The sequence below is a fragment of the Trachemys scripta genome, chromosome 1, assembly GCF_013100865.1.
Source record: "Trachemys scripta elegans isolate TJP31775 chromosome 1, CAS_Tse_1.0, whole genome shotgun sequence".
NCBI lineage: Eukaryota > Metazoa > Chordata > Testudines > Emydidae > Trachemys > Trachemys scripta.
In genome coordinates, this window is record NC_048298.1 from 97,793,609 (window position 1) to 97,864,994 (window position 71,386).

Consider the following 71,386-nt stretch of genomic DNA (forward strand, 5'->3'; position numbering starts at 1 on the left):
AAGGACTGCAGTACCACACGCAGCAGCAGGAAGTGCTCAAGAGATGAGTGTCCCCGTTACAGAACCCTGGTTCATTGTTAGAACAGTTTCTCTCAGCCTTGTGTATGTAGTCTAGTTGTAGTCAGTAGTAGTCAGTAATTGTTATAGTTAGCCAGTTTTAGTAATTTTTCTCATTTAAAAACAAAAAAGAGAGTTTTGATTTTATTGTTGTTCCCTGTTTTGAGGTTCTGTTGCTGTCACCGAGGCATGCCCCGGTTACCAGGCTTCAAGCCATGTGCTTCCTCCTCAAAATCTATGCCTGTGAGCAACCCACACAGCAGTTGTCTTAAGTGCCTGGGCAAAGCGCACATGAAGGACTGGTGCCAAATATGCTGGGAATTCAAGAGAAGGATGCAAAAAGATAGGGAGGCTAAGCTTAAGTTCCCGCTAATTGGGCGCTGCTGAGACCACCCTCAGAGCTGTCCTGTCAATGCCGAGTGCTGCTACTTCAGTCAGAAGCACACCACCAAGATTGTTGGAGTCCTGGCCTGTGCCTAGGAAGAAGCAAAAGTCTTCCAGAGAGGCTCCAACCAGGGGAAGTCCCTCCATGGTCAGTGGAAGGGAAGTCTTCTCCATCAGATGCTGAGGTGGGATTATATATCTCTCAGCCTTGGAGCAGGCCCTGCAGGTCCCCACATAGATCCTTCTTCTCTGAATACCCTCGTGACCCCACAACAGGAACTATTACGGTAATGTGGCCAGGAGGTCACTGGGGTGCCGTCCTTTATCAGAGGCCTTTTGGAACTCTAGGTTTTTTCCTAGTTTCTAGATCGGGGTGGGCAAACTATGGCCCGGGGGGCCACATCCAGCCCTTCAGATGTTTTAATCCAGCCCTCGAGCTCCTGTCGGGGCTCCAGCCAGGAAGAGGGGTCGGGTCTTGCCCCGCTCCTGCCATGGCTCTGCGTGGCTCCCAGAAGCAGCAGTATGTCTCCCCTCTGGCTCCTACACGCAGAGGCAGCCAAGGGGCTCCGCACGCTGCCCCCACCCCAAGCGCCACCCCCGCAGCTCCTATTGGCTGGGAACCATGGGCAGGGTGCAGAGCCACCTAGCCTCTGCATAGGAGCCAGAGGGGGGACATGCCGTTGCTTCCGGGAGCTCCTTTAGGTAAGTGCTGCCTGGAGCCTGCACCCCTGACCCCCTTCTGCGCCACAACCCCCTGCCCCAGCCCTGATCCCTCTCCCATCCTACAAACCCCTTCTTCCGAGCCTGAAGCACCCTCCTGCACCTCCAACCCCTCATCCCCAGCCCCACCCCAGAGCCTGCACCCCCAGCTGGAGCCATCACCCCCCCAAACCACAATCCCCAATTTCATGAGCATTCATGGCCCGCCATACAATTTCCATACCTAGATGTGGCCCTCGGGCCAAAAAGTTTGCCCACCCCTGTTCTAGATCCTCCCCTGGTCGTGCCTACTTAGTGCCCTTGCCCAGGTTGAGTGAGTCCTGGCACCGAACCAACCCAGTTATGTCCAGTACTGGGACTGGTGCCAAACATCACCAAGAGGCACTTGAGGAGCCAGAAGAGCATCCTATGCAAGAAGTTCAACCACTTCCAGACTTGGCTTCATCCTCATTCTCTCCGGACAAGGCGGTTTCCTTGGAGGCAACATCACCCCCTTCGGCCAACTACAAGACTTATCAGGAATTGTTAAAGAGGGTGGCTTCAGACTTAGGCATTCAGGTCGAGGAGGTCAGGAAGTCTTCTCATTGCCTGTGTGATGGATAGCAGCTCATGCTGCACCTCCTTAACTTCTGTCACTGCTGTTTCAGTTCCTTGGGCCAAAGATCGGCTCCCTGAGAATGCTAGACAGTTCTCTTCCCTAGTGAACGAGGGCAGATTAATAGCAAGAACTTCACTGCAGGCTGGGCTGGATGCAGCAGATTCAGCAGCTAGGACCATAGCTCCTGTGGTATCCATATAGAGGTCCTCATGGCTGCAGTCTTCTGGTCTCCCCTATAAAGTCCAGAATATTATTCAGGATTTGCCTTTTGAAGGTCCTTCTCTTTTCTCAGACCAGACAGTCAGGAAGCTCCATAGCATTAAGGATTCAAGGGTCATCTCGAAGTCGGGTTTGTACACACCTGCCCTTGTGAGAAAGCACTATTGGCCTCAGCAGACACATTGTTATCCTGCTCTGCCTCCTCATCAAGACCTGTCAAAAAAGAAAATTAGGGGTTATAGGCACAGGCCTCCCCCTCCTTCGATTTCAGCTCCAGTTCCTGGCCCTTCTAGATACCTTGGAAGTGTGAAGCAACCATTTTGATGGATCAGTCGAGGATGCCATACCAGTCTCCATATTTCCAGACCCTATCTCCCTGCATTTGCAAACTGTCTTTCCCACCTCTGTGCTTGATTCTGAATTACTAGAGACCAGTGGATCTTGAGCTCTGTAGAGGTGGGATATATCCTCTAATTTGTTTCCATCTTTCTCTCCCTCCCTCTCTCCCTGTCCCTCTTCAGGGACCACTCTCACAAGCAGCTCCTTCTCCAGGAGGTAGAGTCTTTCCTTCAGACAGGTGCCACGGAGGAGGTTCCACAGTGTCACAGAAAGAAGGGGTTTTACTCCTGCTATTTCCTAATCCTGAAAGCAAAGAGCAGTCTCAGACCAATTTTAGACCTGCGTCAACTCAACAAATTCTGAAAAAAAGATAAAGTTCCACATAGTCACCCTGGCTTCTATTGTTCTTTCCCTGGATCCTGGAGACTGGTATACCACCCTCGACTTATAAGATGCCTACTTCCATGTGGTGATCAATCATGCTCACAAAAAGTACATTAGATCTCTTGTCAATTTAAATCATTACTAGTTTACCATACCACCATTTGGCCCATCAGCAGCTCCCAAGGTTTTTATGAAAGTTCTACAAGTAGTAGCTGCCTTCCTCAGAAGCTTGTGAGTAATTTATCCCTACCAGAATGACTGGCTTGTCAAGGGCTGATCCAGGGTGCAGGAACTGTTAAGTGTGTTTCTGATCCAGTCAACATTCAATTCTCTGGGACTATTAGTCAATACAGAGAAGTCTCTCCTGTCTCCAGTCCAGAGAACAGAGTTGATAGTGGCTGTAGTGGACTCCTCTCAAGCCAGAACTTTTCTTCCAGACTTGAGTTTTCAGTCAATATGATCAGTTGTTGTAGATCTCAAAGCTCACCTGGTCACAATGACACAAAACTGTTTCAAGTTCCTGAGGCTTTTGGTTCAGTATACCAGATTGTACCTCAGAATTCTACAAGGTTGGCTAGCCTCAGTCTACTCACCAAGTTGTCATCATCTAGACTAGACTCAGTGGGGAGGGTGCCCTTTCACATCCTTGCCTCCCTAGATTGGTGGACAAGTCTAGCCAATGTATGTGTGTTCCCTTTGCCCGCCCGGAACTAACACTCACATTAGTAATGGACACTTCTGCCTTTGGCTGTGTGGGGCCCATCTGGACTGTGTACAGACTCAGGGTCTATGGTCTGCAGAAGACTGAACTTTATACATCAGCGTCAATGGGCTGAGAGCTGTCAGGTTGGTGTGCCAAGTTTTTCTGCCGCACATCAAGAGAAACAGCTTGTTAGTCGTCACAGACAACACAGCAGCAACATTCTACCTCAAAAAGCAGGGAGAAACCCCACTCTTCTCTGCTCTGTCAAGAGGCAACTCTGCTTTGGGAGATCTGCATTGCCAATTTGATAGATCTAGAAGCTTCTTACCTACTGGGGTCCAAAACAATCTGGCAGAATACCTGAGCAGATCATTTACGAATCACCAGAGTGGTCTCTTCATCCCGATGTCACCAGATGTGGACATCTTCCAATGGTGGGAGTCTGCCCAGGAAGACCTATTTGTGACAAGGATCATCAGAAAGCGTCAGCATTTCTTTTCCCTGCAAGGTTACAGCCCCCGTTCCCTGATAGATATATTTTTACTACCATCATCAGACAGGTTCCTCTTTGCTTTCCCACCAATCCCACTCATTCCAAAAGTATTACTGAAAATAAGACGGGATCAGGCCAGAGTCAAACTCATAGCCCCAGTACGGACTTATTAGCACTGTTTCTCCATTCTCCTGGTGCTTTCATTGAAATCTCCAGTTTCACTGCCACTAGACTTGGATCTTATCTCCCAAGATCATGGTCTGCAATCTCTTCATTTAACGGATGCTCCTTGGCTAGATATTAGGGAGCAATCTTGCTTGAAAGATGTTCAAAATATCCTTTTAAATAATAGAAATCCATCTACTAGGGCTACATACCTTTCAAAGTGGAGACGTTTTTCCATCTGGTCATGCCTTTCTGGAGTATAGTCATCCTGTTCTTCAATTCAACACATACTAAATTACTTATTGTACCTGAAACAGCAAGGATTGGCTGTTACTTCTATCAAGGTACATCTGGCAGCTATTTCAGCTTTCCACCCTAAGGTGGATAATTGGTTAAGACAATCGAAGTGAGTGGAACGAACTACTCCCCTATATTATGATGGTCTTTTGGAGCAGTGTCCAGTAATGTAGGGGCTACACATTCTATGTGGTGTTATTTGGTCAGGAGACCTCCCTGCCAATTGAACTTACATCTGGGATAGATGTATCAGAAGAGTTTGGCAATCCATCTGAGTATGTCCGACAGGTAGCCAGGTGCTTGAGTTCTGTGAGCCAGACTGTTAAGAGGCATCAGGGTAGAGCCACACAAAGACAGAAGGAATACTATGATCTCAAGGTCACCAGACAGATGTCTGAGCCTGGAGAGTTGGTGTGGGTGTGAGAACAGACTAGAAGGAAGGGGCATTGTCAAGTTTATTCATCTGTTTACAGTCATCAGGAAACTATACAGGGTGCTATATAAGCTGTCCTCAGAGATGTGTGGACAATCTTTTATGGTTCATTACAATCATCTGAAGCCCTCTGTGAATTCATGGCACAAGGACACTGATCATACACAGGAGCACTGGGTGAGATACTCTTGGGGGTCCCCTATTACAGCCCCGGCAATTCCAACGTGCAACCTGAAGGAATGTTCCTGAGTTAGAAAGCCTAGAGTTAGGTACCCCGGCTCAGTGAAGATAGGGATAATGAGGGCGTGCAAACGCTCAAGGTGGTTTCAGGCCATGGCTCAGCAGGAGAGCATTCCTGAGACCCTGCCACCCCCCGGCTCCAGTCTCAGAACTCCAGAGCAGACCGCCCAAGTAGCTTAAAGAGTATTTGAAGTAGCTTCAGCCAGATTGGGGGGCGGGGGCAGGAGGAATGGACAGACGCATCCTTTTAAAAGCAGGGTAATGTAATACGTCAGCACATGGCATCTCAGTGCGAGCAGCCAAGTGCTGGAGGATCAATGGCTTAGAGTGGCAAGAAGTGGGAGGATTCCAGGAGAGTTAGGAGGAGTCAGGGAGGGGGATGAGAGTGCCATCTTGGCAGGAGTGTGGGCGTGGGGGTCTTGTTGGAAAGGAAGGACTGTGATTCCCTAGATTTAGCTGTATGTGAGCCTGGGAAACAGGACATGGGATGGGCACTGCTAGACTGGGCCTGATGGTGCAAAGTTATACTCGTGTATGTCCTGGTGGAAGGGGGAATGCTGAGTAGCTGAGAAGCAACATACCCCACCACGCTAGAGGTCCAGACTGAGCAGCCCCTGAGCTGCTACCACAATTGGCTAGGGCATCTCAGTTTTATGTGCACCACTGGTGGGATTAGGTTTTGTGCCCCTCTGAAGGTGGGGGAAGGAATTATTCAGGGTTATTTTTACTGTTTTACTGTAGCTGTTGAAGTCCCTTAAGTCTCCCATCCCCTTTCAGCCCATTGGTCTGTACCCATATCCTACCCTAATATTCTTATATATAGAGAGATAAGATGAGTGAGGTAGTGTCTTTTATTGGACCAACTTCTATTGGAGAGAGAGACACGTTTTTGAGCCACACCAGTCCTGAAGAAGAGCTCTGCGTAGCTCAAAAGCTTGTCTCTCTCACCAACAGAAGCTGGTCCAATAAAAGCTATTATCTCATCCACCTTGTCTCTCTAATATCCAGGGATTGACAAGGCTACAACTACACTGCATACATTCTTTTATAGAAACAGGCTCTGAACTCCACTGTGTGCAGTTGGGTTTTTGTGTCTGGGCTTCCAGATTCAGCTAACCGAAGGCAGGTGGGGTGGTCTGTGCCTGACCTGGAGAAAAATAGATGCAGGCCTGACACCTTAGGAGGTGTTTCTCAACCTTTTGGTGCTGGTGACCCCGCGACCGGCCCCCCCCTCCCAGAAAAAAAAATTGTAAACCTCTACCTTAACTCCGGGCTTCCACAACCCTCTGGGGCTTGGAGCTTCAGTTTAAGATCGTCATGATCCCCAGGTTGAGAAACACTGCTTGAGGACATCTACCATTACTAGCGTCTGTGCCCAGCATTGGGGGTAAGGGAGGAGTTGATACACATCCCTGGCTTCTGGTTATGCAAAGCACTCTCTTTGCTCAACTAGTTTTGGGAACGCCCCTGCTTGTCTCTGGAGTCTGGCCCATTGCACGGGATGAGGCTGCCCGGGGAGTGCCTTTACACAACTCTCTTAAGGGCTTGGAGAGAGCCGAAGCCAAACCACTTGTGGATCATGTGCAAAACCTAAGCGAGGATCGTAGCCCGAGCCCTCTTCGGCAGCAGCCTTCCCTACCTCCCCCGCCGTTGGCCCGTCCCACCTCCCCCCAATCGTTGGCGGTGCGACACGTGCATCTCCTAGGGCTGGGCTGCACCAGCAGCTGTCAGCCCAGCGCCTGGGTCTCTCGCCCGCGGATCCCGCCCCCCTGGAAAGTCAGCGCGGGGAAGGGCGGGGCTCGAGGAAGTGACTTCAGCCGGCCGCTGCGGCGAGGCGTCAGGGTGGTTGTGGGGAGTCCCGGCGGCAGAGCCGAGGAGTCGCTCGCAGCTCGGGGGCGGCAGCACCGGGCATGGCGGCGGCGCGTTCCCTGCTGGGCGCAGGGCGGGCGGGTCGCGCTGCTGCCGGGCTCTGCTGCTGCAGCGCCGCCAGAGCGAGTCCCCATTGCACGGTGGCCCCCCAGCAGCAGCAGCCGCCGCCGCCGCCCCCTGCGCCCGCCGCGGACATGAAGAGCTACCTGTGGGCGCGCTACAAGGAGGCCAAGAAAGTGACCAAGGGTGAGTGCCCCGCAGAGCCCCCGGGACTGGGGCTTCCGCCAGCATCAGTGTCATGCTGGGGCCAGAGGGCACCTCCCCCCCTCGGGCACGTGGGCAGCAGCTACCGCAGGGCACCGCTCTGTCACCCCCTCCGCTGCCCTGCCAACGGGCCAGGCGGCTCTGGGTGATTCTCTTGCCAAAGTACATCCAAGGCTCTGGGGTGAAGAGCGGTAGCCAGACCGGGGGAGCCCGATTTCATTAACCTGGGTCGTGCACCCCACCACCATTAATGCCCTTGAGGAGCAGGGAGGACCTTGAGTCCTTATACAAAAGCTTTCCCCAAACCTCCACGTTCAGCAAACTTCCTGGTGCTTGGTGCCAACCTGGGAAGGGTGAAGGAAATGACTGAATGCCTCCTGCTAGGATTTGGACATGTGGTTGCAGGGAGCCTGTGTCCGTGGCAGCGGAGCCTTACTTCATAAAGCTAGCTGCTTCAGTAGTTGCTTTAAGGGTGCTAGCTGTGAAGTGGATGCTTCCCAATAGGAAATAGAATGAGTCAGTTAAAGGCCAAAACATTTCACTCAAAATAAAATTTGTGCTTTAGCTTTCCTAGAGATACCTGCACTAGCTAGTATTATGTTTGCTATATAAGACAGAAGGAAAAATAAAGTTTCCACAAGATAGTGGGTTCAGGTGGCAAATTGAAGGTCAACTGAGTCCATGTTGAGCTTTTCTATCAAGCATACCTGTTAAAAATGCATTTTGTTTTTACCAATTGGCTTTTTGTGTCTTTTTGTAGTTGCCAAATGATGCCTTTCACCATGGTGATTGTAACTAGTTGCAGATGGCTAAAATATGAATCTGCATGGTGATGTGACTGAAGTCTGTTATGCAGCTCCTCAAATACAGTATTTTTAGTATGACTGTGATTTATGTGGTTGGCTTTGTCTTCATGAAAACTACAATAGCCTCTTTTCCACAATCATTTTAAATTATGGGTGACTTCACTTTTATCTTATCAGAGATAAGAGACTACATTAAAACTGATAAGAGAGTCTGAAGACTGAACTATCAACAAATGTTGGGCAGCAGCTGTATTTTTTCAGACCACAAATACTGAAGTAACTGTGAACCATTCTAATTACACTTTTGAACTAGAAGCTATTAACTTTAAATATTTAAAACTATTTTGAAAGAAAATGTTTTACTGTGGTGTAGCTCAGAGTTGATAAAAAATTTTACGTACACCTCTACCCCGATATAACGCTGTCCTCGGGAGCCAAAAAATCTTACCACGTTATAGGTGAAACCATGTTATATTGAACTTGCTTTGATCCGCCGGAGCATGCAGCTGCCCCCCCCCCCCCCGAGCGCTGCTTTACCGTGTTATATCCGAATTGGTGTTATATCGGGTTGCGTTATATCGGGGTAGAGGTGTATTTGTTTTGTAATCTGTTCCATTGTAGCACTAGACAAAATTAAATTAAACAAATAAGAAAAGCAAGGAATTAATTTAATGTGTGTATATGTAATCTTTTTGTTTGAGGCCCCTTCTGCAAAGGGGTCACGTTCCAAAAGTGGTAGAGTGAAGTGACCTTTTAGTTGGTTCTCTTTTGGCTACAAGTCCAATTAATTAATTACTATTTAACCCCAAGACTGCTGCAGCGGAATGTCCCCACTTCTGGTAAATAACTCTGAGGTATTGAAGCAAGGAATCAAAAGTTGATGATAAGTAGGCTTGTGCAGAGTAACTTCAGGCAATTTTCTGAAGATGAGGGAACAAGGCTTCGTTGGGTCGGTCACTTAGAGCAGGGGTTTTCACGAAATTTTTTTTGATGGCCCCAGAGTGCGGCCACCAACTCTTACTCTGACAATTTCCCCTAAAATACTCAATTAGCGGTTGGAAAAACAAGCAAATACGCACATATACACATCCAAGGCACCGACCCGTCTCTCTGTCCCTCCTACGGCCCTTCAGTGAGAGCCCGCCCCAGGGAAGGTGGATCTGGAACTCACTGGCTGCTTGTGGAGTCCCAGGCTCCCTGTGCCCTAGCTGTGGGGGAGCTGCCCAGGGGAGCGCACCTGCAACTGAACGACACAGCTACCTTCACTGACAAGAGCTGCCTCAGCCGTTGTGCACACTGGTCCCATGTCTCTCCAGAGGCGCTGCCCAGAGCATCCAAGGAGGCTGCGCAGTGCAGGGCGCCGATCCCTGCTGGCGGCTCCAGCGCAAACATCAAGGCGGCACATCTGGCTGTCCTTGGTAACAAGTATTCAGAAACAACAGCTGGGCACTGCAGGGAGGGGCCGCTGCTGTCAGCAAAGGGAGACTGAGGGTAAGGAGGGCCGTGACTCAAGCTATTTGAGGGGTGGCTGAACCTTTAAATTGTGCCCTCTCCAACAACATACACAACTTGGGGGGGGGGCACCCCCGTATGCCCCTCCAATCTCTGCCCATGCTTTGAAGGCTGTTGTGGCTGGAAATAAATCCGCTGGTGGCTGCATGCGGCCATGGTGGCTGCATTTGAGAAATGCTGCCTTAGAGTACGTCAACACTGCAATAAAAAACTTGTGGCACAGGGTCTCAGAGCCCAGGTCAGCTGAGTTGGGCTTGCAGAGCTATAAAATTGCAGTGTAGATGTTTGGGCCTGGGCTCTGACCCCTTATGAAGTCTCAGAGCCTGAGCCTCAGCCTAAGCCTGAACACCTACATTGCAATTTTATATTCTGCAAGCCTGAGCCGCCTGACCCGGGCTAGCCACGGCTGTACTGTGGGTTTTTTATTGCACTGGAGATGTGCCCTTAGCCTCTCTCTGCCTCAGTTCCCCATCTGTAAAATGGGGATAATACTGTTCCTCAGAACGCCTGTGTGAGGTACGGAAATGCATTAAAGATTGTGAAACTCTTTGAGATCTACTGATGAAAAGCCCTATATAAAAGCTATGTATTTTTATTATTTAACAGCCTGGCTAAGTTGCTAGCTGAGAATTTGAAGGTCCAGTGACCTCAGTCACACAGGTATATCATCATTATATAGAAGCATGCTCTCTGAAGCATCTTACAATTATAAAATGTTAGTAACCACTTTCGGTCACTACCATCTGATGGCTGTTTGGCCTGTGTGAAATTATTTTGGTGGGCTCAGTCTATTTCCCTTTGCCCACATTATCATTGGGGGCGGGGGAGGTAGAGCATTACCAAGGTGCACATGTCTGCAGCTTCATTGGATAAGTCAAGGACTGAATGGGGTCTGGCGACTGAGTTTGTTGCTCAGCATCAGGGTTCAGGCATATTGAGAGAAAGATGTGGGGAAGCGTGCCCTGTGCTACCGATGGCATAATCATTCTGGATAATACTTCAGACTCCCATCTTTCAGAAGTGCTAAAATCACACACTCAAATGTATCATTGCAGGCACTTTCGTCATATATGAGAGAGTTCAAAGGATAATACAGGGGGGTTTTGGGTGGAGAAACGTAGAGGTCATGCAAACATGCATGCCGCATACGCTTGTGCAGCGGATCTTTTCTTTCTGCTCTTTTTTGGCACACCTTATCCATGTTGGTTGCAAATCCCACCCAGAAATATTTTTAGAGGCATTGTCTCCCAGTGCTGCTGAGGAGGCCTGGCCTACTTTAGGGGAATGAGGTCTGTAAATACTTGGATGGGACTATAGAGGCAGAGGTAAAGTATTTTCAGGATTACTTGGGGATTGAGGTTGTTATAGGCTATCTGACATTTAGTTTTTATTTCACTGTTCAGTCAGGACCTATTAATCATCTTACGTTAAGTCATTTTGGCCTAAGTAGTATGTGGCTTGGGGTATGTCAGGCAGACAATGTAGTTAATATCTGAAACCTGTTTATAATAGCTTGGTTTACAGCTTTCAGGCAACCATGAAATATCTATAAAATGAACTCTGGGCAAAAACACTGAGGAAAAATAGAAGTAACTGTGCCATGTTGAATGCACTGTTGCTGAAAGAGAGAGAGAAAGAGGTCTTTTCACACTCTCGGGTTAGGAAATTAGGGCTTAATGGCATACTATCAATGTTTACTTCATTGTTTGGGAAGAATAATTATCTGTTATGTTATCTTTACTTGCCTGAGTTGGAATTAAATGGTGCAAGTGTTAGCTGTTACCACTCAAGAAAGAGATCTGAGAGTCATTGTGGATAGTTCTCTGAAAACATCCACTCAATGTGCAGCGGCAGTCAAAAAAGCAAACAAAATGTTAGGAATCATTAAGAAAGGGATAGATAATAGGCAGAAAATATCACATTGCCTCTATATAAATCCATGGTGTACCCACACCTTGAATATTACGAGCAGATGTGGTCACCCCATCTCAAAAAAGATATATTGCTATTGTTAAAGGTTCAGAAAAGGGCACCAAAAATGATTAGGGGTATGGAATGGCTTCTGTATGAGGAGACTGGAACTTTTCAGCTTGGAAAAGAGACTACTAAGGGGGAGGGTATGATAGAGGATTATAAAATCATGACTGGTGTGGAGACAGTAAATAAGGAAGTGTTATTTACTCCTTCTCATAACACAAGAACTAGGGGGGCACCAAATGAAATTAATAGGCAGCAGGTTTAAAACAAACAAAAGGAAATATTTTTTTTTCACACTGCACAGTCAACCTGTGGAACTCCTTGCCGGAGGATGTTGTGAAGGCAAGACTATAACAGGGTTCAAAAAAGAACTAGATAAATTCATGGAGGATAGGTCCATCAATGGCTATTAGCCAGGATGGGCAGGGATGCTGTCCCTAGGCTCTGTTTGCCAGAAGCTGGGAATGGGCAACAGGGGATGGATCACTTGATGATTACCTGTTCTGTTCATTCCCTCTGGGGCACCTGGCATTGGCCACAGTCGGAAGACAGGATACTGGGCTCAATGGATCTTTGGTGTGACCCAGTATGGCCGTTCTTATGTTCTTATGTAAGTGTACTGTTAAAAGGGTAAATACACAGTCATTTCTGAAGCCTAATATAGATTTCAGACAATGGGCCATTTCTTGTGTTGCTTTATCTATCCTACACTTGATTAACCCTGTGTGATTTTCTGATGAATCTTTTGTGCTTCTACGCATACCTGATGTGCTTGAAACCAAAGTTAAAACAGTTAATGCACAGCAGATGAACTAAGTAATGGTGGGGAAAGAGGTGCAGACTAAAAGAAGAGGATACTGGCAGTAAAAGCAAAAACAAAATGAAAACATATTTATAGAGGTGTCAAAAATGCATGTATTGTGTCTGAAACAGGGATTTCTGTCAAGTATCCTGAAACAAATATTTTTCTTACTTCAAAAGTAGTAGCCGACGCAAATGTGTGTGTATTTAATATTATGGGTAGTCAAACATCTTAATAAAATTATAGACAGCATTTTTCTTTGTTCCAGGTTGAAATTTAATGTAAGAGCGGCCATACTGGGTCAGACCACTGGTCTAGCTAGCTCAGTATCCTGTCTGCTGACAGTGGCTAGTGCCAGGTGCTTCAGAGGGAATGAATAGAACAGGGCAATTATCAAGTGATCCATCCCTTATTGTCCAGTCCCAGCTTCTGGCAGTCAGAGGCTTAGGGACACCCAGAACATGGAGTTGTGTCCCTGACCATTTTGGCTAATAGCCATTGATGGACCTATCCTCCGTGAACTTAGCTAATTTTTTTTTATCACAGTTATACTTTTGGCCTTCACAACATCCCCTGGCAATGAGTTCCACTGGTTCAAGTACATAAAAGGTTGTTACAAGGAGGAGGGAGAAAATTGTTCTCCTTAACTTCTGAGGATAGGACAAGAAGCAACAGGCTTAAATTGCAGCAAGGGAGGCTTAGGTTGGACATTAGGAAAAACTTCCTCTCAGGGTGGTTAAGCACTGGAATAAATTGCCTAGGGAGGTTTAAGAGCAGGTTAGACAAACACCTGTCAGGAATGGTCTAGATCAGTGGTCTCCAACCCTTTTATGCACAAGATCACTTTTTGAATTTAAGTGCAACCCAGGATCTACCCCGCCTTTTCCCCGAGGCCCCACCCAGTTCACTCCATTTCCCCACTCCCTCCGTCGCTTGCTCTCCTCCACCCTCGCTCACTTTCACCGGGCTGGGGCAGGAAGTTGGGGTGTTGGAGGGGGTGTGGGCTCTGGGCTGGGGCCGAGGGGTTCAGAATGTGGAAGGGGACTTCGGGCTGAGCCTGGGGCAGGAGATTGGGGTGCAAGATGGGCTATGGGGTGCTAGCTCTGGGAGGGGGCTCAGGGCTGGGGCAGGAGATTGGGGTGCAGGAGGAGTTTTGGGGTGCTGGGTTTGGGAAGGGGCTCAGGGCTGGGGCAGGGGGTTGGGTGAGAGTTCCTGCTGGGTGGTGCTTTCAGTGGGCGACTCCCAGTCGGTGGTGCAACGGGGCTAAGGCAGGCTCCCTGCCTGCCCCAGCCCTGCACTGCTCCCAGAAGCGGCTGCCAGGTTCCTGTGGCCCCTGGGGGAGGGGGAGCAGGGGTCTCCATGCGCTACCCCTCCCTGCAGGCATTGCCCCCGCAGCTCCCATTGGCCGCAGTTCCCCATTCCTGACCAATGGGAGCTGCGGGGGCAATGCCTGCAGGGAGGGGTAGCGCGTGGAGACCCCTGCTTCCCTCTCCCCCAGGGGCCGCAGGGACCTTGCGGCTGCTTCTGGGAGCAGTGCAAGGCCAAGGCAGGCAGGGAGGTAGCTCCACTGCGCCACCAGACTTTTAGTGGCTAGAGATCGTGATCGACTGTGAGAGGCTCCAGGATCGACCAGTCGATCACTATATACTGGTTGGTGACCCCTGGTCTAGATAATACTTAGTCCTGCTATGAGTGCAGGGGACTGGACAAGATGACCTCTCAAGGTCCCTTCCAGTCCTATGATTCTATGATTGTGTGTTTGAAGAGGTACTTATGTTTGTTTTCAACTTGCTGCCGATTAATTTCATTGGATTTTGTGTTCTGGGAAGGGGTAAGTAACACTTCCCTATTTACTTTCTCTGCACCATTCATGATTTAATAGACTTCTATCCTATCCTTCCTTAGTCATCTTTTTTTTTTAAATGAACAATCTCAATCTTTTAATCTCTCCTCATGTGAAGCTGTTCCATACCGCCAATTATTTTTGTTGACTTTCTGTACCTTTTCCAATTTTAATATATCTTTTTTGAGATGGGGTGATCGGAACTGCACACAGTATTCAAGATGTGGATGTACCAGGGATTTATATAGTGGCATTATGATAGCTATTTTCTGTCTACTATCTATCCCTTTCCTATTTGTTCCTAACATTCTGTTAATCTTTTTGACTACTACTGAACATTGAGTGGATGTTTTCAGACAACTATCCCTGATGACTCAAAGATCTTTTTTGAGATAGCAGCTGATTTAGACCCTAACACTTTGTATATATTGTGGGATTATTTTTTCCAATGTGCATTACTTTGCACTTATAAACATTGTATTTCATCTGTCATTTTGTTGCCCAGTCACCCAGTTTTGAGATTCTTTTGTAACAATTTGCAGTCAGCTTTGAACTTAACTATCTTGAGTAATTTTGTATTGTCTGCAAACTTTGCCACCTCACCATTTACCCCTTTTTCCAGATCACTTATGAATATGTTGTACAGCACAGAACCCAGTACAGATCTTTGTGGACCCCCCCCCATATTTACCTATTTCTGTTGTGAAAACTGGACCGTTTATTTCTACCTTTTTGTTTTCGTATTTCTTAACCAGTTACTGATCCATGAGAGGACCTTCCCTGTTATCCCATGACTGCTTATTTTTCTTTAAGAGCCTTTGGTGTGGGACCTTGTCAAAGGCTTTCTGAAAGTCCAAGTACACTATATCCACTGGATCACCCTTGCCCACATGTTTGACCCCCTCAAGAATTCTAATAGATTGGTGAGACATGGTTTCCATTTACAAAAACTGTTTTGACTCTTCTCCAATGTATCATGTTCATATATTTGTCTGATAATTCTGTTCACTACTGTAGCTTCAACCAATTTGCTTGGTACTGAAGTTAGATTAACTGGCCTGGAAATGCCAGAATCACCTCTAGAATCTTTAAAAAATCGGCATTACATTAGCTATCCCCCAGTCATCTGGTGCAGAATCTGAGTTAAGCAATAGGTTACACACCACAGTTAACAATTCTGCAATTTCATATTTGAGTTCCTTCAGAACTCTTGGGTGAATACCATTTAGTCCTGATGACTTAAATTTATTATTTTGTTCCAAAACTTCTTCTATAGATACCTCTATCTGGGCCAGTTTCTCAGATTTGTCACCTAAAAAGAATGGCTCAGGTGTGGGAATCTCCCTCCTATCCTCTGCAGTGAAGACCAATGCAAAGAATTCACTGAGCTTCTCTGCAATGGTCTTGTCTTCCTTGAGTGCTCCTTTAGTACCTTGATTGTCTAGTGGCCCCGCTGATTGTTTGGCAGGTGTACTTAATTCTGCTTCTGATGTACTTAATTTTTTTTTTTGCTATTAATTTGTATGTCTTTTGCTAGTTGCTCTTCAAATTCTTTGTTGGCCTGCATGATTATATTTGTACATTTGATTTCCCAGAGTTTATGCTCCTTTCTGTTTTCCTCTGTGGGATTTTTACTTCCAGTTTTTAAAGGATGCCTTTATGCCTCTAACCACTTCTTTTATTCTGGTATTTAGCCATGGGGGCATTTTTTTTAGTTCTTACTTTAAAAAAATAATTGGGGTATATGTTTGAGCCTCTGTTATGGTGTTTTTAAATAGTTTCCATGCAGCTTGCAGGCATTTCACTTCTGTGACTGTTCCTTTTAATCTCCATTTAACTAGCTTTCTTATTTTTGTGTGGTTCTCTTTTAACTTAAAAAAATGCTACTATGGTAGGTTTCTTTGGTATTTTTCCCACTGTAAGGATGTTAAATTTAATTACATTATGGTCGCTATTACCAAGCAGTTCTGTTATTTTCACCTCTTGGACCAGATCCTGTGCTCCCGTGAGGACTAAATCAAGACTGGCCTCTCCCCTTGTGGGTTCCAGGAGTATCTGCTTCGAGAAGCAGTCATTAATGGTGTCTAGAAATTTTATTATTGCATCCCATCCGAAGGTGACATATACCCAGTCAATACAGAAATAGTTCAAATCCTGTTATTCCTGGGTTTTCTGTTTTTGTAGTCTCTCTGGTCTCCCTGAGTGATTTCGCAATTGCTGTCACTATCCTGGTCCGGTGATTAGCAGTAGGAATATACTACTATGCTTTTGTTATTGTAGCATGGAATTTTTATCCATAGAGATTCTATGGTACAGTTTAATTCATTTAAAACTTTTTACTATATTTGACTCGCTGCTTTCTTTCACAAATATTGCCACTCCCCTACCAGAGCAACTTGCTGTGTCATTCCTGTATATTTTGTATCTGGTATTACTGTGTCCTATTGATTATCGTTGTTTCGCCATATTAAAGTCTGCATATTAAAGTGAAATGGCTTAATAGCTTCCATCAACACGTACTTATATTTGTAGAATCATAGAAATATAGGGCTGGAAGAGACCTCGAGAAGTCATCAAGTCCAGCCCCTTGTGCTGAGGCAGGACCAAATAAACCTAGACCATCCCTGACAGGCATTTACCTAACCCATTCTTAGAAACCTCCAATCATAGGGATTCCACAACCTCCCTTGGAAGCCTATTCCGGTGCTTAACTTTTGTAGTTAGAAAGCCCCCCTCTCCCCCCCAATATCTAACCTAAATTTCACTTACTGCAGATTAAGTCCATTGCTTCTTGTCCTACCATCAGTGGACATGGAGAACAATTGATCACCATCCTCATTATAACAGCCCTTAACACATTTGTAGACTGTTATCAGCCCCTCAGTTGTTTTTTCTCAAGACTAAATGTGCCCAGGGTTTTTTAACCTTTCCTCATAGGTCAGTTAATCTAAACCTTTTGTCATTTTTTGTTGCTCTCTCCTGGACTCTCTCTAGTTTGTCTACATCTTTCCTTAAGTGTGGCAGTCAGAACTGGAGATGGTAATCCAGCTGAGGCCTTGCCAGTGCTGAGTAGAGCAGGACAATTGCCTCCCTTGTTTTACATACGACACTCTTGTTAGTACACCCCAGAACGTTATTCACTTTTTTGCACAACTGTGTCACATTGCTGACTCATATTCAATTTGTGATCCATTATAACCCCCAGATCCTTTTCAGCAGTACTGAAACCTAGCCAGCTATCCCCATTTTGCAGTTGTGCATTTGGTATTTTTCTTCTTAAGTGAAATGTTTTGCACTTATCTTTTATCGAAATTAATCTTGTTGAATTCAGACCAATTCTCCATTTTGTCAGGGTCATTTTGAATTTTAATCCTGTTCTCTAGAGTGCTGTAACACTCCCCAGCTTGATGTCAACTGCAAATTTTATAAGCATACTCTCCACTCCATTATCCAAATCATTAATGAAAATATTGAATAGTACCAGACCCAGAACTGCCCCCTGCAGGACCCCATTAGTTCTGCCCTCCCAGTTTGATAGCGAATCATGGATAACAACTTTTTGAATATGATCTTTCAATCAGTTGTGCACCCACTGGATAGTAATTTCATCTATACTGCATTTCCCTAGTTTGCTTTTGAGAATGTCAGGTGGCACTGTGTCAAAAGCCTTACTAAAATCAAGATGTATCACATCTACAGCTTGTCCCTTATCTACTGGACCAGTAACCCTGTCATTACAAATATCTAATGATAAATGTCAAATTTAAAATATAATATGCATAGGGTTTGATTTTATGCTTCGTATAAGGCTGGAATACTAACTCCAATTTTTTTATTTTCTTCAGACTTGGTTCCTTCAATTATGAATAATTTGCTGAATCCAGATGCTATTTTTACCAACAATGAAATGAGTCTATCAGACATTGAAATCTATGGCTTTGATTATGACTACACATTGGTCTTTTATTCCAAACATCTGCACACTTTGATCTATAATGCTGCCCGAGATCTTCTCATTAATGAGCATCGGGTAAGATGAATGAAATAACAGTATGCACCTTTATTTGTATGAATGCTATGAGCAGCTGCTAGTTGAGAGAAGCTTTGTACATCTCCTAATGGCTTGGTCCCCAGTTGGCTCTCTTTTGGTACATCTTGTGCAGCAGCTGTTTACAGACCACAAAGTTCTTCGTTCAGTCTCAGCTGCAGTAATGTGCAGAGTGGAGACAGTCCAGGAACTGGAAGGACTACTCCGTTCTTGTATCTGTCAGTCAGTTAGCAGAGACATCTTGCAGGTATGAGGATACTTAAGCTGGCTGTATTATAAGCAGAATTCTCTTACTGCACTGTTATGAATGCAATTATTATTAGTGTCCATTTGGAATATTTTACAAACCCTAACCTGGACTGAATGGACATTGTAGCATTGGGCATTTCCATTCCTGTATTTCAGTCCAAAGGTTAACAGCTATACATAAATGTCTATAAATATCTCTGGATTAACGAACAAACTTAAAACTTCATAGGTACCATAAACACACAAAACTTAGCGCCCCTCAAATTCTGCAACATTTTGGTTGAAACTTCTGCAGCATAAGTTAGCAAATTGTATTCGGAGTCATTTTTGTAATAGAAACTGACACATTGCAGTAGCAGTGGGGTTGCATGCTTGTAGTAGTAGCTTGAAATTGGAAACTAGTCTCCTATGGGTAACAGTAATCACTTACAATATGATGTAATGCTTGAAGCCACCTGTTGGGAGATATAGTTTCCCATAGGAATATATTTTTTCAACCCAAGGGAAAACAACTCTCTCTAACTCCAGTCTCTCTCTAGCTGCATTTTTATTGACCTCTATGTACTGTAGCATCAGAATTACCCTGCAGGTGAAGCTTTTAGGTGACAGAGGCCATATTATCCTATCTCAGTCAATTTATAAGATGTCTCATTTTTGTCACTAAAATGTAATCTGGCTAGGATAAATAAAAATTGAAAATCCTGATGTAGGCAGCATGGAATCTGGAAATATATTTAAAAGTAAACATCAAATGAATAGATATTACCCCTGGAATAATCAACTTTACTAAATTTTTGATTGGATTTGATTAATATATATATTAATCTAAATTAACGATCCAGATAAGATTTCACAAGGGGTGAAACCTTGGAATCAGGCCACTTATCTGAGTGTCTTTAGCTCTAATGCTTCAAGTCAAACTTTTGTTTTGATATATTGGCCTGTTGCTGCATAATGAACTGTATGTGAACCTTTCATGCTAAGGGCAATAAGAAAGCCCAAGTTTTTTTAATTTTAGAAAGGTTTTGAAAATTTGGGCCAAAACTTTTGAGCACAGGTGTCTAAAGGTATTTGTTTTTCTTTAGTCCAATTTTCAGAGGTGACGAATACTTAGAAATGTCACAGAAGCTAGTGGGTGCTGCATGTGCTTATCCTCTGTGCAAATTGGGCCACTTTTCCTTAGGTGCCTAACTTTAGTCACTCACATTTGAAGATTTGAGCCATAGATTTTTTTTTTTTCCAGGTGTTCTTCCCATTCTTGTATGTGAGTTGTGGATACTTTCACATGTACATCACCAGCATGTTGAAGGGCATACTTGAGTGAATGCTAAAAGTGACATATGGGAAGTTAAGCTTTTTAGAATTGGAAAAAGAAATTTATTGGGGTGTGTAAATAGTTTAAATTAACCCTCACTTTTTAATTCTTAGTATCCCGCAGAAATAAGGAAGTATGATTATGATCCCAATTTTGCAATAAGAGGACTTCATTATGATGTACATCGGGTAGGTATAAATGATGTGGTGAGTTATGTGGTGCTGAATATAAATATTGCATTTTATAAATGTCATCAAAGGTTTTACCTTGTGCTGACATGTAGGCCCTTTGTTCTTTTTTTCCCCTTATGTTTGTGACAGCTTGAATTGTTTTAAAGAGCGGTTTCGTCAAGGCTTTTATGACAAATCAAGTTGGAAGAAAATAAACACAAATATGCCAGTATTGTTAGGGAAAGTTATTTCTTCATGATTGTAATCCCATGTCATCTGAATAATACAGTTTCTAGTGGTTTTTACAAGCTCTGAATAAAATCCTTTGACAAAATACTCTGCTGCTCTTTACAAAGAATTTCTAATTGAAATTCTTGTAAAATTCATCCGTATCTGAGCAAGAAAGTCTTACTCCTTGTGACAGATAAAATGGTTATAGCTTTTATAACTGTATATAAGACTGTTTTTATGAAATGTAAATTGTCTGAAATTTTTGTTTTTGTTCAAGGCATTATTGATGAAGATTGATGCTTTTCACTATATTCAATTGGGAACAGTATACAGGTAGGTGGAATTATTGCTTAGTTGATATAAAACACACTCCTGTTTCTGAATCCACTGGATGCTCCTCTGAAAGCACATTGAAGAGTCAGGCCAGTAGCAATGTAGTACAGTGTATATTGTGTAGTCGTCTACTGGAAGGCATGGACACAGGTGTGCTCTTTACTGGCTGAACTAGAAGAAGGGATTCTCTATGGAGAGCTGGCTGGTCATACGGTGCTGACTCAGCACCTTGTCCCCAGCTGCTAACTTTCATTAAAAAACAGCTAAAAATACACTCAATGCTTCTACAGTGTTAGATTTCTATGTGAGTTGTTGCCGCAGGGAGACTGCAATCTCAAGTGAGGAGGGAGAGATGCTCCTTGAGATTCTCTTTATTATGATATGGGTATTCCCACAAAAAAGTTAACATTATGTACCTACAGTAGCATAGGGAAAAATGCATTGTATTTGGAATGTGTACCATCAAATGTTCCCTTTAAGAAAAATCTATAGATGCTAGGTCATATTCCAGCTTCAGAACTTCCCTCTGTGTATGTTTTTTTTGTGCCAGTTAACAATATACTTGGTAGGTAGATCATTATAGTACTTTTACTAGATAATCTGTTCCAGAAGCTGCCAGGGGAAGATAGGGGTGGATCATTCCAACTGCCCTGTCCTGTACACTCCCCCTGAAACTCCATTACTGGCCTTCTGTTGGAGAAGGCTGCTGGGCTAGATGGACTGTTGGTTTGGCTCAGTATGGCAGTTCTTACGTTCTATTATGGTAGAGTCTCTCGTATATATGAGAAAATAGAAGATGGTGTGTGTGATATAAAGGTTTTAATGCAGCCATCATATTGATACTTGAAGTATCAAATCAATGCGTGTTATAAGTTATCAGAGTACCACTAAACCTTCTAATCACCTCCTCATGTGTTCTGATATGCAACACATCAAGTCCCCAGAGTCTATCTTGGGGTGCCTTCTATAACTGCAGCTTCCCACTTGGAAGCTGGGAAACTCCTCTCTACAAAGGTATATAAATAAAAACCGGAACCTTCAGTTCCAAAAAGAAAGACCTTTATACAGTGAATTTAAGGCCGGGTTTTCAGGCTCCCAAATCTATTCCAGCGGTTCAGTGGGATAACAACAGATCTTAGTCATAACACTTCTGTGTACAGAAAAAATGCACGTGCCCAGGATCTTGCTTATTCTTATAGTCCTGGGCTGGTGTACTTCTAGGGAGAGAAGGAGGAGATGTGTTTGACAGGTTGATTTTATTTTATTTTATATTTTTAAAAAGGCAGCTGTATGAAGCTTTCCATAGGTTTGGAATATTGAAGTAAATGCTAGCTGGCTGGATTAGAGGATAGGTGAAGTGGTTAAAGGTGCATCATGATTTCATTTATCACATAGCTGTGCAGTATATCGCCTTCTCACACACAGTTTGCATATTTATATAAATCAGTAGGTGTACTCCGAGTAAGGCATGCCCTTGCCATCTTTTAGCCTTGTTTTCATGAAGATTTTCTGCAGTCCTTACACTGGTGCCATTCCACCAATGCTTACTGTAACTGTACTATAGTACACCAGCAGGAGTGTAGGCCAGCCGTGGTGTTCTGTCTATCATGCCATGTAGCTTTACTCTGAACAGGGTAAAAGAAACCCCATATGTACACAGCTGACCTGCCAACTACGGTGATAAAATGGATCCATTGGCAAAGCTGATGTTAAACTTTTCTTCCACACTCATAATTGAGCACACTCCTCTGTGCTGTCTCAAAAATGGTATAAATAGTACCTCTGAACATGCACTTAACAAATATCTACCGTTTACAGGTAGTCTTGTTATTAAATAAATATATCATGATTCACAAAAGGTCTGTTTTGCGATACTCCAATGATATTTGGCAGACTCGTCTGGAAGTTAGACAGAATTCATGATTCATGTTCTTGGATCTGTTACTGACACATTATTTGCCTAAGGTGTAATACAACTTCTTTGTTTCTGTTTGATTAGCCATACTGTAAAATGGATGATGATAAAGAATACTTCACATTTCTTATAGTACTTTCTATCTGGAGTATTCTTAGAATCTCAAGTTGCTTTTTAAAAACTAATGTTTATGCCTCACGACACCTCTAAAGCAGGTAAGATGAGGAATCTGAGGTACAGAATTCACCTGATTTACATCAGGTACTACAAGAAACCTGTGGCAGATCCAGAAATCCAGATGTCCTGAGTTTCATTCCCGTTTTTTAACCACAAGACTATCTTTTCTCACTAGTTCTTCCTATGGGGTGGGGGGTATGCGCTGTAAGTTTACTAATATGTCTGAAGTACTCTGAGGGTATGTCTACACTACGAAATTAGGTTGAATTTATAGAAGTCGGTTGTTTAGAAATTTGTTTTTATAAGGTCGATTGTGTCCCCACACAAAATGCTCTAAGTGCATTAAGTCGGCGGACTGCGTCCACAGTACCGAGGCTAGCGTTGACTTCCGGAGCGTTGCACTGTGGTAGCTATCCCACAGTTCCAATGGGTGGCAGAGACTGCGGGAATTCTGGGTTGAGATCCCAATGCCTGATGGGGCAAAAACAGTATCGCGGGTGATTCTCGGTACATGTTGTCAGGCCCCACCCTCCCTCCCTCCCTGCCGTGAAAGCAACGGCAGACAATCGTTTCGCGCCTTTTTTCAGCCCAGACGCCATAGCACTGGGATCATGGAGCCCACTCAGATCACCGTGGCAATTATGAGCACTTTAAACACCACACACATTACCCTGGAGTATATGCAGGACCAGAACCTGCCAAGGTAAAACCAGGCAAGGAGGCGACGGCAGCACAGCGACGAGAGTGATGAGGAAATAGTCATAGAGATAGACCTCTCACAAAGTATGGGCCCCAGCAATGTGCAAATCATGGTGTTAATGGGGCAGGTTGATGCCGTGGAATGCCAATTCTGGGCCAGGGAAACAAGCACAGACTGGTGGGACCGCATAGTGTTGCAGGTGTGGGACGATTTCCAGTGGCTGCGAAACTTTCGCATGTGTAAGGGCACTTTCATGGAACTTTGTGAGTTGCTTTCCCCTGCCCTGAAGCACCAGAATACAAAGATGAGAGCAGCCCTCACATTTGAGAAGCGAGTGGCGATAGCCCTGTGGAAGCTTGCAACGCCAGACAGCTACCGGTCAGTTGGGAATCAATTTGGAGTGGGTAAATCTACTGTGGGGGCTGCTATGATCCAAGTAGCCAACGCAATCAAAGAGCTGCTGGTATCAAGGGTAGTGACTCTGGGAAACATGCAGGTCACAGTGGATGGCTTTGCTGCAATATGATTCCCTAACTGTGGTGAGGCGATAGACGGAACCCATATCCCTATCTTGGCACCGGAGCACCAAGCCAGCGAGTACATAAACCGCAAGGGGTACTTTTCAATGGTGCTGCAAGCACTGGTGGCTCTCAAGGGACATTTCACTAACATCAACGTGGGATGGCCGGGAGGAGGGCTGTTGGTTACACAGGGGCTGTAGCGGCAGTCTGTTCTCTGCTGCCTTTCCTGCAGCTCAACCATACGCTGGAGCGTATCAGTTTGATGCTCCAGCAGCCGGAGCATCGACTCTTGCCTTCTGTCAGCAAGCTGACGCCACCTATCATCTTCAGCCCACCACTTGCTCTCTTCAGCCCGTGATTCAGCCCACCACCTCTCCTCTCGTTCATATTGTGCTTTTCTGTAGTCTGACATTGACTGCCTCCGCGCATTCTGCTGTGCTCTGTCAGCGTGGGAGGACATCTGGAGCTCTGAGAACATATCATCCTGAGTGTGCCGTTTTCGCCTTCTAATCTTCACTAGCCTCTGCGAAGGAGAAACATTTGCAGCTGGTGGAGGAGAAGGGAGAGGTGGTTAAAAAAGACACATTTTAGAGAACAATGGGTACACTCTTTCACGTGAAATCTTGCTGTTCACATTACACAGCACATGTGCTTTCGTTACAAGGTCGCATTTTTCCCCTTATATTGAGGGCCTGCCGGTTTGGTGTGAGAGATCACTCACGCAGTGCCAGGCAACAGAATTCGGCTTGCAGGCAGCCATGGTAAGCCACAGTCTTTTGGCTTTTTTAACCTTCATAACGTGGGAATGGTTTCAAACAGCAGCACCCTCATTTCCCATGCCAAGCGGCCGTTGGGTTGGCCATTTAAAATGCGTTTGCAATTTAAAAGAAGGGACTGTGGTTTCCGGGTTAACGTGCAGCACAAACCCAACTAACCCCCCCCACATCCAATTCTCTGGGATGATCACTAACAGCAGGGAACATTTCTGTTCAGCAGAGCAGGAACAGGCACCTCTAAACGTCCCCTTAATAAAATCACCCGATTTCAACCAGGTGACTGTGAATGATATCACTCTCCTGAAGATAACAAAGAGAGATAAGGAATGGATGTCTGCATGCCAGCAAACACCGGGACCATACTCTGCCATGCTTTGTTATGCAATGATTCCAGACTATGTGCTACTGGCCTGGCATGGTAAAGTGTCCTACCATAGAGGACAGAATAAGGCAGCCCTCCCCAGAAACCTTTTGCAAAGGCTTTGGGAGTACATCAAGGAGAACTTTCTGGAGATGTCCCTGGAGGATTTCTGCTCCATCCCCATACACATTAACAGACTTTTCCAGTAGCTGTACTGGCCGCGAATGCCAGGGCAAATTAATCATTAAACATGCTTGCTTTTAAACCATGTGTAATATTTACAAAGGTACACTCACCAGAGGTGCCTTGTGTGCCCTCAGGGTCTGGGAGCATGCCTTGGGTGAGTTCGGGGGTTACTGGTTCCACGTCCAGGGTGAAAAACGTATCCTGGCTGTTGGGGAAACCGGTTTCTCCGCTTCCTTGCTGTGAGCTGTCTTCAATGTCTTCATCATCATCTTCCTCGTCCCCAAAACCCGCTTCCATGTTTCGTGATTCTCCATTGACGGAGTCAAAGCACAGGGTTGGGGTAGTGGTGGCTGCATCCCCTAGAATTGCATGCAGCTCAGCGTAGAAGCAGCATGTCTGCGGCTCTGCCCCGGACCTTCCGTTTGCCTCTCTGGTTTTGTGGTAGGCTTGCCTTAGCTCCTTAATTTTCATGCGGCACTGCTGTGCGTCCCTGTTACGGCCTCTGTCCTTCATGCCCTTTAGACTTTTTCTAAAGTTTTGGCATTTCGTTTACTGCTACGGAGTTCAGCTAGCACTGATTCATCTCCCCATATGGCGAGCAGATCCCATACCTCCCGTTTGGTCCATGCTGGAGCTCTTTTGTGATCCTGGGACTCCATCATGGTTACCTCTACTGATAAGCTCTGCGTGTTCACCTGGGCTCTCCACCATGCTGGGCAAACAGGAAATTCAAAATTTTGCGGGCCTTTTCCTGTCTACCTGGCCAGTGCATCTGAGTTGAGTGCTGTCCAGAGCGGTCACAATGGAGCACTCTGGGATAGCTCCTGGAGGCCAATACCGTCGAATTGCGTCCCCACTACCCCAAATCCGACCCGGAAAGGCCAGTTTCAGCGCTAATCCCCTCGTCGGAGGTGGATTAAAGAAATCGATTTAAAGAGCCCTTTAAGTCGAAAAAAAGGGCTTCGTTGTGTGGACGGGTCCAGGCTTAAATCGAGGTAAAGCTGCTAAATTCGACCTAAAATCGTAGTGTAGACCAGGCCTGAGATACAGTATTGAACACCTTTTACTGAGTAAGTGGTGGTGGTTGGGAAATAGCTATCTAATGGCTGGTATGTTGGGGACAAATATAGACCTCCTTTTCCCCTCTGTATTATGATTTTGTTTCTAACATGTTTGTCACAGTTCCTTAATTATAATTTCAACTCAATGAGACTTAACTATATTAGGGTTAAAAAGAAATCTGGTTATTACCTCAGTTAAGAAGGTTGCATTTTTTGGCCTCTATCCTTCAAGGTCACACTGCAGAATAATCTGGTTAAACACTATTGCATCATCGGTGCCTCGTGAAACAAAAGCAGAGAGGGAATTACATTTTATTGAGAAACTAGAAGCTGTAACTGCACTTTACAAGCCTTGGAGGCAAAATTTTAATGGAAACTAATTAATTCACTTTTTTTGAAGAAATAAAAAACTTTAAAAGCTGGAATGAGTTTCATGTGTGTCAGTTTGAAGAAATGCTACTTGTTTTGGAAGTTAGCAAGACGGTCTTTTCTTAAATTGCAGACCAAGGTGTTTCTTATGGGAAACCATCGGATAGTATTGGTATTTTAAGAAGTTCAAGAACTGAGTTTGTATACGTAGTCAGGCTGTCATACAATAATTACCTGAAATTTCTGGTTGGACTTTTAAACTGAAACTAATATTGTTATTGCCAGAGGCCTCAGTGTCGTCCCAGATGAAGAAGTCATTGCAATGTATGATGGTTCTCATGTCCCCTTGGAACAAATGAGTGACTTTTATGGAAAGGTAAAAACCCAAACTACTTTTGTTTAAAACTTACTAACTGAAACCCCATATGTGCCACTGACTTGTTTCATATTTTCAAAATGTTCCTGCTAGTGTTTGTTACATTCATGCTTAGGGGCCCCATTGTACTAGGTGCTGTACAAACACATAGTAAGAGACAATCCCTGCCTTGAAGAGTTCACAACTGAAATAGACAAGACAAAGAGGGGGAGAAAAGTTTATTGCCCTCATGGGGACTAGAGGCCTAGAAAGATTAAGTCACTTGTCAAGTGTCTCACAGGAAGTCTGTGGCAGTGCTGTAAAAAACCCAGATCTTTTGAGTCCTCATCCAGTACTTTAACTGCAAGACCATCTTTCTTCCTGGTTGGCACGAAGGTTTAGCTCATGGTACATCTGACTGCTGCATAGACTTGTTTGCTAGAAAGGTTGGGATGGGGCCACCAAGAGGAAGCTTTCAGTTAGAATTTTACTATGTGAGGAGGGTGGTGGTGGGTCTATCACCTTCCTAATTGGCACCAAGCCACTGTGCCTTCCTTCAGCCAAGAAGGGATGTGTTTGACTCCTTTGGGGGCCTATGAGTGTTGCCCCTAAATCAACCAGAAAGCTCTCTAGAGCAGTGCGAGGTACTTCTCCCCCAACTCCTGGTGCTGAGTATTCTTCCTCTGTGTTCCCATTTGTTCTCAGCCCAAAGAATTTAAAAACGAGACTCTCCAATCTGGTCCCTTGCGTGGTAGTGTAGAGGCAGGTCCTGAATGTTTTGTTTTACATCCTTCATAGCATTGTAGTCTCAAAGGAGCTGTTCATTCTTCTGGGCTTAGCCTCCATACAACCCCAAGCAAAACATACCCATTTGCTCTCCGTGTGTGGGTCTTTTGGGAGCGGTTGGGGTTATTTACTTCTCTGTTATGTTTTCTCAAGTGTTGGGAAATTTAAAATGGTGTTTAGCTTCTATGTCCTGGAAGAATTTATGTTCCTGGTTTTGTGGTTACAAAACCTTTATTGCTTTTTACCACTTTTCTTCAATAACCGCTTGAAGGAAACAAAATATTTTGAGTCTTATGGCTGGTCTGCACTGAAAACTTACATCAGCATAGCTGCCTCTCTCAGGGACGTGAATAATCCAGGCTCCTCAAGAGATGTAGCTAAGCCAACTCAACCACCAGTGTAGACATTGCTAGTCTGATGGAAGAATTCTTCCATTCATCTTGCTACTGCCTCTTGGGGAGGTGGATTAACTACAGTGATGGGAAAATACTTCCTGTTGTTGTAGTGAGTATCTACACTTAAAACATTATGGCACTGCAGGTGCAGTACTACAACTGTGCTGCTGTAGTGTTTTAAGTGTAGACATAACCTAAGCCTGTATAAACAGGGTCCTTAGTCGTCTTTAGCCTATGCAATAAAAGGAGAAGCAGACTGCAAAATTCTAGACAAAGGGTTCTGAGAGATTTCACATGATATCATTATTTAAACACATAGCTTGTAAAAATGTGGTGGTAATCCTAGATGGAATTACTGGTCCTTAAATTAAAAGCAGAATGCTTCTAACTTTATCATATTGATGTGTGGGTTTTCCCTTTTATTACTGCAAACAGAATTCTGCAGCAATAAAATGCCAATAGTAAAAAAAAAAAATTTGGCAATGAATCCAAAATGTTAGATTTATAGGATTTAGTTTTGGTAAATATTTGACATGCATGTCCTTATTTGCAGAGTTCACATGGAAAAACAATGAAGCAGTTCATGGATATATTTTCATTACCAGAGATGACTCTCCTCTCTTGTGTGAATGAATATTTTCTGAAAAACAACATAGATTATGAACCTGTTCATTTGTACAAAGATGTCAAGGTACGAATGAGATGTACAGGCACCTACATAATTATGCCTTTCTTTTATGACAACTCAAAGAAGTTTCAACCCCCTTTAGTTCTGCTTTACAGAACTAGACAAAAAAAAAATCTCAGCTTGTTATGGAGCTCCAGTTTCTTACAGAACACTGCATTGCAATAAGAACTGCAAAAACCTATGAAAAAGATGGTAGACCTTGAAAATCCTTAACTTGAAATCTTTTTGAAACCTTTTTTATTAAAATTCTAGTATATTTTGTGGGGGTGGGGGTGGGTTTGTGTATGTCTGTTGATCTGGGTTGAGAGGAGAATGGGAAAGGGTATAGAAATAAGATTCACTTCCATGTGAAAAATATTTGGCTGAATGAGCATGTGAAGCTATGCTATTAGATATTCCCTGCCGGCAAGGAACAGAAGGGCTATTAAGAACTCAGTTTAAAGTGTCCATGTATGTTTCCTCGATTTTTTTATTTATTTATTTATTTATTTATTGGGTGCATGTCCTCAGGCAGCAAAAAGTTGAACAACTCAACTCTCCTAGTGAGGTATCTAAAAACTTTCTTTTGAAAGAGGAAAAGAGAAATGTCATGATGTAATGTAGGACCAGAAAAAAGTCCTGGACCTCTCCTGTCTGGAACAGCCTGATGGTGGTTCAGCCATCTCTAGCCCACTTAAATTTTAAAATATAAAAAAGTTAGGATTTTTTTTGTTTTTAAACACTACTTTTCTTGTATCTAGTCCAGTATTACAATTCTAAGGTAAAAACCTCCAGCTGTGATGTTGTGCCATGTTTGTGTGCATTCTGTCACCTTTCTCCATTAGACAAACATTTTTTCACGAACTCTTTAGCTCACACGTAATTCTTTTGACATTGTCGGGCTTCCATCTTTTTTGAGAAGTTCTGAAGGTTTCCCAAAGCTCCAGTTTTTTTCTCTAGCTTCTGCCTTAGTATAAATAGATAAATCTTTGCTTTATCTCCCTTCTAAAAATATTTTAGATAGCCCATAGTGTTATCCAAATCCTGGTGTGTAGCCACACCAGTAACAAAATGGCAGTAATACTGTTTCACCAGGAAGGCTCTGGCATAGCTCAAGCTGAGGAAAGCAGCCAAAATCCTTCTGAGTTCTTTTTTGTTTCTTTGTTTAAACTTTTAGCTTCTTTCATCTACTCATAAATCTCTCTCATTAAATGACAAGCTAGTTGGGAGTGATCCTAATTTGAGGCACTCTAAGCCTTTAGTTTCCTCAGGAGGAAAGGAATGCGTGTCACTCTGAAGGTCAACAAAAATCTGTTTTGACTAGCACTCTGTTAAGGGCCTTAGGCCCACATTACCCTGAAGGGTGCTATATTGCAATCCTCACTTATGTAAAGCTTCTGTTGCACTAAGTTTCAAACGTCTGGGAAGTATGAAAATGATCCTATCTTGGAGTATAATCTTATTCTTAGCGTAGTAGTGACGTGCAAATAGTGAAGATAACATGGTAACATTGTTTTTAGGGGAAATAAAGATCATAGATCAGATAAATTAATTGCTATTAAAGCAACATACAGACATTGTACTGTGACCGGGCTTTTCATATTTGAAAGACTCTTTATGAGTGCTGTTTCGATCTTTGACAGGATTCAATCAGAGATGTCCACATCAAAGGAATAATGTACAGAGCAATTGAAGCAGATATTGGTAAGTAGTAGTGAGATTACATGTAGGGATTACTCTTGTCTCTAAATTTTATTGTTTCTTTCTCGCTTTCTTATAATACTTTAAAAATCCTAGGTGGGGGAAGGATATTTTCAGCTTCACATGTCTCCCTTGGATTTTCTTCATTAAATATGACCTGCAATTATCAAAAGTTCTGGACCGTTTTCTAGTGAAAGTAGCAAAGTATTGATGTTCAACATGATATTAAAATCAATATTTTTCCTAGATAAGTACATCTGCTATGCTGAGCAGACCCGTGCAGTGTTAAGAAAGCTGGCTGATCATGGCAAGAAGTTATTTCTCATCACAAACAGTCCCAGTAGCTTTGTGTAAGTTTACTGCCATTTATTGCTAAACTATACTTCTAAAACTTCAAAAATCAAGGTAGTTTATTATTTTGTCAATGTAAGTTCACCGCTGTCCTATTTCATTGTTAATGCTGTTGTGCTTTCTGTAGGGACAAGGGTATGAAGTTCATCGTTGGAAAGGACTGGAGGGATCTCTTTGATGTAGTCATTGTACAGGCTGACAAGCCAAATTTCTTCAATGATAAGAGAAGGTGGGTATTTGCTAATACACCATGGCTCAAGGGATTTACTCTGTGTAAGGATATGTAACACATTATGAAACATTGTAAATTATCTGTATGTAATATAGAAATACAATTGTATTTGAAACCCTGTTTATACCATCATGAGCTAATGCAGGATTACAAAACCCTGGAGCTTGAATTGATAGCTGATCGTCTAGGGAGTAGTTAGTTCCAGTATCTACTACAGGACTGCTGGACTGAGTAAGGGCTGCAGGACTGTTCTATTATCGCCCGATATTGCAGTGTGTTTGAGTGTTCTTGCTTTCGAAGTCCAAATGGCTCAGTACCTTACAGGATCAGGCCTCGAGTTTGGAGATGTTCTTACTGATCTCTCTTGCATTAGGTGAGAGGCATTTGTCGGAGAAAAACACAGTTCTCACTTCTTGTTTGGGTACAGCAAGTCAGATGCTTTATTTCTCTCACACATTAAAGAGCAAACTGGTTTGGCTGGAGTCCCTGGACAGCCTCTTACTGAAGTAAACAATTTAGAATGTGCCGTTTATATATAGATGTACCTGCTTGTCTTTTAAAAAGACTAATTCCTTTATACTTTTGTATAGTTTGGAGGGATTTTCTACCCTTGCTGTGATGGTTTTTTAACTATTCTGTTCCTCTTAATAAAAAACAAAATAAAATAGTACGCTGGTAAAGGAACTAGTTCCAGATATTCCCTTTGCTTTGTATGTATAAAACAAGGTATCTTTCCCGTCTTTCATTCTTCATTTTTATTCTCTTCCCACCTCAACCTGGTTTACCAGTAGCATAGCACCATCCCTCTGAGCAGGCAGGCTGATTTTTGTGCCTTAACTCTGGATGCTCATAAATTTTAGATGAAAGCAAACAAGAGTTAATGTTTTACTGAGCAACTTTTCTTAAACTTTGATATACCAAAGTCAATATAGTATATTGGCTGCATCAGGCTAAAGCTAAAGGTTAGAGACTGGGTTTTGAGAGAGTTAGGAGAATGTGCATCATTTTTTTTTTAACAATTGGGTGTTATTCGTATTCTCTTTCCCCCCCGTCCCAACTTTAAAAAGTGGCAGCCTTGCTGTGACAGAGTGACAATTCTATACAATTTTGCTGTTTTAGACCTTTTCGGAAGGTGAATGAAAAGGGAGAGTTGCTTTGGGACAAAATTCATAAATTGCAGAAAGGCCAGATTTACAAACAGGTACATTTCCAATATATCCTTCCATTACATATCTAGTTCCTATAATCTTATGTTTCTGTAGCCTTCATAATGGTTTTTTAAAATTAATTTAATGTACTGAAGGTAATTATATTGGTAACTGAATAATTTTTAAAAACATCCATTATTGGCATTATAGACTTTCAGCATACTATATCACGTTCATTTTAAGTGTGATTAAATCTTATCTTGCAACAAAAATGGCGTGTATAATTTGAGCTATAGCATTTAATGAAATTGAGGGATGACTTTAATATTTTCATACTGTCAAAAATATTTTTTAGATTTGTTTTTAAACTTGTCAGATTTTCCTCAGTGCTCAATAACCTGAAAGTTGGATGTTACTTTAGTACACACACATCTTGCTGTTTTGTTTCTTCAGGGTAACTTATATGAATTTCTGAAGCTCACTGGCTGGAGGGGTTCCAAAGTTCTGTATTTTGGTGACCACATTTACAGCGATCTGGCAGTAAGTAACTTGTTTCTTTTCTTCATAGTGTTCCATGGAAGCGAAAGCCCTTTTTCCAGATTTGAAAAAAAGGGATTCAATATTATAAACACTCAATTGATATTTCTAAATATTACATTGTAAAACAGCTAGGCTTGTAGAAGTAAACAAAATCAAACCCCATTACTGTAATACAAATTTAGAAAAGTAAAAATCATTTCCTGAAAAGGATGATCATCATCATCTCCCCCAACTGCCTTGTGGCTTTTAACTAGTCTACAATTTCAGAACGGCCACATAAGCCTGCACACTTGAGACGGGCACTGTTTGTATCAGGTGTAACTGAGAATTTAAAGCAGATCTCCTGAAGTGCAGGATATTGCTGGTTTGGATGACATTTACCACCACCTGTAAATAAGGGAGTTTAAGGAATGAACTTCTGTTTTGAACTTCTCTATTAACAACATCTAGTTTTATGTTCCACTATCAGTTACAGCCATAAAGTCTCTACTTTTTTCTCCTATCATGCTACACAAATGAAATAATGTACTAACGGATAGCTTTACATTAATTTAAAACGCTGAAGCAGTGGTATCTATCTTCTGATTGTTGCCTCATGGAGCTTCCCTTACACCAATGGTTCTCAATCTCTTCTGTTTCGTGATGCCATGTTACAACAAAAAAAGCTTTAGGACTCCTCATCCGGTCTTGCCATAAGGGCCCTGGTTCAGCAAAACACTTAAGCACACACATAAATATTTTCCAGAATCAGGGCCCAAGAAAGAAAAGGACAGTCATGTTCCACTCAGGCACAGTGAAGAAGGGAGCTCAGGGAACTGGTTGCAGTTCCCTGCTCCAGCTCCTATCAGCCCTGGCAGGAGTTTGAGTAGCTAGGGGCCTGTAACCACCTTATGCCATTGAAGGCTTGGTTTAGTGGAGCACTGCTATCCATGCTCTGATGCTCCTCTCTCTCTCCTTATGCCTCCACTAGCCTTACACCTGCGGAGTTTCCTTGTGCCAGGGGAACTTCCTACTGGCCAGAATCCATTCACTTTGTGTCACCTGGATCTGCTCCCTAACTTTAGAAAAGTGGGATTTGAAGCTTTACTCTAAAATTAAACCTATTTGCAAGTTGGTACAGTTGAACCACTGTGTTGAATGTTTTTGCTTACACGTAAGAAGTAATTTAATTAACATCTCTTTGGGCTAAAGTATAGTAAAGAAGTAAATCTCAGTTCTCTTAAGGCTTATACTTGCTTTTTGCAATTCTTGTTGGTAAATAGGATTTGACCCTGAAGCATGGCTGGCGTACAGGTGCAATTATTCCAGAATTACGATCAGAGATTAAAATCATGAACACAGAGCAGTACATTCAAACCATGACTTGGCTACAAACCCTGACTGGATTATTGGAACATATGCAGGTTTGTTGTATATGTGTGGCTTTTGTGTGTGTGTGTGTGTGTGTGTATGTGTGTGTGTTTTTTCAAATAGCTTTTATTTAACAGGGGGGATGCAGCCAACTCTTTAAGGGTTTGAATTAATGGCCTTACAAGTGTTTTTTCAGTCTGATTTTAATTTTGTTATGTTTAAGCTTTCAAATCTGATTGTAGGTACAATCATTCTTGCAATTGCAGTTTATTTGATAAGCCAGTTTACTCAAACTCCCTTATAAAACACCCCTGCACTGAAACAAAAAGGAAATATTTTTGTTTAATCAGCAAAAACACTTTTTTTATATTGTTGATAACAGAAAGTACACTAAACCTGTACCAGAACCATCATCTTGTGTTGGTGAGCAGGGAATAATGTAGATTTCTCCCTGTCCCTTCTGTTTATAATGATCACATGTGATTCTTGACCCTTCTGATTTTTTTTCAGTGCACATAGGCAGTGCACCAGCATTACCTTTTTAAGCAGCATTTTTTCCTTGTTCCAGCAACAAATGAGTCTTTTCCCCTTTATTGAACTCATACGCTTGCAGAATAAGTTTAGTTACTTGTTGACCACATTTATATTTCAGATTTACCAAGATCCAGATTCACAAATGATTTTACAGGAATGGAAAAAGGAAAGAAAAGAAATGAGGTAAGAAATGAACATTCAAATACTTGTTGCAATCAAAATGGTTTTTTGTTTGGACTTTCCCAGTTTTTTCCAGAAATCTATATCCTCTATACTAGCTATTGATATGAATAGGGACAAGCATTTATATCTGTTTTCTATGTGCCCCTCACACCACTCCTGTCCCCCTCTGCACATGTGAATTCCTTCCGTGTGTGCCCTGCAGAGCCCTGTTCTCTTCTTCCCAATCCACAACACATGTATTATGGTCCCATATGAATGGCCTGAGTTACCCTAATGTTCCTCCCACCCTGCACAGGCCTGGTCCACCATCCCCAAATTCTGTATTTCCTCGCTCCCCTGTCCTCCCTACATTCAGCTGCTATCCATTGATAACAGTTCCATAAGGAAATTTTCGCATAACTCAAACCCATACTTCTCAATAAGGGGAATAGCATTCTTATGTTTTAAATTTTAAACTTCAAGAGACCTATGTCTGAGATGTCAGATTGTGTGTGTGTGTGTGAGTGAGAAGTTGAGGTTTGTGGAGACTCTTGCTGGTTAGTTAGGGAACTTCCAAAAAAATAATGGGAGAGGGAAGGGGAAAGCCTTTGGAACCAGTTAATGCCTCTCCTTAACTCCCTCTTCCAGTCCTGTTTCCAAAAAGACTGCTATCGAATCTCTTCCAGTTGGAAAAATGGTGTCTGGGAAAGACTGGCTAGGATGCAGGAGCTCAAGAGTGGGAGTTTAAGGCTATGTCTATACTGTGTACCTTAAAGCAGCACAGCTGTGACACTGTAAGGTCTCCCGTGTAGCCGCTCATTGCTGGTAGGAGAGAGCTCTCCTGCTGACAAAATAAAGCCACCCCCAACGAGTAGCGGTAGCTTTGTCAGCAGGTGAGCACCTCCCACCAGCAAAGCACCGTCCACACTGGCGCTTTTTGTTGGTAAAACTTTTGTCCAGGAGATTCCTCCCCCCCCCCCCCCCCGTACAACACAAGTTTTACTGACAAAAGTGAAGTGTAGACATAGTCTTTGTTTGGGAAATGGAAATCTTTAAGACAAGGACAAAGATCTCTTCTGTGTCTCCTCCCCAGCCCTTCAGAATAAAAATTGGAAACGTTGGGAATCCAATCTTATGCCATTTGGTTTCAGTGGGTGGAAGATCAAGGTCTTTCTTAATATTCACACTAAAGCTATTTACTAAATTACCTATTATTACATGAAATGCCTTTCAAAGCAAGTTTAAGTGGCTTTGAGTGACAGCACTAAGAGAGTAGTATAAATAACTCCTTTTACGTTACAAATTCTAGTCATTTCAGATATTGGGTTATATAAATTGATTAAAAAGTGTCTTTTTTTTTTTTTATTCCCCCCCCCCCCCCCTTGTCCTCTGTCTGTTTAAATGTTCTCTCTGGTAACAGGGAAGTGACCAGAAACTTCTTCAACTCGCAATTTGGGGGCTTATTCAGGACTGACCAGAATCCAACCTATTTCTTAAGGCGTTTATCTCGATTTGCTGATATTTACATGGCATCGCTGAGCTGTCTATTGAACTATGATCCCAATTACACATTTTATCCAAGGAGGACTCCTTTGCAGCATGAACTCCCTACCTGGTCAGACCAACTGTGCACTGGTACATTCAGAATACCCTTCCTGCAAGAGATGGTTCAGAACAAATGAGCTTTGGGTTTGTACCTGGGTTATTTTATAGCACCCCAAATGGATGAATATATCCATCAGTAACTACCAGAATGTAGATTTATTTTTTTTAATCATGGAGTACGTTTATGTATCTTGATCCAGTTATTGGACTTCTGTCCTGATAGAGCAAGAATTCATATATAACTTGTCCCTCCTCCCCTGTATTACTCCTGGGGGAATTCTGCGCCAAAAAATTAAGTTATGCACACAGTATAATCATACCGTTTCCATCATTTTGGTCATTTATTTCAAAATACCTGTCAGCAAATATGTCTGTAACAATACAGACAACAAAAAAGATTCAGGAAATGTTTTTGACAAATAGATCCCTTATTAGGCATATTAATACAGATCTCTGAGTAATAACAGTTCTGTATTGTAATTGAAATGAATTTCCCATACCCCTCCGAAACAGCGCAAAGGCTTGCGGGAGTTGGGTACAGAGGGGCTGATGGAGAGGTAACTAATTGCTGGGAAGGAGCCTGGGAATGAACCTGGAGGGTTGTTGGGTGTGGGTGGGAGAAGCAAAGAACATTTTTTGCGTGGAGGAAGGGAGGGATTGTTAAGGAGTTGGGGAGCCTCGCCCATGCAGACCCAAGCTGACCCCTAGCCTTTCCCATTTAGTCAGACACATCTGCCTCTGTCCCCATGTGGCCCTGCACCCCCTGTGCCCATGTGGTCATGCACCCTCACTCGCATTCAGCCCCTGGCTTAATGCTGTCATCTCATTAGCTCCTGGGCCTCTGCTCCAGCCTTCCCCTCCCACTAGCCCTTCTGAACCCCAGTTTACCCCTCAGCAGCCCTGTGTGCCCCCCTCTGTCCATCTCTACCATGTTGCTTGCCTCCTCACCTAGCCCCACAGGCAGGGCACTGTGAGAAGGCAGCCTGTCTCCCTCCCTCTCTGCAGCTGGCTGCTCTGGCCCCTGAGCCGGCTGCCCTCTGTTCTGGTGCCACAGCAGGCAAAAAATGTAATTGCAGTGCCTCTCCAGCAGAATCTATCTTTTGTGGGGAGAAAAAGAAATCTGCAGGGGACATGAATTCTGCAGATGGCAGTGGTGCAGACTTTCCCCAGGAGTATCTAGGTGTAAATCCTCTTAAAAATAATGAGACTTATGCTTGCACATAGAGGGGGAAAATAGACCCCCAAAACAGAATTGGCTGGAAGGGAAGATTTGTTTTTTCATATTGAAACTCGTATCTATAACTTTGTGGTTCATAAAGATACAAAAAATATATAGCTTATCTCTTCTGGTGCTGGTCTGATGGACCTTCACGTGATGACTCCAATGTATCTTGACATGACTGAAAATCTTAAGTTCTATTGGGAGTTCAGAGAGACACAATTATCAAACAGTTTACAGTGAGGTGGAGAGGGAGTAGTGTAAGTATAGTCACTTTCTGTGCTGGATACTTGAGTTACAATAGATCTTTAAACCTGTAGTTTTACAGAGACTTATTAATGGGCTTCTTTTTCCTATCTGTACATGCATTTTACATTAGTGTAATATAATAACCTGTGTTCTATGTGTGATAAATATGTTGTCCCTGGGCGTAGGCCTACATTTTCAAATCTGATTGATTTGTGACTTTGCGTGCCCAACTTTGGACCTCTTAAATGGCTTAATTTTCAGAAAGTGCTGAACACTTGCCCTTTGACAGTATCTCAAAGTAGACACCTTTGAATATTTAGGTCCTAGTTCTCAGGGAAATACTATGAATGAATGTTCAACTAAAATGCAGGGTGGTGGTTGTTTTGTTTTTTTGCAATGATGAACAGTGTGTTACTATGACATATTCTGTGTTTCAGAATGTTAAGCTTTCATCACATGTTTGATGTAGCCTTCTGTAATGTTACATTTCAAAATAAATGTGCAGTATTGGTAAATGAGTTAGAAAAAACAGAGGAGGAAAAAGAAAAATGAAAAGCAAAATCATATCCAATCTTTTTGGTTTTAAACCCCCCAAATTGGGGGAGGAAGACTAATTAGATCACACAAAATAATTGGGACTGTACAGACTACTGAGGAGCTTTTATTTACTTAAATTATTGAAATTCTAGGTGTGATGAGATCCCCGGGGTGTGGCCTGGGACTGTGGGACTCTCTCCAGCCTTGGCTCTCTCAATGCCTTGCCAGTGACTAGCAGCAACCCCATCCAGGTGCTGTTATAACTCAGCACAACCGCATGAGGAGCCCCATGCCCAGCTAGATTGCAGGAATACTCCCACAGCCACTCATGAATCACACAGAGAAAGGCACCAGCCAAATCCCCGCAGCTCCCATCCTTGTACCTCAGGAATATACTGTGCAAATTTATGAATTGGTTCACCACTTCATCAATGGAAAGTGGATATACACCAGCCTTTGCAAACCTGAGCAGATTTACCAAGCACTTCAGGCAAACTCACTGGTAAAGCTAAACAGTTAAACCGATTTGTTGACTACAAAAGATAGATTATAAGTGATAGGCAAAAAGTCAGTTACCAAAAGAAAAGAAAATTGTAAGCACACAGTCTAAACTCTCACCACTATTAGACTGGGCAACATCTAGATTAAGCAGTTTTTCTCACCCCATTGGATATTGCAGTCCTTAATATACAGGTTTGTCTCTTAAACCTGGGCCAGTCTCCTCTGTTGGAGTCTTCAGTCTTCTTCTGAGTGTCTTTGTTGCTTGCAGCATAGGTGGGGGCAGGAGAAAGGCTCAGTATGTGCCCACTGTATCTGTTTTATGCTCTCAGTCCCATGTGCTTGGAGAACACAAGTCCAGGCATGTCTGGTGGGCATTGCTGAGTTTCCAGGCAAGGTTGAGCAATTCGCCTGACCTGGCCTTATGCAGCTGAGTCATTGCATTGTAGCTGCCTTGCTGGACAATGGCTGTTAATGATTGTTTGACACCCGCCCGGCCGTTGGTTACTTTCCTTGGCATTGTCTCGGGAGAGCTAGTACCTGGGTTCTTCCCAAACCCACAGCGTATTTTAGTGACAACCAAACAACACGATTCTTATAACTTCATATGCATTATCGATATACATATTTTGATAGAACAGTGACTTTCAGCAGATCATAACCTTTCCCCTGATACCTCACATGTCCTGCTTTATTTAAAATATCACAATTATATGTAAACGAGGACTATGGAGGTTACAGGGTGCTCCCCCAAGATATAGAATGTCACACTAGGAAATAGATGAGCAGTTAATTTCGCAGTGTATAGTTCCCAATGGTTAAGACTGAACTGAAGCTTATCTGAATTTTGCACAAAGGAAGCATCTACTGAAGCAGGTTTCCTCAAATAGGCAGTGGCACTTCAATAAACCACTACAGAAATTTCTAAGCAGGGTTTTTCCCTCCTCTGTGACCAAAGGCAAAAAACCCAATGCTTCCCTACCCAACCACTTCAGAACTTGAATAGCTTGACTCATTTTAATATTTCCTATGTTTTCGTTCTAATTTTAAAAAATATAAAAATATAATTGGCAAAACATATAGCAAGTATTATTATTATTTTTCTTTTAGGTCATAATTTGCTTTCAGCAATGACCATCGGTGTTGCACAGCACACCCTCACTGCCACGGTGCCTCCTGCCGGTCAGTCCGGGAATTAACTCCTTCCAGCCTCGGAGTACCTCCTGCTGGTCGGTTTCTCTCCATTGGCTGCTGGCCCCGTTGTCTCCACCACCTCTGGGCCCGTGTCCCTCCTGGACCCTGGTGCCCCTTACCTGGGGGTGCTGCCCCGCAGCATCACCTCCACACTCTGGGTGTCCCCTCAGGGGAACCCCAACCCCCCCATACCCACCTTGCCTCAGTGGCTACTGCCAGTCTTCATCTAGCCCCCTCTCACTGGGGCAAACTGCAGTCTGTAATGGCCACTCAGCACTGGCAAGGTGCCTTTGCCTATCCCCGGGTTGCACCTCTGCAGCCTCAATACCTAATTAGGCCTTTTACAAGTTCTCAGCCTGAGGAGTTGCCAGGCTGGAGCTCCCCAGCTCCTCTTGCCTTTCCCCAGGACTGCTTTACCCAAGGTACCCTGTACTCCCAGGTAGCCAGGTCCTCCTCACTCCAGGGCCGGAATGAGACTGTCCCAGCTCCTGGCTCACAGCCCTCTTATCAGGGCCAGCTGGGCCCTGATTGAGCTGACCACACCTATGGTCAGCTACTCAGCCAGCCTCCCTCAGCTGCCCTCACTCCTTCTATCCCAGGAGTGGGGTAACTGCCCCGCTACCATCGGGTAAATGAACTTTTGGCTTTCATATGCAATATTTTTTTCACATTTTAAAAAGCATGTTTGCAAAATGAACACTTAAAAACTGCTTGCACAAATCCAGTGTAAGTTTCCTTTAAACCTGGATGCTTGAAATAAATCTATTGCTGGCCGTGGAGGTTTAATACGATAGCATTGTTTGAAGTTTTCTCTAGCTTGGTTTCCAAGGCTATGTGCAATATTTCTAGGGGGTTAGGTACTTCTTTATACATATGAATAGACTATACTTGAAATGTTTGAGTTCCACTGACTGTCCTAGTGTTATTTGCTGGAGAGAAGAATAAACTTCCACTGGTACCTAATCTAGCTTTATCAGGTGAGTTGTTGGCTGGACAGTGCAAGATCTAGTTAATTTAATATTTTACATAACTTGATATCTAGTCTATTTTGTATGCTGAAATTTGGGGAGGAGGGGTAATCTTAATTTGCCAATGTCAATTTGTGTGTTATCATGCTAAAATGGAACAAAACTTGATGTTACTGCACATAGCACATTTCATATCCCAAAGGATAGCAAAGTGCTTTATAAAGTATTTGTACCGCAGAGCATAACTAGTTTAAGAGAAAATAAAGTCAGTATACCTTTTCCATCTGGTTTAACTATTATCTGCTGGTACTAATGTCACATTTTAAAAATTTAGTGGTTACATTTGTTCGAACACTTTGATGCTTATGGCTCTTGACATGAACCTTTGTTGCCTAATCTTGTAAATTGAGGTAGAGTGAGTCCTTCTGAGCACTGCTAGCATGTTTAAGCAAGAACAGTGAAATTGTTGTGTGGGAATATTTTATCCGTCTATTTACTGTGCATTTTGTTTCAAGATGAAAAACTTCATCCTAACTTAAAATACAGTAAAATGTTATGTTATGCTTGATGTTGATTGCTTTGAGAGCTGAGGGAAAGCAGCTAGTATGATTTTTTTTTTTTTTTAATTTATATTGCATGACATTTTGTTACAGGGGATTAGTGCTCAAGCAAACCGTATACAATATGAATGTAAAACAAGTGTTTTTAAAAATATAAATACATGAATATGCTTCAGTGTACCTCCTTCCCGTTAACACTGCCAACATCACTTCTCTCATGCAGATTTTACAGCATGTTTCAAATGCAGTGTATCTATATCCATTTTTGGAGTATATTTCAACTGAACCAGAGTGAGAGGAATTGTCTATATTGATTCTAAATCAGAAGTGTAAAAATTAATAGTTTGGTTAATAAACAATCAGAAAATGTTACTTTATGTGAAGAATATTTAATGATTGCTGCATTTATTTTTGTATGTATTTTATCAGGTCTCTAAAGAGCCTTAATCTTTCTGATGACAGGGAGGGGGTGGCAGGAAGCTTATTAGCTGGGCCCACTAAGTGGAAAAACTATCATAGATATTTTTTTAAATTCAAGTTAAGTAAAAACGTGTGTGTTGGAGAACAGGAAGAGAGGGGATAGACATGAAAATAACTGTAGTCTTTGCCTTACTGGTTCAGTCATTTACCCTTTAAACTTGGAATTCCTCACATGAGCCTGACTACATCAACAAATGCTGGGTATGTCTACAGTGCAATTAAACACCTGTGGCTTGTCCATGTCAGCCTGAACATCTACACCACAATTTTACAATCCTGCAGTCCAAGCCCGAGCCATCGAACACAGGCCAGCTGCAGGTGTTAAATTATATTGTAGACATACACTATACTGTAACCTATGTGGTTTGCTTGTATTGCTTAATCTGCTGAAAGATCCTGGGATAGTTATATGAAAGTAATCCCATGCTACACAAAAAATGACTTGTTATGAAAGAGAGAAGAGAATGCCAATAACTATATACACCTCTACCCCGATATAACATGACCCGATATAACACGAATTCGGATATAACGCGGTAAAGCAGTGGTGGTGGTGGGGGGGGGGAGGCGCGGGGCTGCGCACTCCGGCGGATCAAAGCAAGTTCAATATAATGCGGTTTCACCTATAACACGATAAGATTTTTTTGGCTCCTGAGGACAGCGTTCTATTGAGGTAGAGGTGTAGTTGAAATGAAATGTTACCACCACTGCTATCACAAACATAAAATTCTCTCCTTGAGGTTTACTGTGTTATGTAGCCTTTCCAGTCATCTGGAGACTTGCTTCAGCATTAAGACTGAATTTCCCCACCTCCCTGCCTCCAACCTTATTTCATTATTTATTTTACTATAGTACATGTAGAAACGGCAGCTGCTATTACTGTTCATTTAAAATTTGCATCTCGTGTGTAACTGAGTTGACACAAATACACTACACAGACAATGCAGAAGATTTTTTTTTTTTTTTTTTTTTAAACTTTACACAGACCACTGAAAAGTGAACAGGGTAGGCAAAGCAGGCAGTAAACAAACAGAATGCCTATTCTGCACAAAAATGACTTGAAATAAAAGAACAAAACAAGGTTAAAGTCATACATGACTTGCATTCCTCGTTAATTCCTCTACAATGAATATTTCTTCTTCATAACAATGACACAAAGAATCCATAAATGGCTCAGAGTGGGCAAACCAGATATACTGTGCTTGCATTCACAGTTAGTTCACTTTTTAGAAGGAAGAGCATTGTTAAGATCAAACAATTTTAAAAATAAAGGTCATAAGCCTTAAGCAATATTTGCAGTTTTTGCTCGTCAGCCACTTCTGGATTCGACCCCAAGACAAAATTAGATATAAAGACACAAGGGTAGCGCAAACAGAGTACATCCTCCAAGTACGGTCATCAGAGGACATCAGGACTATGTGTTTAAGAGGCAGTTTGATCTCTTTACAGAAAGACGGGCATCGTAAATCAAAGTGGCTACATGGTGTTCTGAAAAACTGTAAGTCATCGTGGGCTGTTGTCTAGCAACTGGTATGTCCTTAAATAGAAATAACCTTTAAACATTTCCTAGGCAGAGGAATACATTTCTACGTTAGTTTTGTATTTGTTTAAAATGGAACTTGATATTCCTTGCATGCAACCAACTTTTCAGCAAATTCTCTGTCTTACACACCTAGGACTACATTTTAAACACTTTGGAAAAAAAAAAAATTGTAAAAAGTATTTTTTTTTTCCCTGAAGTGCTTAGGCAGGGCTTATTCACAGTAAATGTTAATTTTAGACTGTAGAGAAATGTTTTTCATTGTTGATAATTCCAACTTCTGTCTTCAAAACTGATCGTGAGGCCCACACATTACAAGTTGCTGTTCATCAGAATCCTATAAAATATAAATGAAGTATCAGACTCTATTGTCCAATCTATAACTTCCCTGACAGTGAATTTCTGTACCTATTGTGCCTACCGCAAGTGCAATAGAAAATCCAAAACCCAGCACAAACATTAAACTGCATTCCAGATTCTTTTCAGTGAGAGATTTCCCCCAAAATGTCATTCATCCTACATCCAGAACAGCATTGCATCATGTTATTTGAATCCAGCCACCATGAACGGAGGCAAAGTAAACTTGAGTCATCGGCCCTATAAGGGCCTCAGTTCAGCAAAGCCTTTAAAGCTCAGGCTTTAGTTCTACTGAAGTCAATAGGATTTTTAAGCACATGCTTAAGTGCTTTGCTGAATCGGGACCATAAGGACTAACCCCACTTGCCTTCAGTTTCTTTAACCTTTCCCTGCAATTATTATGGCGGAGGGAGGGATTACATAGTGCCCCAAATATTTGTGTCCCCTTGCTATTGCAAACTTTTGTCCGAGTGTAACAGCAGGCTTGTAAAATGCTGCTGAATGACCGTCAAACTGATACAAGAGCAGCATGCAAGTTTTTTATAGGAATATTCACTCTGGAACATCTGTTCTTACATGGGGTCACTGTACAGAACAGGATGAAAATCACTGCTATAAGGTATCTGCAGCTGAGATAAGGAAACCTTATTTTTAAAAATAAGGCCTCTTCTACACATTTCCCATCCTTTCTACCATTCAGGCAATAACTGAGGACCGGGGGAATGTTTGCATAGACAAGTTACTAGCAGCTACCAGTGTTTTAACTGCAGTGTCTTTTACAGCTAGCTCTGGTTGTTAAAATGCTGCTGAGTGATCTAGAGTCCCACTATTGCTACTGGTGGAGCTGGCCCAGTGGTAGCAATGGTGGGATTTTTATTCCCCCCTCCTTCCTGACAGACACTGTCCCATTACAGAATTCCATCTCCACGATCTTAAACTATTATCATAGTCTCCAAAATCAAAATGAAAACTTACAGAGAAAGGATCGTAGGTAGGCTCAGGTGGAGGAGGAGAAGAACTTTCATAGGAGGGATTTGTGATGTTTGAAAGCCGTGGCTTGTCTAATGCTGTTACATCTATGTCTTCTTTTGACTGTATAAAACCATACACCCATTTAAAATCCATCATTCTGCATTGGCATATCATGTGAGGCATTCAGAGTTTCATTGACTTTGCGGGACATAACCAAGTAATTTGCATTGGTGTAGTGACTGGAGGCAGTGTGGTCTAATGGCTAGAGCGTTGGATTTGGACTCGGCTGACGTGAGTTCTGGTCCCAGCTCTACTACGTGACCTTAAGCAAATCCCTTTGTCTCTTCTCTCCCACCCTCCCACTCCCTCCCCTTTGTCTTCTCTACTTAGATTGCAAATGCTTTAGCATGGGGAGTGTTATTTGTACCATGCCTAGCAGACCGGGTTCCCAGTCTCACTTTGGGCCTCTGGGTGCATAATACGAATAAATCACATTTCCATTGGTCAATATTCCTCTTACAATCCTAAAGGACTATTCGTGTTATATGCAGGAGCTAGAATAGGTAACATAGGCGCGGACTCCGTGCGTGCTCCTGGGCTAGAGCACACACAGGGAAAAGTTAGCAGGTGCTCCGCACCCACTGGCAGCCAAGCTCCCCCCGTCCCCGCCTCACTTCCTCTTTCCCTGTGCGCACCGCGTCCCTGCTCCTCCCCGTCCCTCCCAGCACTTCCCGCTTGCCTAAGAGCTGTTTGGCGGTGCTTAGGACTTTCTGGGAGGGAGAGGGAGGAGCGGGGATGCGGCGTGCTTGGGGGAGGAGGCGGAGAAAAGGTGGGGCGGGGACTTGGGGGAAGGGGGTGGAATAGGGGTGGGAAGAGGCAGGGTAGGGGCAGAGCCAGAGTTGGGTTGGCATCCACTGGGCAGAGGGGAAGTCGGCATGTATGATAGGTAGGGACAGAAACTGGCTGTTTCTGGGGGAAAAAATTTCGGATTGATCCTTACACATGAACCTTTTACATTCTTTTTTTCCCATCCATCCTTGTATCTTGGGCTGAATAGTTTCGTTACTAGATTGCTTCCTGTGAAGGCATTGTGCAAAGCTAAGCGGTGTTGGTTGGCTCCATGTTAGATATCGCATCTAAGGGTACTTTTTAGAACCTTAACAAATGTTTTAACTTGTCTAAATCTCTGCCCTTCCTTGCTATCAAATCTTGGTTCAAACACTCACTTGTCACTTGTCATGCTGGACAAGCCCAGGACTAGCATGATGGTTGGCGGTAAAATGAGGGTATTGTATGGTGGTCCACTTAAGTGGGCATAGTTAGGCTTCCAAATTAATGGCCTCCTGAAGCTGTGTGTCTAGGTGAGCTGGAGAAATAGGACTTTGTGGCAGGGCTGCTATAGAATACAAGCTTAGAGCAAGGCTGGGAGCCGTGGGTGGGTGGGTGGGTGTGAACACTGCCCTAGGGAGAGTTCTTGGGAGGACTGTGCCTCAGGCAAGCACAGTTTCACCCTGGTGTGCAGGACAGCATGCACACTGCATCCCCACAGAGCACGTGGCCCACACAGGACTGCTGTTGACTAGGATGGGCATGGCCTTGCCGCTTCATTGTTTAGGCTCTTGTGCTCCCTTGATTGCAGAGATTGTCCTGGTTTTGAGGTAAACGGGCTGGGGTGGGAGGGAAGCTGGGAGATTTCTTGTGCAGGCTGTTGGTTTGCCTGGGCAAAGCTCCATTGCGACCATTTTAAGAGACTTTGCCTCTCTCCAAGTGTAGGAACAGCCCCTAGATTCTCAGGAACGGAGCTTTTGACCCTGCACATAGAGGCAGCCGTGTGCGTTGGGGGGTGGTTTGACGCAAACAAGCATATTTACTAACTAGCACAGTAACAAGGAAGGATGTTTTTGAAGACAGACCCAAACAAGATGGGCATTGTAGCTTGTATCTGCCCCTAACTGGGGATGGGCATGAGAAGGTGCTGACCCCTTCTCATTCAATTTCACACTCAACCTCCTCCTACCTTGAAATACTGGAAGCCAATATTTCTCCTCTTGAATCTGAAGTACCCGACAAAAGCCACGATTCCAATAACCAGGATGATGGCGAAGAATATTCCTGTTCCAAATCCAGCGTGGAGAGAAGCCTGATCATAGAGAGAGGAATGAGTGCTGGGTAAAAGGCAGGGATGCTGCCTCTCGTTTAATTCTTCTTGATCTGCTTTTGTGCTTGAGAATTCCCAGGTTTAAGACCCTCATAAACATGGGTTAAAACAAACCCTCATTTTCTAACAGAATCCAAGCTGCTCATTGATCAGCCAGCGATCCCTTTCCCCAGGGAAGGTTCCTTCTTATGAAAAAACATGGTCAGACAATTGTACTGTAAAGGTGGGAAATGTAGCCTTCTGCAATAGAATTTGCATGCAGGTAAGTGTGTGGGAGTGGAATGATACAATCCTGGTCTACACACACATTCTGTCTGTTAGCTGGGGGTGTGAACTATTATCAAAATACATACACTAATACAACCCCTAATGTGGATGCAGTTATATAGTAGAAAGATGCCTTCGATTGGAATAGTTGAGTCCCCTTTCTGTACAGGGACAGGCTCCATTGCTGTAAATGCGTATAGCCGTATAACTGCACCGACACCAGATGGGGTTGTTCCACTCTAACTGGACCGAGAAGGTCAAACTGGTACAATTACACCTAAGCTGTAGTTAGAGCAGTACAACTTATGTGTAGACAAGCTCTTAGGGTGATCTTGCTCAGAATATGGCAAAGTGCCAAACTTGCACACACTGAAAGGAGAATATAGGTGTGTTCATGAGCCTTGCTCTCTTGGTATGATTTGTGGTGATAATCTGCTAATCTAAATGGTGTGGGAATTGGAATTTCCATCCTGCAGAAAATGTCACAGAATTGTTTTTGTTCTGAGTCGCAATGAAAAATCAGAAATGCAAAATTTTCCCTAGGACAGAAACTTTCAAAGAACTCCATTTTGGAAGAACCAAAATGGAATTTTTCAAAAATTTCTGATGTGGTAAACCAGCATCCGAGCTAGCTTCAGGGGAGCCACAGATCTGGGGCAGCTGAAGCTTCCATAGGAAGTTTTAATGGAATTGACAAATTCCCACAGAATTACTTGATTCAGTCAAATCAGCATTTTCTAGCAGATAATTGTTCCATCAGGGAAAAAAAATTGACTAACTCTACCAATAACTTTGTCCTTGAGTTTTAAATTCAATTTATACTAAAGTAAATTCTTAACCTGGAAATAAAACCAGAATGCAACTGACAGGCTACTTTTAAGGAATTGTAGGAAGATTGTATGGACAAGTTATTCACAACTGACAGCAATGATCTCAAAACATATAACAACAACAAATACTTACAGTTGGAGGAGGAGCTTTTAAGGGCTCTGAAATGACATGGATTACTCCATTGGAAGCAATGATATCCCATTCAAGAATAGATTTTCCATCCACGTATCTGGTCTCATTCTAACCAAGAAAAAGAACAGTGGGCACTGAGTTTTGACCTTCCTGACTTCAGGAGCAAAGTAAAATTTAGATTTATAGATTCTAGGACTGGAAAGGCCCTGGAAAGGTCATGGAGTCCAGTCCCCCACCCTCATGGCAGGACCAAATACTGTCTATACCATCCCTGATAGACATTTATCTAACCTACTCTTAAATATCTCCAGAGATGGAGATTCCACAACCTCCCTAGGCAATTTATTCCACTGTTTAACCACCCTGACAGTTAGGAACTTTTTCCTAATGTCCAACCTAAACCTCCCTTGCTGCAGTTTAAGCCCATTGCTTCTTGTCCCATCATTAAAGGTTAAGGTGGACAAGTTTTCTCCCTCTTCCTTATGACACCCTTTTAGATACCTGAAAACTGCTATCATGTCCCCTCTCAGTCTTCTCTTTTCCAAACTAAACAAACCCAGTTCTTTCAGCTTTCATTCATAGGTCATGTTCTCTAGACCTTTAATCATTCTTGTTGCTCTTCTCTGGACCCTCTCCAATTTCTCCACATCTTTCTTGAAATGCGGTGCCCAGAACTGGACACAATACTCCAGTTTAGGCCTAACCAGCGCAAAGTAGAGCAGAAGAATGACTTCTCGTGTCTTGCTCACAACACACCAGTTAATGCATCCCAGAATCATATTTGCTTTTTTTGCAACAGCATCACACTGTTGACTCATATTTAGCTTGTGGTCCACTATAACCCCTAGATCCCTTTCTGCCATACTCCTTCCTAGACAGTGTCTTCCCATTCTGTATGTGTGAAATTGATTGTTCCTTCCTAAGTGGAGCACTTTGCATTTGTCTTTGTTAAACTTCATCCTGTTTACCTCAGACCATTTCTCCAGTTTGTCCAGATCATTTTGAATTATGACCCTATCCTCCAAAGCAGTTGCAATCCCTCCCAGTTTATCATCTGCAAACTTAATAAGCGTACTTTCTATGCCAATATGTAAGTCGCAACAGAGGGTCCTGTGGCACCTTTGAGACTAACAGAAGTACTGGGAGCATAAGCTTTCGTGGGTAAGAACCTCACTTCTTCAGATGCAAGTCATCTTCTTGCATCTGAAGAAGTGAGGTTCTTACCCACGAAAGCTTATGCTCCCAGTACTTCTGTTAGTCTCAAAGGTGCCACAGGACCCTCTGTTGCTTTTTACAGATTCAGACTAACATGGCTACCCCTCTGAATATGTAAGTCGTTAATGAAGATATTGAACAGAGCCGGTCCCAAAACAGACCCCTGCGGAACCCCACTTGTTATACCTTTCCAACAGGATTGGGAACCATTAATAACAACTCTCTGAGTACGGTTATCCAGCCAGTTATGCACCCACCTTATAGTAGCCCCATCTAAGTTGTATTTGCCTAGTTTATTGATAAGAATATCATGCGAGACCATATCAAATGCCTTACTAAAGTCTAGGTATACCACATCCACCGCTTCTCCCCTATCCACAAGACTCGTTATCCTATCAAAGAAAGCTATCAGTTTGGTTTGACATGATTTGTTCTTTACAAATCCATGCTGGCTATTCCCTATTACCTTACCACCTTCCAAGTTTGCAGATGATTTCCTTAATTACTTGCTCCATTATCTTCCCTGGCACAGAAGTTAAACTAACTGGTCTGTAGTTTCCTGGGTTGTTTTTATTTCCCTTTTTATAGATGGGCATTATATTTGCCCTTTTCCAGTCTTCTGGAATCTCTCCTGTCTCCCATGATTTTCCAATAGCTAAAGGCTCAGATACCTCCTCTATTAGCTCCCTGAGGATTCTAGGGTGCATTTTGTCAGGCCCTGGTGACTTGCAGGCATCTAACTTTTCTAAGTGATTTTTAACTTTGTTCTTTTTTTATTTTATCTTCTAAACCTACCCCCTTTCCATTAGCATTCACTATGTTAGGCATTCCTTCAGACTTCTCAGTGAAGACCAAAACAAAGAAGCCAAGTTTCCTGTTACTGTTTCAACCTCCTCACTGAGCAGTGGGCCTACCCTGTCCTTGGTCTTCCTCTTGCTTCTAATGTACTGATAATAAGTCTTCTTGTTTCCCTTTATTCCTGCAGCTAGTTTGAGCTCATTAGGTGCCTTTGCCTTTCTAAACTTGCCCCTGCATTCCTGTGTTGTTTGCCTATATTCATCCTTTGTAATCTGTCCTAGTTTCCATTTTTTATATGACTCCTTTTTATTTTTTAGATCATGCAAGATCTCGTGGTTACGCCAAGCTGGTATTTTGCCACATTTTCTATCTTTCCTAACCAGCGGAATAGCTTGCTTTTGGGCCCTTAATAGTGGCCCTTTGAAAAACTCTCCTCAGTTGTTTTTCTCCTCAGTCTTGATTCCCATGGGACCTTACTATCAGCTCTCTGAGCTTACCAAAATCCGCCTTCCTGAAATCCATTGTCTCTATTTTGCTGTACTCCCTTCTACCCTTCCTTAGAATTGCGAACTCTGATTTCATGATCACTTTCACCCAATCTGCCTTCCACTTTCAAATTCTCAATGAGTTCCTCCCTATTTGTTAAAATCAAGTCTAGAACAGCTTCCCCCCAGTAGCTTTTTCAACCTTCTGAAATAAAAAGTTGTCTGCAATGCAGTCCAAGAACTTATTGGATAGTCTGTGCCCCGCTGTGTTATTTTCCCAACATATATCTGGATAGTTGAAGTCCTCCATCACCACCAAATCTTGGGCTTTGGATGATTTTGTTAGTTGTTTAAAAAAAGCCTCATCCACCTCTTCCACCTGGTTAGGCGGCCTGTAGTAGACTCCTAGCATAACATCTCTTGTTTTTTTACCCCTTTTAGCCTAACCCAGAGACTCTCAACACTTCCGTCTCCTATGTCCATCTCCACCTCAGTACAAGTGTGTACATTTTTAATATATAAGGCAACACCTCCTCCCTTTTTCCCGTGTCTGTCCTTCCTGAGCAAGCTGTACCCATCCACACCAACATTCCAATCATGTGTATTATCCCACCAAGTTTCGGTGACGCCAACAATGTCATAGTTCTATTTATTTATTAGCACTTCCAGTTCTTCCTGCTTATTACCCAAACTTCTTGCATTTGTGTATAGGCATCTAAGATACTGATTTGATCTTGCCTCCCAGTTTTGCCCTGACCCTCCTTTCTCTCTGCCGTTATAGCCCACGCTCCCTCCTATTTCCGACTCATCTCCCAGGTCTCCATGTTCCCCACTTACCTTATTTCCCTAGGTAAGGAAGAGGGAGACTCTTCTTGTGTAATTATACATTTGCCTAAAGAAAATACCCTACCTGGTTATTGGACATCAGCCCACAATTGCTCAAACCCTCTGAGGGCTCCTCTGGGCTACAGCTAACCAACAGGAGTGGAAATCCAGGAATGGACAATGCCAGGAAATTTATTTTGTCCCTTTATCTGTGTCATGTTTTTAGTGATTTATGAAACTGACAATCTTGACTCAATAGCAAAGTACAATACTGGGAGCAATAGGACAACTGTCTCCTTGTGCCCTTGCCACTGTATCTCAACCCTGGCCAGGAGCATTGTCATCTCCATGCCCATCAATTTTTGGCTCTCTGCTGAGGCGATCATTAAATACTATTTGTGCTGGTGGCACTTCAAGGTGGACACCTGTCAACCAGTCTCAGCCCACCAACTCATTTCATATAGACCATGGAACAGGTCTTGGATGGCAGCATTTGGTCACTGCTTCCCTGGGCTCTAGTTGAATGGACAATCTGGAGATGAAGAGGGAGAAGTAATGGGCTATGGATCAACCAGTCCTACAGTCACTCCAGACTGTTCTAAATGCAGTTGACAAACTCATCTTGAACTCTTGCTACCTATGGAACCATCCTGGGCCTCTGTCTGGTCCCTTTTATCCTGCTGCTATGGCACAGAGGAGCAGGATCTCACCATCTGGTGATTCTTCCACTGTTGAGGAATCTTTCACTGATGTAGATGTAGCACATCCAGCTTCCTACACTATAGAGCTGTGCCAGGGGAGTTTCTGAGGGAGGGGGATGTGACAATCTCTGGCTGGTGAGGCAGGGCTGCTCTCAGTGACGCCAGTGGCAAACTGGACTCTGCTTGGCTCCAGGATCAGGAAGCTGCAAACAGCTTCTCTTACCCCAGACCTGTACTCACTGTATGTGGGGCCCGGCTGAGGCTAGTCATCTTTACTTGTTTTTCTAGTCCCTCTAGAACCACATGCAGTGTTAAACCCTGTCTAAAGCATTATATTTTAAATAAGAATTAGCGCAGATGATCTTGCTCGTGAGTAAGTCACAATTTGTTGCTGTGACAACAGTGAGCAAAGCAGCCTTTTCTACATACAGAAGCATATCCCGTGGACCGTCGTTTGCACTACACAAGAGATGGTAGAAGTCACCCAGCATGATTCTGAGTTATAGTCTCTCCTGGCAGCATGAAGGTTCTTATGAAAGATTTAGGGGCTCAGCCACTTCATGTGGAACGTCCGTTTCTATGGCCCGATAGGGTGTGGATGCAGGTGTTTGCTTAACCTCTAAATAACTCCCTATGCAGATGTCCTCCAGTGTGAATGTGTGGATCTGTGCCAGGGCCTTGGGGATTAGATTAAAGCATTTTCAGTTTTGCAAACACAAATGTAATGTTGCCACCAGAAGGAAGAAGTGAAACAGACACTATAATAGGAAAACTATTACTGTTACTGCCTAGGTTATAATCTCAATCTTCCCTACTTTTACTAGCCCATCAGTGCTCATTTAAAAAGCCTTGAAAGTGTGTTGGGTGGCTGTTTCAACATGCTAGAGAGAGGCAAGTGCTTAGCTGAATGGAGGGTGCACACTTGTAAGACAGCTGCTTCATTTCCCTTCCACTCTTACACGCCTTTAGGCACTGCTGTAACTAGGAAAATTGAAGGTGGTTTAACTCAGCTGGTTGAAGATTGGTATGCAGCCTGCTGTTGGCTTATAACTGTACAAACATGTGACCTGTATTTAAAGGGCTAGACACCTTTGTAGGGATACAGTTGTGTGTGCTGGAGTATACTTTTTGACAGGAGCATACTCCAGTGTTTTGGACCATGCTCATTCATGTGCATGCCGAGAAGCCTCAAGGGGACTAGAAAATAAATTGGATGATCTCTGGGTGGATTTTAAACAGAGGGGTGGAGGATTGCATATTGCAAATCACCTGGAGACCAAAATCCAGTGGACACATGGACTGGAAAAACACACCTCCCCATCCCCAACAGACCAAGGTTCAAGGAGGGCAACCCCCCACCCCAAATAGATCTCTGGTTATTTTCTACTCAAGTGTCAGATAAGGGGGAAGTGGCAGTGAAAAGATTATTTTAGTATTGTGCTGAGACAATGGTTTGCCCGTTATAGTATATTCTAACGGGGTAGTAGAGTGGAATGGAGGGTGGAATTTTATTTTTAAATTCCTTATGATACGCTGTAATTGTCACCTCTGAATGTTTTTCTGGAGATAGGGGTGAGGGAAGGGTTCCAGAGCAATCTTCTTTCCAGCTCTCATTTATTCCCCATGTGTCACTTTCCTCAGAAGCCCACACTTCTGTTCTAGCCAAGGAACACTAGACACACATTCTTTGGAAGCTTGTCTGCAAGAGTCTTACTTGATGACAAGCTCTTTAGGGCAAGGACTCTCTCTTGCTATGCATGTGTAACGCCAACAGACCCCGGTCATCGGCAGACGGGATCGAACCTGGAACCTCTGGAACTTAGTAAATGAGCCGCTACTGCATGAGCTAAAAGCCAACTGCCTATAAGCTAACGCAGTAGAGCAAACTCATTAATCTCTCTCTCTAAGTGGTCTTGGTGCCACTAGATGAGACACAACACCACACCCAGGAGGTGTGTGGGTTACACATGCAGCCAGAGTTTAGCCCAACGGAGTTCCTACATGGAGGCTGCTGTCATACAAAGTGTTCGAGCTGGGGCAGAAGGTGAAAAATTTTACCATCAATGAAAATGTACATTTTTTCCAAAATTTAAGAATTTTCTGTTTTGACTTTTTCTGGTTTTGTTGGGGAGAGGTGGTGTCAGCTTTTTTAGGAAATGGCAGAAACGATTTAAAAAAAAATCAATTTTCTGTGAAAATGTTCATTCTAAAAGGCCAGTTGTGGTCCATTTTTGTTTTTAATGAAAATTTTTGATCAAGAACTAAGAATGTTCCTTAGTAGTAAACTAAATGCCATTCCCCCCTCCCACTGCGCTCCAGCTCTCCTACCACACTGAGGTGCAAGTTAGGCCCAAGCCTGCACTGCGCCATTACATGCTTCTGGCGCTATTGGCCAACCCCATCTTCCCCCACCCCACGTTTCAAGCTTTCTGTAACTCAACAGCACCTTATAATGAAATGCTGAATAACTTGCACTAGAAATCATTGCAGTTTCCTGGCTTGCTGCTTCTCCCTCGGGCAATGCTACCCTGGATTGTGTGGTGCTTGCTAATAAGCAAGACAAAGGACAAGATGGTGGAGAGGGGTGAGGACAGCAGAATTATTTTTAACACAGATACCTTCTTCATTGTCGGGATTTGGTAACCCTGGCTTCTGCTGTATGTAATTAAGAGTCTTTTCCCTATCCTCGTTTGAAGAGTAGTCCCATTGGTCAAGTCTTCATAAAACAGTGTGCTGGCATTGGACAGATGATACTCAATGTCTCGTCCAGAAAGTGTCTAAAGAAGAGGGAAAATAGATACATTTACCAATCTAACTCACCCAGCTGATTTTACCACTAGATTAAGTTCCCTGGATGGATTTTGAAATTCTCCATTTCTGCTATTTGCATTCCCGGACCTAGTGGTCTTTAGCAAGAGTGCCTGGGGCTCTTTTGGCCCTAGAGTATTACACAAAACAAAATATATTAGCTGGACAAAAGGCTTCCCCTTCTTGCTGGTTTTTCTGCACTATCACAGGCACAGAGGAGCCTTGAAGAATCAAACAATGGTCCAAGCCCACTTCTTTTAAAAATGTGTTTGTGGGAAACCTTTAAGAAATGTACAAGTTTCAAACTACCTAGCACACCACTGGGGCATAACACAGGCCTCAGGATGAACTTCTGGTCCTACTGTGGGATAACCCAGGCCTGAGGATGAACTCCTGACCCACTGAAGTCAATGACCAGGATTCCACCCATAAACTTTAAAGCAACAGTTGATAGGAAAGGGATGAAGGACATGATAAGGTAGAAGAATAACCTCCTCTGAATGAATGTGTAACAAATACCAGGTATCAATATTACACACAACTTTCTTTTAACAACTGTCTTTACAGATGCAGTTGCAGATAAGTGAGAGCTGACCTTTCCTCGAAAGGACTTTCATAAGCGGCAACAAAACCTACTGTATGAAAAATTCTTAAAAGGGGCCCAACAATATGTAACCTTATATTCATGATTGTCTGGGAGAAAAATAAGAAAGAGCCAAGTTTGCCTATCTGATTAGCGACCTAGTAAAACCATCCGGCCCGCCATCTCTTCCTGAGATTTATTCATTCAAATTAAATTTAAACAGTTACTATTGGACTCCAGCATGCCTGCTCAGAATGAGGTAATACTGATACAATGAAAGAAAAGGATAAATAGATGCTCACCTCATTTTCTCTTAGCCCATTATTGTTTGGGGCGAAGAGAGTGGCCCGGGTTGACAAGTTTGTGAGGTATTTCAGGAACTCTCTGCCTTTCGTGGAGCTGTTAGAGTAAACCAGGACTTCCTAGGAAGAAACCAAATTCATTCTTAAGTGAAGGCAATCTGGATTATGGTCCAGTTATTGTGACAAAAGCTGAATGAATACTATGTAAAAAACAAAACAAAATGTCATTGTTAACACTGAAACAATTTTGAAGTGACAACCATTTTATCCTGTTCAGGGACTATGTACGCTGGAGCCAGGGCGTAATTCCCAGGTCGGGGAGACATACCCACACTAGCTGTGACTGAGATAACATGTTAAAAATAGCAGTGTGGCTGGGACTGGTTAGCCCACCCAAATACAGGCCCGCCTGAAACCCTAGGTATATACGCAGGATGGCTAGCCCCTCCCACTGCCCGTGCAGCTAAGGCTACGTTGCTACCTTTTAGCGCACTAGCTCGATCACAGCTGGCATGGTATCCCGACCTCAACTGGAAATTAGCTCCAGTGCAGACATACCCTTGGAGAGAAGTTTTTATTAAGAACACAGTTTTAACCCTTGATGCTGCAAATTCTTACACACAGGCTTAACTTTTAAGCACATGCGTAGACCCATTGTCATCAATGAGGGTATTCGTATGAGCAAAGTTGCATACCAACCTTAGTGTTTGCAGGATCAGGGACTTAAATGTCAATCTTTTGTCTTTTGCCTCTAGCAGTGTGGTAACATTCAAATAATATATTCTACCAGTTGTGGCATTTAAAATTAAACCAAACCCACTATTAACATATTAGTTCAATCTACATTTTTCAACAGCACAAATTTTCAATTTATTTTTACAAAGCCTCCACCTGGGTTTAAATCAGTGATGTTTTTTTAAATATCATGATTTAAATGGCTCCACCCTGCTTTAATGCTGCATTTTTGTAATGCTTGTATTTACTTTCTCATATAGTAAAAGAAGAGTGAGATTACCCAACCACGTATGCTATTCAATGTGAGTGGAATGAGCTAATAAAGCGAACATTTACATGTAAACAAATGTGTGGGGTATTTGCTATGCTGTGAAACTTGGTTTAGTTTGTCTGTATCTCAAAACAATGCACTTCTTTAGTCCATACCGACAAGAAGTTTGTAAACATGGGGAAAGACATCAGGACCTGTAGCAGGTTCCCGCTACACGTGAAGCCATTACCCACATAGCCAGTCTTACACGTGCAGTTCACATCTGTAAAATACAAATACACGTCTTTTAGATAACAAGCCAAGAATGAATGGTGTATTCTAGGAGACTGTTTGCTACTGCTCTATGGAGGAAAAATAATTTGCCAGTCCAAAGAAATTTTCCCTAGCTTAGAAAGAGAATCTGTTGCCAATACAATGGGCTGGGCTCTTTAAACGTAGTGACATTACTGGAACTAATTATAGTGCTGTCTTTTGACCAAACTACCATAGATGTAGGCAGTAGGCACTCTGTTACCTTTGACTCTGTAGCAGAAGACATCCCAGGCTTCACTCAGGTTGACTCTAGGCCCATAGTCAACTATTCCAACAAATCCTGATCCACAGTTTGGGGAAGAGAAGGCAGTTGGATAACCAACTCTTTCACCATCTAACCAGCCAGCAGCACAGAAGTGGTATTGTGCCTGCAACCAACACATTAATAATATTGTAAAGCACAGAGGAAACAGAACTGTAAATAATCTAACACACTGTGAGTGAAACTCATCCTCCCACAGAGGGCCAACATAATGCCTACGTGCCACGGAAGTCCTACTTAAGTCCTATTCTGAGGGCTTAAGCCGTGCATTGACTTTGTGTGGTCTTTCTGCCCAGGGTGAATGTCAACTCAGCCCAATCCTGCACTGACCACTGCACCTGTGTGTGGAGTCCCAGGCACAGGGGGTTTGTCTATGCAGAACTCAATGCAGGCGCAGGGCCAAAGAGTGCTAGCAGCAGTTGGGTGAATGAAAATGACCTCTTATCAACCCAGAAGAAGATTAGACAAGTTCAATGAAATGTGAATAATGAATATTCAGTAAACTCAAAGCCAATGTTATTGCTGGTTTTGCTGTCACAGAGAAATATTTACACTAAAGAAGAGTCTGAACGGCATTGTTCAGATCCAGAGCTGAATGTGCCCAACGTCCAGAGGGCTCTAGATCCTTGGGTTTGGTTCAGGCCTCTACTTGCCCAAGAAGAAAGTTTACACACTGCACACACTCCAGTCTTTCATCTCACCAGTATCTCTTGTCTCTTTAAATAATGGGCCTTGTTGCTACATTTTGAACTCTGAGTAGGAATGAGACAGGCGGAAACTGTATCCTAAATGACTTGACAATCAGTCTGACCCACCATTGAAAACTAGTTTTACAAATCCAGGGTGAAATCTTGGCCCCTATTAAAGACAATGGCAAAACTCTCATTGACTTCAACCAGACATAATCTAGAAGATGCTTAGTATAAACAGTACTAAAAGGGTTATCCGAGACCTACGCCAGCCAGGAAAAAAACCAAAGCCTTTTTTCTTCAAACAAAGTGTAAGCCTAGTTCTATAATAAGTAAGTTCCTTTAAAAAATGTGTGTAATTAAAATCCGTAATAAAAAAAAAATCTAAAATTTGGCTGCTCAAGAATCTTACTCTGCTAGCACTAAAATCAATGACAATTTTGCTAATAATTTTAATTGAAGTAGAATCAGATACAAAGTTAGTACAGCACACAATTTTTTGCTTGCTAGTATTGCCACGTCTCAAGCAGCTGCTTAAGATTGACAGATTAGAGTTCTAACATCGGTTGGCTGCCTGACATGGAAATGAAGGTTGGATAGAAGAAAACAAGGTAAGTAAAGTTTTTCACGGACGCTAAGGTTCCAAATCTTTTGATTCACCTATAGTAATTACAGTGATATTAATACAGGGACAGGAACGTCACTGTCCTACTGTGTGTTTATGAAATTGACAAAAAGAAAAAACCCTATTTTGATTTCCATTGTTGGTTTTCAGCTTCCAGACATAAGGCAAAATCCTGCCTTCACAAGTGCATGTGCAATTCCTGTTCGAAGTCAATGAGCATTCTATGTCTGTACTCAAGAGAAGAACTTGGTTCATTGATAGGCTTGGAAGGATTAGATTTTTCTTGGTAAATGTCAGTTAATGTCAATTTCACTGTACACACTAAAACCAATGAAAAAATATTTCCACTGATGATAATTGAAATTTACAGACAGGCAAAGTAAGAAAAATGCTGCTTGAGAACTTAGTCAAAATCCAGCAATTTAGACTTTTGAATTAGGCTTGTTACAAATGGACTAGTGAATGAATAGTAATAACAGGTACGATCTGTTGATTTCAGGTTATTTACTTTGTATATTTTTACCTGTGATGTTGGCAATTTGTGTTTTAATGGTTATAAAGCTTTAACTTTTTGGATCTCAACATCAATTGTCATTAAATAATTGTCTGACCCCCCCCCCAATAATTTTCCAGAAGTGTGAACATTTAAATAGCTAAAAAATGCTTCAAATCCATAATTTTGCACAACTGTGAAAATTTAAATCCATAAAAATCTAAAAAAGATTAAAAAGAAACACTGATATTATCTGTTGAAATTAAAAATAAATAAATCAAATTCTACCAAGCCTACTCCTAGAGCAAAGAAGTTGCATGCCTTAGGATATAAATGTACATCCTTGTAGCATTCAACTTCCAAACAGCTAAGTCTGACCGTTCCGTTTCACCCTTGTGCAGCCACTAAATACAGTACACACAGAGTCCATTGCCACTGAAGTTCAGCAGAATTTCACCTTCTGAGCATATGACAGCTGATTATATGTAGCTATTGTTGCCCCTTCTCTGGCGCAGGCCTCCTTTGCTTTTTCATAAGTCAGTTTGTACTGCCCTTGGGGAGAGCGCAAATGGAAAACTCCAACTGTAGCATCTGTAAGTAAACAATAAATAATTTAACGTTAGGGCTGTATGTTTTTTTTTAACACTCTGTTCTGTAATAGTTTGAGCAATCCTTGAGGAATTTTCATGAAAGGTAGCTAGTATGTAACAAGCCACGTGTGGGGTAATATTTCCATTTGGAATCATTTTAATCTGGTGCTTTCAAAGGTCCCAACTCACAAAATATTAAGGCACATTCTTAAACGTTAAGCATGTGCACAAGTCCCATTACTTCAACAAGACTTAAGCATGTACTTAAGTGATTTGCTGTATAGGGATGGATTGTTCAATTAGGCCTAAATTACTACATCTATGCAGAACCCCTTTGACTTCAGTGAGACTTGACATGGACACAGGAGTCCACTGGATGGATCCAATTGAAGGATTCTAGCCTAAACTCTTCACACCACACTACTTCTGAGTCTATCTGGCATACTGACCCTGGAAGTGAAGATCAGCACAGTTTGCATCGGCATGGCACTGCCCGTTGTCTTGCAAACAACGGTCAACTGGAAGCTGCATCACAGTGCAGTCAAGCCCATCACCAACATAGTTATCTTTACATTCACATTTGCGTTTATCCTGGTAGGGGAAAGAATAAAAATGTCCAAATAGAATGTTTTACAAACATAAAAATGACAACCTAATATAGTATTTTCTGAATGGATGGAAGTATCCCATTTGCTGAGTCCAGCACACTGTGCACTTGCTAAAATGCCACTAGCAAAAGCTATGACTCAATAAACCACCTACACACACATTAGAATTCATCCTTATTCAGCAAAACACTTAAGTACATAAGTGCTTTGCTGAATTAAGGCCAAAGCATTTATACCTAAACCACTCAGAGTATGCTTTGAAGAATTATAATAATAAATATACATGGTAGCCACTTAAAATAAAATTAAATAAATACATATGGACCCAAGAAAAGAATTTAACAATACATTGATTGAAACAGGCTGAGAAGTGAGATTTAGCTGTAGGAATATTTACATGTCTCCTCTAGGCATCTTATACATTCCAACCTGCCAAGGCCCAACGTGGGGAGGGGTGAGACACTCAGCATAAGGGTTATCAAAATATGCATGCAGCATACTTGAACATGCTGTGGGATCCATTCCTTTAGTATAAATAACCTCAGTTTCATGATACTGCATTTCTAGTACACAGTTTCCACCAATAAGCTGAGTGGACACCAAAGTTATGTGGAAAGCAGGCTGGGATTGATGAGTGATGTGTCTCAAAGTCAGGGACATTTGGGAGGGGTGGTCTGGTCCAGCTCCCACTGACGTCACTGGAAAGACTCCTGATGATTTCATTAGGAGGTGGAGTGGGCGTCTCGTCAGGATTTCCAAGACAAAAAACAAAAAAGCCAGCCCCACCCCCGTCCCCACCAACAACTTACAGGTCCTGTCATTGTACAAATGGCATGTTCATGGCAACCACCATTGAGCCCATCAGCGCAAGGATTTATAGGAAGGCAGGTGCGGCCATCTCCCGTGTATCCTTTCTGACAGCTACAAAGGACTGTCACACCCGTTTGGGTACATTTTGAATTCTGGTGACACCCACCATTGTTTTGTTTACAAAGATTCACAGCTAAAAAGCAAAAAGAAAATATGTAAGTTAGTGTATTTTTAAAGAGTGTCTTTCCTTCACAAGGAAATGCTGCCCTCAGTTCTTTAAAAGCAACTGGAACATTTTTTGGCTGACTAGATTGTAAGCTTCTTTGGCTAATCTCTATTTGTAGAGAGTCCTGCACAAAAGGGGTCCCAGTCCTCTTCAGGGGCTTGGGCACATCTCTAATCTAACATATTAGAACTGGCCCAGACCATCCTCTCCTGCTTCAACAAGGGAATTTTTGCAAGGAAACCTCCATGAAGATTATAGATTCCTCTGCATTGTCCCAGAGGGCTGCAGGGCAAGTCCCTCCTGATCTCAACCCCATCAAAAAACGGTCCCCAAGAGTGGCAGATTCTCCAGAAGCCAGGGCCACGCATGCTCAGTACCTCACAGTGGTGCTGGCTCCCAGTGGCTCTGCTTGGCTTTCTGGTACCACAATGGAGTCACTCTAATAGGGACTCCACCCAGGCCATGGTGGCTCCTAATGACCTTGGGGGTGGATTATAGAAAGGTTAATACAACCTGGGGATGCACTAACTTTTCTGGCTAACTTCTGCTGGGATGGAAAGGGGAGAGTGTGCATTCACCATGGTCCTCCAGCCTACCTACTCCTTCCACAATCCTGACTCCATACAATGGAGAGTGGGAAATGTGCCAAGCCCCCTTTCCAGATGAATGAACTCTCCACGTATGGGTCTGTGGAGGAGATGATCTGTCCCAGTAATAGTAATAGCTCTCAAGTAATATTGTCAGAGAGTTTCCTTGCCTCAGGTAATCAAACAAAGATTGCGGCCAATGAATTATTGAGCTGGAAAACCACAAAGTCCTCCCACACCCGAATAGAGCTAGCTAGCTATCTTGTTGCCCTCACATATACACATGTGAAACCCCAATGAAATCACCGTGTTGCGCCTTCCAGGGCCAAACTCTGTCGTTTATTACAATGGTTGCAACCATGCATTGACCTCACACTGTGTGTAAGAAAAATCTGTAACTACTCTTGTCATAAACATACAGCTAAGGGGAGCATAAAATCCCTCCTTTACCTGTAAGGGGTTAAGAAGCTCAAATAATCTAGTTGGCACCTGACCAAAAGGACCAATAAGGGAAGAAGATACTTTCAAATCTGTGGGGGGAGGTTTTGTTTTGTGCTCTCTTTGTTGTTCTCTCTGGGACAGAGAAGGACCAAGGCAGGAAAAACTATCTCCTAAAACCCTGCCTGAAATAAGCATCCAAGATTACAAAAATTGTAAGTACACCTCTACCTCGATATAACACTGTCCTCGGGAGCCAAAAAATCTTACCAAGTTATAGGTGAAACCACGTTATATTGAACTTGCTTTGATCCACCGGAGTGCGCAGCCCCGCCCCTCCCCCCCCGCTGCACTGCTTTATATCAGAATTCGTGTTATATCGGGTCGCGTTATATCAGGGTAGAGGTGTAATAGCAAGGAAATGCGTTCGCTTATCTTTTGTTTTAGCTTGTGAATTTTCCCTATGCCGAGAGGGAGGTTTATTCCTGTTTTTTGTAACTTTGAAGTTTTGCCTAGAGGGGAATCCTCTGTGTTTTAAATCTTATTACCCTGTAAAATTACCTTCCATCCTGATTTTACGTAGGTGCTTCTTTTGCTTTTTTTCTTTATAATAAAGTTCTGCTTTTAAGAACCTGATTGGTTTTTAGTGTCCTAAAAACCCAAGGGTCTGGTCTGTGCTCACCTTGTTTACCTATTTGGTTGGTATATTATTCTCAAGCCTCCCCAGGAAAGGGGGTGAAGGGGCTTGGGGGGATATTTTTGGGAAACAGGAACTCCAAGTGGTCCTTTTCCTGAATCTTTGTCTAACTCACTTGGTGGTGACAGAAATACCGTCCAAGGACAAGGAAGAATTTGTGCCTTGGGGAAGTTTTTAACCTAAGCTGGTAGAAATAAGCTTAGGGGGTCTTTCATGTGGGCCCCCACATCTGTACCCCAGAGTTCAGAGTGGGGAGGGAACCCTGACACCTCTTCATTTATTTCAGATTCCCACCTCTGAAAGTCTTTAGATCAAAAGTTTTGGTTCAGGCCCAGGGGCGTATTATTGCCTAGGCGGACAAGGCCTAGGCCTAGGGCGGCAAATTTGCAGGGGCTGCAAATTTATAATAGCAGCATTTTTGTAATCACGGCATCAGTGACGCCGCGATTCTACCAATCATAGCGCGTATTGAATCCATCAATGACTGCGCGACGCCATTTAGTAAACATACTCACGAGAATCCCTTTCTCTCCTGACAATTGGAAAGGCTCTAACAACTTCTCTGGATTATACAGAATTAATTAATAAATTTGCTGCTCAAAGATGTAGGTGTAAACAAATGTAACTACTTATTACTCACATACTTTTATTTCTTTTATTGTATCTACATAAAATAAAAAATAAATATTTGATATACACCGGACCCCCGCTTGAACGCAGTGTTTTGGATCCATACGCGGTCCCGTGCTGTAAGCGAAATTGTGCTATGCAGATGCGCATTTAAGCGAGGGTCCGCTGTACTTGTAATTTTATTTATAATAAAACTTGTAAATGTTCAATTATTTTAATGATATTTAGATTCGTTTTAGTTAAAACGAATTTGTAAAAAAACTAAAACAAGTTCATATGGGGCTGGGGGCGGCAAAATCATTAATCTGCCACTGTTCAGGCCCCTCTTTGATAGTTAACATTTCACTCTGATGAGTCCTGTGTATTAAAGTGAATGGCTAGGTGAAAACAGCAACGTTTGCCTTTAACGTTTGGGGAGAAACAAGGTGGGTGAGGTAATATCTTTTACTGGACCAACATGTGTTGGTAAAAGAGACAAGCTTTTGAGCTACACAGAGCTCTGCTTCAGGTCTGGGACAGAAGTACATGAATTCACCTGTACATGTGATTCCATCTCCTTCATAAAATGGCTTACACTGACACATGTTGTTTTCTTTGCAGACGGCGTTACTAGAACAATTAGGTGAACACACAGGCAGCAGAGCTGTGAAGAAGGTAAAATATCTGATGAAAATGACTTCTTATACTTTAAAAATGTGATCTCATCTAGAGAATAAAGGAAATCTTGTATACAGTACATGTTTACTTAAAAACCTGTGAGACAATTCATATTACTACAAAAAACAAGGAGTCTGGTGGCACCTTAAAGACTAACAGATTTATTTGGGCATAAGCTTTCGTGGGTAAAAACCTCACTTCTTCAGATGCATATTACTACAGAATATAATGCTTAGTTTTTGTATAGCACTTTTCATCATAAATCTCAAAGCACTTTAGGCTGGCGGTAAGTATTGTTATTCCCATTTTACAGATGGTAAAACAAGGGTGAGGAGATTTGTCCCAGAGCACATAGCAGGTCAGTGCAGGAACAGAATGCAAATCCTCATTCAAAACCTCTATCTACTGGGCCATACTTTGATGCTAATCAATTGCAAGTGAAATGATCTTCATTACTCTGAAGCACACTTACTGTAATAGTCTATTATTATAAAAGGGGATGTTGTTTGAATTGATATTAAGTACCCTTTTCAAAACATATGTTCATTTAAAAATATTGTATTTTGCAGGCATGTAGTGCTTACATTTTCAAAGCACTTTATAAACAATAACTAATCAATCCCTGGGAGGTAGATGTGGATGAAGTTTTTTGATCAACACTTTTTTCAGTGAAAAATGCAGATTCTGTGACACTAAAACATTTTGTGAATGTCTGTCAATGACACCAAATAGTTTCAGTTAAAAAAAAAAGTCAACAAAAAGAAAAAAATCAAAACATTTCATTTTGACATTTTCAAAATACTTGGATTTTTTAGTTGAAATGACTTTTTATTTCAAAATTTCCTTTCATTTTATTGTTTGTTGTTTAAAAAAAACCTTTTCAGTTGGCCTAAAATTTCGGTTTTGCTTCAACCCAAAATGATTTTTTTTCCAATTGTTCAGAATTGCCAGTAAATAGTATCCTTATTTTACAGACAAGGTCAAAGCCGCAGAGTGGGGAAGCAACTTGTTGAAGTCCATTATGACAGGTGGAATTAGAACTCTCTGGTCTCAATTCTCCGTCCTGTGGTTGGTACACTATACCAGTGTTTCTCAACCTTTTTGATATCAGGGACCGGCTTGCTGCCTTCCTAAACTGTGTCCACGGACTGATCATTGAGAAACACTGCACTAGACCATGCTGCCTGCCCCCATAGACAACAGAATAATCTGCTAAAAGCAGGCATGGAGTCCCCACCACCTGAGCAATCCCAGAGTAGACAAATACAGCTGCATCTGACACAGACACCATTGCTGCTGTACAGCAGGGAGATGAACTAGATTAGTGATACTCAGCCACTGGTAAGTCAGGCATTTTTTTGACTGGTAGTAACGTTAATGAAAAGTCTCTGTGCTGAGTCCCTGTGCACTGCTGCTGCCTGCCTCTCATTCAGTTGTCTTCGTTTCCCAACACAATAGGTTTGTGTACACTGCAGTGTAAGCCCAGGATTAGTTAACAGACCCTGGGCTTGTTAACCTAATGCTTGAGTGTCTACGCTTATTTGTTACAGCATGTAGGTTAGGAATTGTTGAATCATGTGTCCCAACTTGGGGCTCCAGCATCTACACTGCATTATGTGGGCCTGAGTCCAATCACCCATATTCCTGGCACCCCTCCCCCAAGCGTGGCTGCTCTAGCCCTTCTTTCATGGCGCGGTATGGGAAAACTTGACTGTCTTCTTGACACAAAAAGTTGGCCCATGGGATTGTGGGATATTTTTGGCAGACTCCCACAACACATCTACACTGCAGAGCAATAGGGTTTGACTCAGGGTCAGACCCTTCACCTCCATGTGGTCCTCGGACTCTGGGTCTAAGCCCTGGCTTAGTGCGATTTGTGTGTACATGGAACTGAGCCTGAGTCAAGTACACCTTTGATACGTTTTGCAGTCAGTCCTCAAGCAGGTTTACGAAGCTCCAACTTTAGAGGAACTGCAGAAATTTTTGGGGCGCCGTGCAGATCATGGCATAGTGCAGCACAATATAATTTTCTTTAAAGTTTTCAATTTTCCTTGTATCAAAAGCAAAATACTCTCCTTCAACATTTATCCTGCACAAAGCAGGATTTCTGGTGTTATTAACCCTGTCTTGCTATGTCCACTGCATGAAAACAACTGATTCGATTAAACTTGCTGGGAGCACTGTAACCTATTGTTTTGCAACAGATTCTGGTGAGAAGATACACACCTAGTTTGGTTTCACAGAATCGACCAGTCCATCCAGTTTCACAGAAACACTGTCCTGATCCAGAGATTCCTTCATCACATTGCCCATGGGCCTTGCAGCCGCAGACTGTAAAAGGAATGTAGATTGATCACAGACAGAATGGTAATGAGAAAAGGAAAATTTTTCCCTAGAGCAATGTCACAAAACCACACAGGCCCCTGGCAGGAAGGGGTTAGTGGTCTGTAGGTGGAAACCAGGCTTAGCCTGCAACAACTGTCAGTTATATCAAACTTGGAGGGGGCGGGGCTCTCTAACCAGAGGGAATAAAGAGAGTTGGCAAGCTTGACAGTTGAGTTGCTCTGTCAGAGAGATCTCAGGCAGAGAGTATTTAAGGGGCGGAGCAGCCTGAATGAGGAGTCTTCTGAGCAGTCACACCTGGGAAGCAGGCTCAGGCTGGCCTTCATGTTGTCTGATTGTTCATTTGATTGTTAACAAGGTCAAAGCTGGGATTTGCCTCTACACAGGGTAGGTGGACTTTGTCTCCAAGCAGGTGTAAAAGTTACCTGCTCACACATATTCTTACCCTCAAAAATATCTCAGCCATTTTTCATGACTGTATAAAAGTGTCTGAATGGGGATGGTCTTTTTTATAATAGTAGGGGGATATTCCTCTACCCACATACCCCGAAACTTTAAGCACAAAGTATTTCTTCATTGAGTAGTAGATCTTTCTTTGTGGAAATACCAAGCAACAGAGCTGGTCTCTCATGAAGAATCTTTATTATTGATAGTTCTTTATGTGTTTTGCTATTTAATGGCGTTTTGGCTCTGCTGACCCACCCCTCTGCCAGGAATGTTTTTTGTGTATGTGGGAAAGTAATGGCATGGGATTTGGCTTATAAGCAGGTCTGATTGTATGGGTGAAATTCTGGACCCACAGAAGTCAGCAGCAAAACTTCTAGTGGAGCCAGGATTTCACACTTTGCCTTTTGATTTGTGAAGGGTTTAACCTAGTCAATTAATGTTTAAATTTATATCAACAAATTAATTATGTATATTAAAAAAAAGAATATAGGGCCACAAGACCTTTTTGGCTTTTCTTTTAGTAAACATAACAGTTTGAGGTTCAGACTGATAGTTTATACAGTGCCATAAACATACACATTCCCATACAATAGATGTCAAATGGATAAACTTTGGGTAAGCATCAGAACTTTTGCATGCATAACCTAACCTTATAGGTTAGTGCTAGTTACAACAAAACTGTGTTGGACCGAAAACAGTAATTTAGGGTGAAAGAGTTAATACCCTGTCTCTTCTGCTATCTTTAGTCTCTCAATTAAAGCCTTTATGCTGAGAATAATTTTTTTTATCTAGGATGAAATTTACCCCTATGAAGATGCACAAAGCCAACGCACCTGGGAAGTCCCACTAAAACCGACAATTGCTTGATTATGTAGGAACTTTCGAGGCGCATAGGCCTTCGGTTGGCCCTCTCCACAAATTAATTTCCCCTCTTGTGTTACTCTCTTTTTCATATGATAAGTATAAAGTGTTGCCTTCAGTAGCCATGAGATATCCTTCTGATTTCTTGTATTTTATCAGTGTTTCCATTCTATTGTCTTATCTGTCGCCGGGGTTGGGAGACGGCTATATTTTAGTTAAAAAGGACTGTAGATCAAGCAAGAAGTGATGCCTCAACCTGCTTCATGCTACTGCAAAATGGAACTGTATAATTGATAGGAGGAGTGGGTGAAATTCACCCTAGAGCAGAGGGCCAACACAAACCTATGTAACTCTGAAGTCCCATGTAAGCCCCACCTTGTGTTGGCTCTCTGCATGGGAGTGATCTTCAACCAGTGTCTGGGCTACGGCAGCCACAGGCGGCATGTCAGTTGTGAAATGGAAGAGCAAAGAATATACATAATTTTTTTTTCTGCTTCAAAAATAAATATAGAAAAATGGTGTATTTGAATCAGATATTAATTCAGAAACAAGGCTGAAACATACGTTTACAGTCAGAGCCATATCTTCCAGGCAAACACAGCTCACATGAAGTCCCATTGAAGCCACTGTTGCATTTACACTCTCCGGTTCCTGAGTATTTGTCGTCACATGAACCATGATTATTACATGGGGTCTCTGGCCCTCCTGGGCAGGCTAGAAAGGATAAAATGCAGTGTCAGTTCTCTTCAGCTCTGCTTTGTATTTACAAGTTTGTTCGTTTTCTAAGAAAACTGGTTTTAGAAAATTTTTGAGCACAAAAATGTTAGTTTATAAATGTGTTCCTAAATCCCTTAGGTGCTTTTGAAAATCCCCCACATACACACTTAGTGGACCACAGTGGATTCATACAACCTCATTTACTTGAAGGATGTAACCTGGCACCCACTCATTTAGACTGTTGGCCCCCAGGACTGCAATCAGATCCATGTGGATGAACCCCTGAGCCCATGCAGAGCTCTGGTGAAGTCAAAACCAACAATTGCTTGGGTTAAAACACGTTACATTTGGCAAGCATGTTGGTACAGCTGAGTGAAGGTTGGGAAGTTAGTTAGATGATACAATATCAGCCCTGGTAGTGATTCCCCTCAGCTGTTGTTTTCAAAGTCAATAAACAAGTTAAACTAACAGGGCCCCACAGTCCCCTTAGTGCTTAATGCTCTTTGAATTCATACCAGATACACATATGCTCATGCACTAGCTGTGAATTCTAGCACGTGTGTTTAATGCATTTTGATGTCAGTCTCCAGAAGTTGACACATGATATGGTTCTCGCATCTTTTGTATTTTTTCAAATGGTTGAAATGTGTCTCCATGCAATGTCATAACAAAGCAATATATACTCTTTATAGCATTAATTTTACTCTTTATCAACATGGAGTTTACAAATTGCTAACATAAAAAAAGAACCTTTTTGAGCATATTTAAGTTATTTGAAGTGGAAAATAATAATAATAGTGTTACTTATGCATGCACGAACTCTCACTGCAGTATTACCCTGTTTTACAAAGAGGGAACACAAGACAGAGAGAGGTTATCCGTGGTCTTAGAGCAAATCTCTGTCAGAGCTGAGATTACATCTAAGCAGCTCTTGTTTCTTAGTCAGCACACTAGTATACTCAGTACCATGAAGCCTGTCATGACTCATGCATAGCAATGATTGCAGGATTTTATTCAATATTCCTTTTAAACAATTAAATATAATCATAGAATCGTAGGATTGGAAGGGACCTCGAGTGGTCATCGAGTCTAGTCCCCTGCACTCATGGCAGGACTAAGGATACGTCCAGACTACCTGCCGAATCGGTGGGTAGTAATCGATCTATCGCGGATCGATATATCGCGTCTCATCTAGACGCAATATATCGATCCCCGAACGCGCTCCCGTCGACTCCGGAACTCCACCAGGGCAAGCGGCGGTAGCGGAGTCAATGGGGGAGCCGCGGCCGTCGATCCCGCGCTGTGAGGACCCGAGGTAAATCAAAATAAAATACGTCGACTTCAGCTATGCTATTCCTGTAGCTGAAGTTGCATATCTTGCATCGACCCCTGCCCCCAGTGTGGACCAGCCCTAAGTATTATCTAGCCCATCCCTGACAGGTGTTTGTCTAACCTGCTCTTAAGACTCTCCAATAATGAATTGCCTTGTCACCTTGTGGTGTCAGGCAGCTATTCCCAGAGAGATCTCAAAGGTTAATCAGGGCAATCCTACCTTGGCAGTCTCGCCCATAGTAGCCTTGACAGCACTTTGCAATCCAGACAACCATCGTACAATCCTGGCGACAGCCATCTAAGCTCCTGCCATAGAATTGGTAAGTACACTTCTGTATCCCTCCCTAAACGTTGCACAGAGGGATAAAAACACAGATGATTGAATGTTCTGTGGATTTATTTTTAACTCACTGTATTTTTTTTAATGTAGAGCTGATCAAATTGACAGCCCTGGAGATCGAAGTGATCTACCTACAGAAAAAGCAAAGCATAGGCAGTAGTGGGACAAGCTTCCCCCAATATGCTACAACCCTGATGTGACGAGACTAACTCTGAGGAAAGAGGTTAGTTCAGTCTTCCTGCCCATTTAATCTATGGCCTGTCTTCTGAGACAGCCAACAGGTAGCAATAAAGGGGGAGGACACATCAGAAGAGAGCTGGCACCACCTCATTCATTTCACATGAGCCATCAGATGGTGGCAAGTCACTACTGGCTTAGACTGGATTTGAACCAGTCACCTAGAAGAGAAAGGCCTATGGGCCAGAACCTCAGCTGATGTACACTGGCCCAGCTCCAATTAAACCAACTGCGTTAGGGCAATTTACACAAACAGAGGATCTGGCCTGTAATGTTTAGACTAGGATATTCAAGCCAGTTTGCTGCAGCTCTCATTGAAGATTAGGTAGATAGAAGCAGAGAAACTTGAGAAGAAAGAGTATGCCAGTCTAAACTCTTTCTTTTTAATCACTAAAATGTTTGTAGATGAATTTAGTGCTGGTAAATGGTTAGGGTTCCTACAGTAGCAGATGCCAGA

General features: G+C 42.7%; 2 protein-coding genes and 1 long non-coding RNA gene across 4 annotated transcripts in view; 1 reads left to right on the forward strand and 2 right to left on the reverse strand.

The window, feature by feature from the left end:
- Positions 1–3,453: 3,453 nt before the first annotated feature.
- LOC117881428 lies at positions 3,454–6,664 on the reverse strand. Its single transcript, XR_004646785.1, has 4 exons — positions 6,294–6,664; positions 4,275–4,370; positions 3,733–3,860; positions 3,454–3,566 (listed from the first exon to the last, which is right to left on the reverse strand). It is a non-coding gene; the product is annotated as an uncharacterized LOC117881428 (long non-coding RNA).
- A 147-nt stretch (positions 6,665–6,811) lies between these two features.
- Positions 6,812–36,654, forward strand: NT5DC3 (5'-nucleotidase domain containing 3). 2 transcript variants are annotated; one of them, XM_034778668.1, is made up of 14 exons: positions 6,812–7,147; positions 17,951–18,135; positions 19,831–19,905; positions 20,396–20,451; positions 26,803–26,893; positions 28,607–28,744; positions 30,364–30,424; positions 30,669–30,771; positions 30,900–31,001; positions 32,124–32,205; positions 32,606–32,692; positions 33,955–34,095; positions 34,695–34,759; positions 36,159–36,654. In XM_034778668.1, the coding sequence occupies exons 1-14, from the start codon at positions 6,943–6,945 to the stop codon at positions 36,418–36,420; spliced, it is 1,653 nt and encodes a 550-aa protein (XP_034634559.1). In that variant the 5' UTR covers positions 6,812–6,942; the 3' UTR covers positions 36,421–36,654. The 2 variants fall into 2 exon arrangements, with proteins under 2 accessions (XP_034634559.1, XP_034634569.1); XM_034778678.1 differs by lacking the exons at positions 6,812–7,147; positions 17,951–18,135 and adding an exon at positions 18,201–18,400.
- Positions 36,655–42,985: 6,331 nt separating this feature from the next.
- The window catches only part of STAB2 (stabilin 2), a 139,260-nt gene continuing 110,859 nt past the window's right edge, over positions 42,986–71,386 (reverse strand). The window contains exons 55-69 of the mRNA XM_034778700.1: positions 70,573–70,696; positions 68,868–69,017; positions 66,879–66,983; positions 64,531–64,638; positions 61,417–61,610; positions 60,449–60,590; positions 59,867–60,000; positions 57,543–57,708; positions 57,184–57,290; positions 56,023–56,142; positions 54,948–55,106; positions 48,306–48,413; positions 46,935–47,057; positions 44,921–45,037; positions 42,986–43,925 (exon numbers count right to left, since the gene is read on the reverse strand). Of these exons, the coding sequence (XP_034634591.1) occupies positions 43,875–43,925; positions 44,921–45,037; positions 46,935–47,057; positions 48,306–48,413; positions 54,948–55,106; positions 56,023–56,142; positions 57,184–57,290; positions 57,543–57,708; positions 59,867–60,000; positions 60,449–60,590; positions 61,417–61,610; positions 64,531–64,638; positions 66,879–66,983; positions 68,868–69,017; positions 70,573–70,696 (1,908 nt within the window). The 3' untranslated portion in view covers positions 42,986–43,874. The remainder of the gene's footprint in view (positions 43,926–44,920; positions 45,038–46,934; positions 47,058–48,305; positions 48,414–54,947; positions 55,107–56,022; positions 56,143–57,183; positions 57,291–57,542; positions 57,709–59,866; positions 60,001–60,448; positions 60,591–61,416; positions 61,611–64,530; positions 64,639–66,878; positions 66,984–68,867; positions 69,018–70,572; positions 70,697–71,386) is intronic.

Excerpts from the sequence above, each read along its gene's own strand:
- NT5DC3 (XM_034778668.1), top strand. The coding sequence starts at position 6,943 with ATGGCGGCGGCGCGTTCCCTGCTGGGCGCAGGGCGGGCGGGTCGCGCT. Across the intron at positions 7,148-17,950 it reads GGCCAAGAAAGTGACCAAGG|ACTTGGTTCCTTCAATTATG; the intron begins GTGAGTGCCCCG and ends TATTTTCTTCAG. Across the intron at positions 26,894-28,606 it reads TGAGTGACTTTTATGGAAAG|AGTTCACATGGAAAAACAAT; the intron begins GTAAAAACCCAA and ends CCTTATTTGCAG.